General features: G+C 35.7%; 3 protein-coding genes and 1 non-coding gene across 5 annotated transcripts in view; all 4 read right to left on the bottom strand.

Moving 5' to 3' along the window:
* LOC110896674 overlaps positions 1-1,007 on the bottom strand; it is a 4,595-nt gene extending 3,588 nt beyond the window's left edge. The window contains exons 1-3 of the mRNA XM_035982296.1: positions 914-1,007; positions 528-818; positions 395-448 (exon numbers count right to left, since the gene is read on the bottom strand). Of these exons, the coding sequence (XP_035838189.1) occupies positions 395-448; positions 528-818; positions 914-1,007 (439 nt within the window). The remainder of the gene's footprint in view (positions 1-394; positions 449-527; positions 819-913) is intronic.
* An 891-nt stretch (positions 1,008-1,898) lies between these two features.
* Positions 1,899-4,846, bottom strand: LOC118485820 (replication protein A 70 kDa DNA-binding subunit A-like). Its single transcript, XM_035982295.1, has 11 exons — positions 4,694-4,846; positions 4,334-4,601; positions 4,124-4,226; positions 3,840-3,970; positions 3,664-3,748; positions 3,420-3,546; positions 3,133-3,341; positions 2,924-3,047; positions 2,679-2,828; positions 2,255-2,323; positions 1,899-2,156 (listed from the first exon to the last, which is right to left on the bottom strand). Exons 1-11 carry the CDS (start codon positions 4,844-4,846, stop codon positions 1,899-1,901), a joined length of 1,677 nt encoding a protein of 558 aa, XP_035838188.1.
* Positions 4,847-12,327: 7,481 nt separating this feature from the next.
* LOC110922848 (protein NRT1/ PTR FAMILY 6.3) lies at positions 12,328-22,951 on the bottom strand. Of its 2 annotated transcripts, none has more exons than XM_035986670.1 (5): positions 22,649-22,951; positions 22,363-22,540; positions 22,239-22,278; positions 21,461-22,029; positions 12,328-13,385 (listed from the first exon to the last, which is right to left on the bottom strand). In XM_035986670.1, exons 1-5 carry the CDS (start codon positions 22,818-22,820, stop codon positions 12,506-12,508), a joined length of 1,839 nt encoding a protein of 612 aa, XP_035842563.1. In that variant the 5' UTR covers positions 22,821-22,951; the 3' UTR covers positions 12,328-12,505. The 2 variants fall into 2 exon arrangements, with proteins under 2 accessions (XP_035842563.1, XP_022022744.1); XM_022167052.2 differs by having other exon boundaries at positions 22,706-22,950.
* Positions 22,952-58,947: 35,996 nt separating this feature from the next.
* LOC118489997 lies at positions 58,948-59,054 on the bottom strand. The gene has a single exon (XR_004888008.1). It is a non-coding gene; the product is annotated as a small nucleolar RNA R71 (small nucleolar RNA).
* Positions 59,055-72,089: the final 13,035 nt, after the last annotated feature.

Below are 72,089 nucleotides of genomic sequence, written 5' to 3'. Positions count from 1 at the left end.
AAACAAACTTAAAAAAATATATAACTTCGTTAACTATATATTAAAAAGTTTGATAATAATATTGTTAACTAAAAGAAAATTAATGTACATAAATGACATGAATTAGTAAAATTAGATAGAAATAAAGTTGTTATGCTTTTTAAAACACTTGATGATAGAAGAAAAAAAAATCTTATTTCATAATATGATAAAAACAACATTACTCGCGTCTTACCTGAATTGAATTTAGATGAACCGGAAGAGACATTGATACTTGAGAGGATGCTAAAAGATGATCTATTCAATGTAAAAGTAGTGTTCGGACTAATATTCTCTTTATTTGTCGTATAAGAAGTTAATGTCGATTGAGTCTGTGTTGAATTTTTATTCAATCTTTTGCTATTCAAATATATACGTCTAGCCTTCCTTCTTTTTGCAGCCTCATCCTTGTCTACATTACGTATAGAAACTAAAATGACATATACATTAGTTAAATTTATATAAATAGAAATTTTGTAATAAAGTAAGTAATATAGATTTGAAAATACCATTGGAAATATCATGTGAAGGATATGTTGAAAAAGGAAGATTTGTATTATGAATTTCCGAATATGATAAAGCAGAAGAAAAATTGATGTTTATACCACGGCTACAAAATGATCTGTTATACATGGTAGATGTGGATGAACTTAAATTTTCTTTATTATTATGAGTTGAATAATTTAGTGTGGATTGAGTCTGCGATGAGGTTGTATTGAATCTTTTACTGTTGGAATATATTCTTCTAGCTTTTGTTCTTTGAACAGCTTCAGGTTTGTCAGTGTTGCTGCATATATCAACTGAGATGATATATGAATTAGTAAAACAATGAAATGAATTGAAAAGATAATTGAATTAATAATATCTCAAAAAAAAAAAAAATTTAAGAACATACCGTTAGATATATCAGACAAAGGATTTCCTGAAGTCACATTTATGTTACGTAAACCGGGACTTGATGCGGATGAACCTTTACGAATGTGAGACATTTTCTAAAATGCAAAATGTAATTACTTGTCATGTATAGTTGCACATAAGTTATATATAATATATAAAGATAGATAAAGTAAATGTATAATGAGGATAGAACACGTACCTTATATCATGTGAAACCGGTAAGTATAATAGAACACTTTTTCATACTTTGTCAAATTAGATGATGATGTTCTTTGTTGTGAGAACAAATGATGTACATATAAATAACAATATATGAGAGTGTATTCAAGTAGTGAAAAGGAAATAACCTTAAATATGGATATAAATTTAATTGATAGTAATTAAGAAATAATGCATTATTGTGTTCCCTAAATTTGTGAAAGATGCATTTTAGGTAATTAGACGTTTTTTACATAACTTATTAGTTGGATCATAAATATATATGGAATGTAGCAAAATTATATATCCGAAAGGTATGCTTTCTATAATTATCACACCTTAACATATTTAACTAAAATATTATTAGTAACTAATAGTGGACACCATAAATTCATCTAAAAAATATATTTAAAATAATCTTATTTCTTTTTTTTAAAGATTGGAAAATTTCGATATATGTTAACATAATACATGTTCAAGTTACATGATTAGTTATAATAAAAACCACATACAAAATACACATATACTATTAGTCAGTGTTAAAAGAAATGTAAAAAAAAGATATTAAAAACGAAATAAAAATAACAGGTACATTAAAATCACGATTATTACTCATAACCAAACATCACAACTTTCGAAATTCAAAACATGTATTGTCCGGAAGAAACAAATAAAAACCATAAAACAAAACCACGAATTCAAACAATCAATTGTTTTAGACGACATCAACAAAAACCAACTTCTCAAAAGTCACCAAATATCTTAATGTTATGAAAACTTGAAAACTATTTCTCAACTTTAGGAATTAAGAGGTTCCTCTTCTCTGCACTATTGAAATCCTGAACATCTCCAGACTTTTGGAGCTTCGTTGCAGATGTGTGAGAATCTTCTTCAACATCATAGACTTGAACCAAGTTTCGCTTCACTTCATCCTTAGCTAACATGGAATCAGGAGTATCAGTAACATCCAATGAAACAGGTGAAACGGTGCTCGCCATGTTAGACACAGGAGTATTGTTTTCGATTCTTTTGGCAGCAGAGTTCTAACAAAAGACAAATTTAACAGGTTACAAACGCATATCATAGTTGAACATATATATAATAAAACAAAGACGAAGAAAACAAAAATTCACACGAATACCTTGAAACCATCAGATGTCTGAGATTCAAATTCTGAAGCATCAATATTGAGAGACATATTCTGAGAAGACTGCATATTTTTTAAAATAAAAATAAACAAACAAAATATAAAGTTCAGGAAAGTAAAATATTTAAAACGTAAATCAATAAAGTAAGAAAATTTATACAACATACACTTATCTGTGAAGAGGATTGCTTCTCTTGAAGTACAGATACATTGGCGGAGGTTAGTGTAAAGTGGGGGGTGCACCCGCCCCCCGAATGTTTCGGTTAGAAGTGTAAATTTCATATTTTTCGTCCGAAAATTTTAAAATTTTATAGGATTGTCCCCCCAATTATTTTGCCTAAATATTTATACAATATATAAATTGGGTCACATGACTTTCCGCCCCCTCGGAACTTTTGGTCAAGCTCCGCCACTGTACAGATATAACGTTAGGATCCACAGTCAGCTTCAGTATACCATACTTATGGATGTTATACTTCAAGACGTAGCCAGTAACATCTATTTTAAAAGCAGCAGTCTGGCCAACCAATGCGTCTACTTCAGCAGGAATCTTCATGGAATCAGAACGCTGAAAAATAGTATAATTTTAATCATTTATGAAGAAATGTGAACTTTTTTGTAAATATAAAACATAACCAATACGAATACAAAAATAAAACTTACAAATTCAGGGTTAGCAGTAAGAATATCATCAACAGACTTTCCTAACAACTTCCGTGCTTCACGATCAAACAAAGTAAGTGTAACAGAAGCTGATGGGTCTTGAACTCTAAGTTGAATCTTAAACCTATTGAAAGCATAAGTCCATATTTTAAAACCAAAAAAAATATTATTAATGAAAATTTGAGGGTTCAAAAGGTGTATTGACTTACTTGAGAGAAGAAGTTATAGTTTTAAAAGCACAACGATCAGATACACAGGTAAGAACCTCCTTTGTAACAGCTGAACCTGATTCCTGGGTATCCTCACTCAGATTAACAACTTTTTTGATCTTCTTGTTACATCTATTACAACCCTCATAGAACCATCCTTCATCTTTGTAAACACCCAGTATATTACCCAGAACAATGACCTTGCAAACCTGCATATTTATATGACAACATAAAAATATATAAAGTTAAATTGTAGGGTAAAGTTTTCAATTATCAAAAAATGATACCGTCTTAAGCGAAAAGACATCACAAATATTTAAAAAATCTTTGCTTTTCAAGATTTCCTCTTCAACAGATTTTGCCATGGAACCAAGGCTCGTGGATTCAGAGACTTCAATCGAATTTTCAAACAAACTGTTGAATACAAAAAAAATAATGTATATTTTAATAAGTTATAGATTCATCATAATATTGATAATAATTCAATCGATAAGATAAATAAGAAATAATGTGTAGAATCTTTTTTCATACCGGTTTCTGAACTCATCGACTTCAGGACAATCATGATTGCAAAAAAGACGACTAACCGTGTATGAATTGTTAACATACGCAACCCCTAGAAAAAAACAGTGGAAAGTTAGAAATAAAAAATATATAATATAAGTAAGATTTTAATAAATAAAAGTTACTAAAGAAAGAAAACAAACCATTCCACCACTTGACCTTGCCAAACTGCAATATAATGATTGCATGAATATTTTTTCCTTTGATACTCTCAAAAAACGACAAAACTTTATCACAGTATTGATCCCACAGAGTAAGAAATACCGTCCGACCCCTAAGTAATTAATCAAATTCATAACAAATTGGTAAAAATAAAGTTGCATAAGTTTCATTATATAAGTATGCTAAAAATATACAAACATATGTTTCCTATCAATTGTAACAATAATATGTATACTGGATTCTAACAAAATATTTAAATGCTTACTCCAGATCAGATATCTCTATAGTAACCTTAACAGCCTGCTTTCCAGTTGATTTGTTATTAACAGTCTCTTTAGGAAATGATCGAATCAAATAACCAATAACATCTACAACAATACAAAATCGATCAATAAGATGAGGATACAAAATGAAAATAAAAATATTAATGAAAAAAACAATAACATCTTTTGAAAAAATATTATAATATACATACCAACTGTAGAGTTTGAAATAGCATTACTGTTCAAGATGTCCGGAAAACTCAAGAAATCAAAACCATACGGTGATCCACCAATATCTTCACATGGAATAACTTCGGTTGTCCCCTGGAAACATAGCCTATTTTGATTGTCAACATACCTGTACGTAGAGTTATTAAAACCTATAGTTGGATTCCTGATAATCAAACATTTCTTTTCAACTAATGACGGGCGAAATTGTGGTAAAACTCTATTCAAGCATGTTGCCTCCATCTTTGTCCCCTGTATAACGTATGAAAACTATACTTAATAAAGTATAAAATTTAAAAAAAATCACATATATATTGAAAAATTGATCAAAAAAATAAATATACCTCTTCGTCCATTATAATCATGTCAAATGAGTATAATTGACTGGGATTCCTCCTTTCAGGGTGTTCCCAAACCCTGATCACCCTAACCTTGACAGAAAACTGCTCTTGAAAGGCATCAACAGCTCTCAACATAGTAATGTTATGGTTCTCCATTAAATCTATCAGACGGCATAAAACGTATTTCAATATACGAATCAAGATAACTAAAGAAGAATGAAACAAAGTAACACAAACAAAATGCAGAAACATTTTCGAAGGACAGATAGAGTTTAAAAAAATTCTTTTAAATCAAAGATGTTTATCATATGGTTCTATAAGAATTGTAAGATGAAAAATTAGAACGTAACCAAATAAATGCAGTAATATAGTAATATGAATGACACAATGCGGAAATGAATGAAGTTTTGAAATAATATTTATAGTACCAAAATGAAAAGGTATATAAGGAAACAATCAATGATTATAACAAAAAAGATAAATATTGAACAATCAAGAATCAACAATCAGCATCAGCAAACAGCAATCAAGAACCAATCAATAACATCTTCTAAATCAATACCAAAAATATTAAAAATATGAATATGGATAGTATCAATTTGAATATTATTTAAAAAAATAGATTAAAGAATTATTATTGATAAAATCAATTTGAAACTTCTTCCTTAAAATAAATGAAGATTTTAAATGTATCATTAATAACATAAACACAATGTACGGTTATTATATATATTTAAATAATATAGTAATCACCCTTCCTAATAATTACATATTGTTTCTAAAAATAAATAAACCTATTTTACTTATTTTATTCAGCTTATATAGATAAGAGCGAACAGTATGAAGAAGACATATATATGAATCACTTTTCCGATTTACATTTTTTTTAATTAATGTATAATCGAGTCAGTTAAATAGAACATAAAAAGCAAATAACTATAATTGTGGTTATATATAATAAAATATACAAATGTCAAAAAGAGGTGCAATATACTTACCGATGCTTGTATTTGGATGTCTGATGAGGAACAAAAAAAAGAGAACGCTTCTCAAGTGAACGATTGAAACATTATATTAAAAACAATTTTCCATATATAATGAAAATAGGGCGGTTAAGGAATTGAAGGGAATATAGAGGAAATCTGTGATGAGAAAAAGAAACAATCTGTCGATGAAGCTATCAGTCAGAGAGATTCGAAGGAACTTTTTTTAGGAGTCGTTGACATTGCCGAGGAGTGTAAGAAAATTATATAACTTAACATTTCCTGAGACTCCTTGGCAACATCAACGACGCCTCAATGTTCCAAGCAAAACACTTTGCCTGATTTTTTTATTCAACTGAACGTTTCTTCTTAACAAAACAGGTTTGAACGCGAAATATAACTTACTGAATAAGTCACAGGGATATTATAATAAAATACGTTAATAAAAAAGCATATACCTTAATGTATACGTTAATGAAGAAGGCACATGCATACTATAAACCTACAAAAACAGGTTTGAATGCGAATTAAACATAAGATTTATATTGAAAATCAACAGTAATGTTAATTATCAAAAAGCAACAGATCTTCAATGAAAAACAGATACAGGATAAAATTAAAATAAAAAAGAACAAAAAATAAACAAATCAAACATATCTTCTATTAAAAACAATATATTTAAATAAATTATGGTGCATACAATACAAATTCAGTCAAAATTAAAATTTTTTTGACCATGAAATTGTGAAATGAGGTAAACATTTTTTATTCAGCTTATATAGATAAGAGCGAACAGTATGAATAAGACATATATATGATTCACTTTTCCGATTTACATTTTTTTTAATTAATGTATAATCTAAATCAAAATATTTAGGTTTATAACAAAGAGTCATAAACAGACATGGTAAAATATACTAATATGTTTATTTATATTTACTAACTATGATGTTAGCAGCAGTTATTAACCAATGTTTTCTATATGTAATATGGATTAATATTGTAAAATTTATTTCTTTATGGTTTATTTGGATCAATCTTTTTTAACATTGTTTTTCTATTCTAATCATACACAGTAAAAATTTAATATAACTTGATATTAGGATAACGGGCAATTCAATAATGGGAACACAAACTAATTGTTCAAACCATAGGTAAGATAATATAAATTGTAATAAATTAAAGTTTAAAACTATAAATTTTGTGATAAATTTGTATAGACATAAGTAATTAATATTATATCATATAAAAACCACATAAAACAAAACCATAATGTCAAAGAACTACTAACTATGGTTCACAGGAGAAACAACCCTTTCTACACTCAAAACTTGTTCAGTTTCATCAAAACAAAAATAAACCGTGTCACCCACCTTAATGCCAGCAATGTTCATGAATCTCGACCAACTACTTAAAGCATAACAATAACCTTCGAGTCTCTCTTGACGTATAGTACCATTAGGAGATTCCTTCTGAGGATTAAGATGCAAAAGTCTGATTGTGATACTTTTAACACCCAAATCAAGTTTAGCCTTTCTCGAAACATCATCAGGAAGCCGCTGTATTTTATTTAAAAATTTAAATTACTAAGAACATCAATCTTATAATATTTATGTATTATGTCAAAAAAAAATTATATTTAATATTTAGTAGTTACTAATAAGATATTACAACTTACAAAATAGTCAGCTGCCATTCGAACAAAGCGAATAATATGTCCAGTGGCTTGTTCAGCAACAGCAGTGGGAGGCAGATCTTGAAGAGAATCAATAGGTGCAATATCAACCTGAAACTTACATATAACATTTCTTAGATTTATTCATTCAAATAATCTAGTATTAAATTTAAATTTTAAATATACAGAATAAACAAAAAAAAATACTTACATCATCGACATGTACATGATCAAAGTTCATTTCAATACCATTTTTATCAAATACTCTTAAATGGAAAGAATGACCAAACCATTTTGTAAATAAAAAATAAGAACCGGCCTCCAATTGATATTGAGTAACAATTACATCAATTCCCGCTGTAAAACAGACTTTACCATTAAAACTTTGAACCTTAACATGAAACTCTTTATTGCCTAAATACATAGTTGAAATTATATCAGCAACCGTATAATCATGAGACTTTGAAAGGACAGAATCAGGTATCACCTGTATAAATGAAAACAAAAATTTTAAAAAAACATAAGACTTGTAAACAATTATGAAAAACTGTAAATATAATAATAAAATAAGAAAAATATAGATATATTAAAAAATAATCTTACAGTCAATTGAGAAGCGGTAGATACAATGGATGACCAGAAACAAATAGAACTCACACCATTTACACAATATGTTAACTTGAATGTTGTAGAATCCAAAGGAGTGAAGATTACAAAAGTGTCAGATTTAATTCCTAAATGTGTAATGACGTGAGACCAACCATGGAAAAGGAAAAAGATTCCTTTTGCTTCACTTATGTAAACAGTAAATTTACGGCCGTCGTCTGTTTCTATATGAACATTAGTAGGAGCCATATAGACACCCCATAATTTAGTCGTCGCGTGAGAGGGAAGAGCCTTATAAATAAAACAATTGAAAATAAATTTTAATTAAAAAATATAATAAATAAAGGAATATAAAGAAAAGGAAAAATATATATAATATATATAAATATGATATATGTTAGAAATTATGAATTACCATAATAAATTCATCGGCTCTACTCAAATGCCTACAGAAAGATGGCTCCCTGCTACTGATTAGAATTAGAAAAATTATATTACATTCAGATAAACATAAACATAAACATATCTAACACAACAATATAGACATACATATTATATAGATTCTAAACACAAACAGAAATTTTACAATAAACGTAAACAATTTTAAAAAACAACAACCATGTAAAAAATACTATAAAATGCATTTATACAGATGATATGTATAATAAGCTAAATAAAAAATTTACATGAATAATTACTAATACACATGTTAGACATATAAAAAACTTATCAAATCATAACAATCAAAAAAATATACATAATTTCCAATATAAAAAATTTGTATACATATCTACATATCTAACACAATAATTAAAAAGTGTAGTACAAAACATATTGTATTGTAGAAGATATAAATATTACCTTGATGAAGTTCCTGACATATTCAAAACCTACACACAACAGTTACAAAAATAAAATCATATGATTACATATTCAAACATTTTAAATTTAAAAAAAATATAATCAAAAACAACTTAATAAAATCAAAAAAATTCTGAATCAGTAACCTGTTTGTTCGAAGAATAGCTATAACACCTGATGAAGAATCGAAAAATAGAAAGGAAATAACAAAACAGTATGATTAGTGAATAGATAAAAAATATTACATATTAAAAGATTACGTATTACAGGAAGAACATACATACCTTGTATGTTCGAAGAATCAATATAACACCTTATGAACATTCAAAGTACAAAAAGGAAAAAAAAAACCCTAAAATCAGAATTAAGAACAAATAAAATTACAGATATAAAAATTAGATCTGATGAGAAGCTGTACATACCGTCGATGTTTCAAGAATCGTTGTTAGAACTGATGAATAATCGAAAGTCGAAGGATATATAGAAACGTAAGAAAACCCTAAATAAAAAGGAGTATAAGAGAAGGAAGACGAATGGGAATGTTGGTCGGTTTATTGTGTTTAATATGGAATGAATATTAAGGACCCGAATGGGTTGGTGGATCCCGTGTCGGGTCATATCAAGGAATATGAGGGGATGTCAATTTTGGCGGGAAAATGAGCTATGGAGGCCCTAGTAGGTGGACATGTGTCCCCTAATTAAGGCTTTTATTAGGTTGTATAGATTGGAAGTCATCTTCCTCATTTTAAAAAAAAACAACGAACTGTTTCTGTTTTTTTTTTTTTTTATTTTTTTTTTTATTTTTTGAACAGATGCAATGAAAGGTGCAATAGTTAAACTCTCATACCCATATTGGTATTATTTGGAGATAAGCTAGTTGAATTTGAAATGATCATTTTTTTTATTTGATTATGAAGACTTGTTATCAGTAGGCATTAAAACAACGAAATACGAATCAAAAGGTTAATCAAGAAAACAACATAAAGTGGAGAAGGGTATACCGAAGTCGAGATGACGTGTCTCCCGTCGTGAACCTCCAGCGAGCTCCGTTTAACTGGCGGTGACTGTATATCTCCGGTGAATTGTTGAAAACTTCGACGGCGACTCAAAGTTAACCGAGGCGTGGTGAACGGGGTCGAGAACAGGGCAGTGTCAATGGATTATTTCGGTCGCCATCTCCGAGTCTCCGACGACTGAGCAAGGTGCCGTCTTGTGAGAGAAATGAAAACGATGGAGATGGTTTGTGGTGTCTAACAGGTTAAGAAAGGTGGTTCGTGGTGTTACAAAGAAAGCTTTCCTTTTGTGAGGAGGAGGAGATGGATTATGTCTAGGAAGAGAATTGGGCGGGAAAAAAATAAGGGGGTGTCGGCTGGTGAAAAAAAATGGGATTTAGGTTTTTAATTGGGCTTGGTCCAAGGCCCACAAGCCCGTTTCGCGCGGTTAGATACGTTTCTGAAGCCCGTTTTCACAACTAAACATCGTGAAATTTCGTAGGATAATATATATATATATATTTTTTGGATTAAAATACGTAGATGATGTCTGAGATGAGTGCGTGACGTGTTCGTTGTCGATTGCGTTAAAAGTGCGTAAAAATGCGTAATTTTCTATTTTTAAACCGTTTTTCGATCAGATTTCAACTACATTTCTAAAAATAGATTTTTTTTCGATTTCTAAATAGGGAAATTATGAAAACGCGGAGCGTTACACTTAACATCACCACCACCTCGCCTGCAACCATCAATAACTACCCAACATCGCCCTTCCATCCCTTACTGCCGGCGGCTTCCAAACACCGATTTTCCACCATATAACCTCAAACCCCTATTTTACAAACCCTAGAACACGACCGGCCAAAAAGATTCAGAATCAAGCTAACCAGCGGTTTCGTGGTGATTGCATCGTTGATTTTCATGGATGAGATTGTTAAGCCGGAATAATGTGGCGGGTGTTCAAGAGGAATGTGATGACTGAGTGTTCTATGTATTGTAAAAGAGGAAAAAGATTGGTACTTTGTTGTTTATCTTCAAGGAGATTGCAAACGGTTTTAAGAAACCATTGCCTATTTGTTGATTTCTTTAGAGTGCAGGTTAATTTGCAAGTTATATGATATTTTAAACACAAAATCTACATACAAACTTGACTAATTGTGATTTGATAAGCATTCAGTGGGGTTTCGTGGTGGTCACAGGTGATTTGATAAGAATTCAATGGATAGATGATGGTGATGGGTTAAGGATAAAAGAGAAGGTGAAGAAATTATATAAATATGGGTTAGTGAGGAAAAGACGGTTTTGCCCTCACGTGAGGGCCACAGGACCTAATTTAACAGTGAAAATAAACAAGATTTAGCGTAAAGGACATAACTTGCAATGGTTTGCAATCATCAAATACGTTTTTTGTACTTTTTGAAGGTAAAGGATACAGTTTGCAATCAGGTGTAAACATAAAAGGACGATTTTTGTAATTTACTCTACAAACTGATACTTGTTATACATTCAAAACGTCATCCACACATTCACGATACGCAACTTATATATACTTACGCGTTTCATACTAAAAAACATGTTAAATTATGAAGTTATAGCATAAAATGATAAACAAACCAAAGTTTAGGGGCTAATTTGCAATCAAACTAAACTGGTTGGCTAAATGAAGTGCAACGTCATGCGACGCCCCCCCTCCCCCCCATATTAGCTTGGCATGATGCCAAGGCTGCCAATCCAGGCAGCGAGTAAACTCACATTATTCACTTCTGAGCACTCTTAATAAGTCTAGTGTTCCTCCCACGCTTGCACACGGAAGCAACACTAGACTGTGGGACATGATGGGGGTATGGTATTGGACCTGACCCGAACGGTCAGACATTCCCGTTACTTATCACGTTTTTATATTAATATTTTTTATGATTGCTTACTAACCCAACTGCGAGGCCTAACGCGATGTAGTTTACACTACATTGGGCTGGGGACTTGTAGAGATAACCCTTAACTGGGCCTGACCCATTGAGGTTTGGGGAGACCCATGTCTCCTATATAAAGAGGTGTTCACCTCATTATTAGAGCACAAGATATGGAGCCAGCACACTTTTTGTAGCTGGAAATGGGAGATTCTTCCTCTACCGACAATCTCTACAGTCCCACTTTTATCTCACAAAATTTGTAATTTGGTTTGATTTTAATCGGTTTCGGTTTATTCAGTTTCCGATTTAACTGGTTTTAAACTTATTTAGAGAGAAAACCGGCCACAAAGACTAAGGGGCTGTTTGGCAACATCTGAATGGTTAAGTGCTGATTCAGTAAGAGATCTGAACCATTAAGTGCTGAACTAGTAAGAGGTCTGAACCATTAAGAGGCTGTATAATGCTTAACCGTTCAGAGACAAATGTCTCACCAATTCAGATTAGAGGTATTAACCATTCAGACTCTATATAATGCTTAACCATTCAGAGACAAATGTCTGAACCATTTAGAGATCTGCTCGTGAAACAAACAGTCTGAACCATTAAGTGCTAAACCAATAAGATGTCTGAACCATTAAAAGGTAAACAAACAGCCCATTTAGACAATAAATATGGCCTCCCTTTTTATATTTACATATCCAAGCATGGCATAACAACAAAGGGGTAGAAAAAGCTTCCGAGATTTTCACCAAAAGGCATATCTAAACAAATAAAAGCTAGCTCCAAGTTTATGCATGGCCAACAAAGTCATCTTCTTCCAACTCAATACCTTCTTCAGCAAGCCTATGCTCCTTGTAGACATACCACCTTGCCCCCACAAGAAATAACACTAAGTTCAAAACACTTAGAATTGCAAGCAACCAATAGAAGTTGTAAAGCTTCCCTTGGTTCAAGTTATCAGCAATCCATGGCTTCTTATCTCCTGTAATCTTGTGCACTATTGTCACTAAAAGAGAGCTAAAGAAGAACCCTAGCGATAACGTGCTTAAAAACAATCCGGTGCTCATTGTTTTCATCCCTTTCGGGCACTCCCTTAGAAAAAAATCAAGTTGTCCCATGTACGTAAATGCCTCACCGGACCCCACTAACAAAAACTGTGGGACCAACCAAAAGACCGTAAGTGGGACCACCTTAGATGGATCATCTACTAAACCATGTGAACGAGCCACATTTAGTCGTTTGATTTCGGTTAAGGCAGCTGCAACCATGGCTAAAATGGATAGGACTAGCCCAACTCCTACGCGTTGGAGAGGGCTTAGGCCTTGTGGATGTTTGAGGAACCGTTTGGCGATTGGGGAAATGATCCGGTCATAGATAGGAACAGTCAAGAGAATGCTTCCAACGAAGAAAACGGTGAGGGATGCTGCTGGGATTTGGAAAGATTTTCCAATGTGTCTATCCATTGTAGTAGCTTGTGACACTGAGAATGTGGTCATTTGGGCATATATTGTCCAAAACAATATTGTGGTAGCCCAAATTGGTAGCATTCTGATCACCATTTTCACTTCTTCAACATCAGTTAAAGTTGCAAGACTCCAGTTATCTACTTTAATTACCATTGATTCAAATGATCTTTCGGTATCTTTTATTGCTGCTTTGTCAAGGAAACTGCCCAAAATAAAAAGAAACATCAATAAATAAAATAATATATGTTTAAGTTTAAGGCTACAAGTATCTTGATATGTACCACACTTCAAACTCATGTATTAATCTTTTGAATATGAAAAAAATAACATATAGTGATTGTCTCCCTTTAGATTATATGTGCAACAATATTCATGGTAGGTATTGAATTCGCTGGATGGGTTTTTCTATTCACCAGTAGCGGACATACCAGTATACCACATAACAAGGGGTAGCGGCAGACATACTATATAACAAGGTGTAGCCTTCGCTGCCCTTAAACGTTCGTCGGTAGAATTTTTTTTAACGTTTTTTCGATTTCGCTGCCTATTTAGATTTTTTTGAAGCGTTGCCCCTAAGATTGTTTTCTAGATCACACGTGAATAATTGTAAGAAAATTGGTCTTAATGAGAGTTTTCTACTATACGCATTTCCCACAAATATATGTAAAAAATCAATAGCTAGTTTTCTAGTAGTGACGTACACGGATCCCCGTTTATGGTCATAGGGTGTTAAAAACAACAGTTAGGGTTAATTCCATCATCAGACTTAAAATATTAAGAGCTCAAATAACAATATAATAACTTTCAGTTTTTATATATATATATATATATATATATATATATATATAGAGTGGGGATCCTACGGAAAGTGTGTTTTTCCTAAAAAGTGTAAAAAGTCATAAAACACAACAATTTCAGGCATAAAACACAGCTAAAACTCACAAATAATAGAATGAATATTACTAAAACACCATATTCAAACTCTAATAGTGCATAAAAACTTCGAACACACCATCGTAGAACTATGAATATAAAACACACAATGCTAAACAACATAAAACACAATAATATTTGTCATTCCACAATCAGAGCCTTAACATCTAAAACACAACACAAAACCCACATACAAGATGTTTTAGTAATCTTCATCATATTATTTGTGGGTTTTTGGTGTGTTTTATGGTTGACACTATTGTGTTTTATGACTTTTTACACTTTTTAGGAAATTTGGACTTTCTGGCCAACTCCTATCCTATATATATATATATATATATATATAGGGAGTGGCTAATGCGAGAACCACTCTTATTGTGAGAATCTTGAGAACCAATGTGAACACAACCTAAAATAGCTAAAAAAACCTAACCCCCACCCCCAAGAAAAACCTAAACCCCCCGTCCCCCAAAAAAAAACCTAACCCCCCTCCCCCCCCCCCCCCAAGCTAAAATGCTAAAAACTAAACCCCCAAAAAACCTAAAAAAATCTAAAAAAAAATCTAATTTTTTTTTTGAATTTTTAAATATTTTTCATGTTAAAATCGCTACTTTTAGAAGCCAAAAAATTTTTTTTTTTAAAAAATTAATTTTTTTTTGGCTTCGAAAAGTAGCGATTTTTTTATACAAAATTCAAAAAAAAAAAAATTGTGTGATTTTTAGCTATTTTTAGGCATTTTTAGTGTGTTCACATTGGTTCTCACGGTTCTCACAATAAGAGTTGGTTCTCGCATGATCTTCTCCATATATATATATATATATAGAGGGAGGTTCATTTGATAAGAAAATTAATTTGAGAAGAAAAAGAACAAAGAGTATAATTGTAAAACATTAAATAGTTTTCTCTCATCTCATTTATTATTCTTTTTGACTAATTAATTAGTCATAAAGATTATCATTATCCACACTAAAATTTTTACCTAGACACATCAAAATTTATTTTACACGTTTTTAAAATTTTATCCTACACATATTGAAATTTATCCTACACAACTCGTAATTTATCCTACACCTTAAATTAATTTTTTTCTTCTTTGAAAAGATATAGATATATATATTTTTTTTTGAAAATAAGTTACAAATTTAATTTAGTTAGCTATTAAAAAGTAAGACTAACAATTAATGATCTATCTAATTTTACCAATATACTTTTACACCCATATTAAATACAAAAATTAAATGAAGTAAAATAAATAATTCTTATTGGTTGAAGTTTATTCTTTTTTATTCTTACCAAAAATTTCTTCTCATTTGAACCCTCCACTATATATATATATATATATATATATATATATATATGTAGAGTTAGGATCCTGTAAAAAAGGCCCAAAGTGTGAGAAAGATAGGAAAGAATATCAGCCATTAGATCTTTTGATCTAATGGTTGAGATCAATAGGGACCAAAATGTAAAATATTTATATTAATTTGGATTGAATTGAAATATTTAGAGGCAATTGTGTATTTTTATCTTCATTTTGTAAATCAATTCAATCCAAAATCCCTACAATTTCGTTCTCTCTCTATCATAAGTTCCTAATTTCTCTCTTTCTCTCTCTTTCTTCTTCCATATTCAGAACATAATCCCTGCAAACATCACGAATCTGAAGATCAAACATCAATACGAAGATCAAACATCAATGGGAAGCGGACCGCGTGGTCGACGATGCCGATGGCGGACCGCAGTGGTTGGGTTCGACGACGGCGGGTGGTTGGGTTAGACGACGGCGACGGATGGGAACCATGAGATTTTACTTTCGGGTGGTTGTGTTCGACGACGGCGGTAGCGGACCGGCAGTGGTGGTGCCGGAATCGGAGAAGAAGATGATACAGAGATGTAAGGATTATTGAATGGTGTTATTTTTTACTGAATGGTGTTATTTTTTACTAAATGGTGTTATCTTTTATGAATGGTATTTTTTTACTGAATGGTGTTATTTTTTACTGAATGGTGTTATTCTTTTCTAAATGGTGTTATTTTGTTTCTGAATGGTGTTTTTTTCTTTTTCTGAATGGTGTTATATTTATTTACTGAATGGTGTTATATTCTTGTACTGAATGGTGTTATATTATTTACTGAATGGTGTTATTTTGTTTACTGAATGATGTTATTTTTTGTTTACTGGATGGTGTTTTTTGTTTCTGAATGGTGTTATTTTATTTCTGAATGGTGTTTTTTGTTTACTGAATGGTGTTATATTATTTAAGTAAAAACACCATGAATTGAACTATGAATTTTTTTAAAACACCATGTCATGAACATGCTCTGATTCTGTGAATGATGCAAAAAGAATTAAAATGAATGATGTTATGGACGGTTATAAACTTATAATTCCTTAAATCAAGGATTTTCTCTCTCCAAATCCTTAAATCAAGGATTACCATATTTGAATTTGTTAGTACATTTACAATCATACCCTTTTCAATTAATTTAGATCTAATGGTTGAGATTTTTTCTTACCTTTCTCACACTTTTGGTCTTTTTTACAATAACTCCACCCTATATATATATATATATATATATATATATATATATATATATATATATATATATATATATATTGAACGGCAAATTTGGATCACTGACGCACCACTGGAGTATAATCGTGCCACCAGAGGAACCACCCGATCATATCCATCTCCACTTGGCATAACGCCACACCAATTCAGGAGGAAATCCAATAAACATAATAAACATGGGAAAACCTCATTATGGGAATCGAACCCAGGACCTATTGGTCCCAAAGTGTTATCCCACCACCAAGATGTCACTAGGCTATAAAGCCATGGGCATTATAATTTTTTTGAAAAGATATATATTTTTTTGAAAATAAGTTACAAATTTAATTTAGTTAGCTATTAAAAAGTAAGACTAACAATTAATGATCTATCTAATTTTACCAATATACCTTTACATCCATATTAAATACAAAAATTAAATGAAGTAAAATAAATAATTTTTGAAGTTTGTTCTTTTTTATTCTTACCAAAATTTTTTTCTCATTGGAACCCTACACTATATATATATATATATATATATATATATATATATATATATATGTATATATATGTATATATATATGTATATATATATATATAGGTAGAGGATCCTGTAAAAAAGACTAAAAGTGTGAGAAAGATAAGAAAGAATACACACCATTAGATCTTTGATCTAATGGTTTAGATTAATAGGGACCAAAATGTAAAATTTATTTTATTTTTTGGACTGAATTGAAAATTATAGGGGTAATAAAGTCTTTTAAATCCATTCAAAAGAGGTAACTGTAATTAAAATCCCTACAATCTCTCTCTCTCTCCAATTGCACGCTCTCTCTCTCCAATCGCACGCTCTCTCTCTCTAATCCCAGAAATCGTTGATAACATCAAGATTGATGAAGATGATCCGATTGATCCGATTGATGAAGATCGATTGATGAAGATCGCAGAAATCATTGATGAAGATTGATCCGATTGATGAAGATCGATTGATGAAGAAATCGTTGATAACATGAAGATTGATGAAGATGATCCGATTGATCCGATTGATGAAGATCGATTGATGAAGATCGCAGAAATCATTTGATGAAGATTGATCCGATTGATGAAGATCGATTGATGAAGATCGCAGAAATCATTGATGAAGATTGATCCGATTGATGAAGATCGCATGTTTATTGTGGTGGTTCGAGTGGCGGCGGTGGTGGTGGTGTTGGATCGGCAGTGGTGGTGCCGGAAGTGGCAGTGGTGGTGGTGCCGGAAGTGAAGAAGATGATACAGAGGTGTTATATTTTTATTTTCTGAATGGTGTTTTTTGTACTGAATGGTGTTTTTTTTACTGCTGAATGGTGTTATTTTGTTTACTGAATGTTGTTAATTTTTGTACTGAATGGTGTTATTTTTGTACTGAATGGTGTTATATTCTTTGTACTGAATGGTGTTTTTTTTACTGCTGAATGGTGTTATTTTATTTACTGAATGGTGTTATTTTGTTTGTTGAATGGTGTTATTTTGTACTGAATGGTGTTATTTTGTTGCTGAATGGTGTTTTTTTTTCTGAATTGTGTTATATTTAAAACACCATGTATGAACATGCTATGAATGGTGTTATATTTATCGACGGTTATAAGTCCTAAAATCCAGGTTTTTCTCTCTCCAAATCCTTAAATCAAGGATTACCATATTTGAATTTACAATCTTACCCTTTTCAATTAATTTAGATCTAATGGTTGAGATTCTTTCTTACCTTTCTCAGACTTTAGGCCTTTTTTACAATAACTCCACCATATATATATATATATATATATATATATATATATATATATATATATATATATATATATATATATATATATATATATATTGAACGGCAAATTTGGATCACTGACGGACCACTGGAGTATAATCGTGTCACCAGAGGAACCACCCGATCATATCCATCTCCACTTGAGAAAATCTCATTGTGGGAATCAAACCCAGGACCTATTGGTCCCAAAGTCTTATCCCACCACCAAGATGCCACTAGGCTATAAAGCCATGGGCATTATAATAATATATTAAACATTGATATGGTAGATAGGTATGACACTAGCTTCGGATCATCATACCTCTCAAATAAGTCTAATGTTTCATGCCAAGTTTAGTCCTTCTTCTTCAAAGGTAACAAACACACCAATTTCAAGTTAACTATTGAAGGGCATATATTAATATTTTTTTATTATTAGATCTAAAGTGATGATCGAAAACACTTCATATACACGTCCCACCAGTGATGACTTACGATAGTTAAGAAAGTTTTTCTTGGAATAAACTTAAGATTTGTATGTTTTCGAAGATGGTGCATGAATGGCTTAATCTCATCTCTTTATATATATCGTTTTCCGGAGTCTTGGTACTTATCCTCTTGTTTCACTAATAGGAGACAAGATATTGAAGGGCCTATTATATCTACAAGTCTTTGGGGAGGGTTAGAGTTACAAGATACAAAATTTGGTTTCTACGTTACACGTTATAGCATCAATTGATTGATGACAGACTGTTTAGGACCTCATGATCTTGATATTTGTCTTCTAGCACAACCAAAACACATGCATGCACCTTGTTTTATTTATTGTACATGTGTATGTGTTTCTCATTTTAAAGTAATTCCAAATTTTGTCAAGTGTTAACCTAAAATGTTCAAATAATAAAGGCAGATTATTTGGACTGTAATAATCATGTTGACCAACAACAACAACAATAATAATAATAATAATAATAATAATAATAATAATAATAATAATAATAATAATAATAATAATAATAATAATAATAATAATAATAATAATAATAATTAATAATAATGTGATTAATAATATTTCTGACTTTCATTTTCAACAAGAAAAAAGTACTTGGTAGAGAAAGTTAGAAGTATTAATGGTCATATTACCATTAGTATGTAAGAATTACTAAAATTCAATTTGGCAATAATAAAACTCTAAAGTACAACTTTTTCAAAGACCCATGAATTTATATAGTGTGACGTTAGGTTGATCTCAAGTTAAAGTATTATTAGAGCACCCGGGGCGGTGCGTGGAAGTATATCGGCCATCAACATCCACGCGTTATACTCCACCGCCGGCAACAAGTTTAACGCGTTAATCTTCAACGAAATCAAATTTTCGTTATCTTTATCACGCGTTAATGTTTTGTTTTGGGAGGGTATTTGTTGGTTGGGGGAAATTGTTGGGTGTGGTGATGAGTGATGACCACCCCCACTAAAAAAAGTTGTGAGTGATGAAAAAATGGTCGATAACATGGCGGAACTTAATTGGTGCTTGTGAGTGATAGAAACTATCACTAGTGTACCACCCCTCCTCCCCTTACTCATATGGTAATTAGGGATTCCTAGTGTTTGTGAATATAATAATATAATATAGACAAAGATCTCATTATATAAGTGATTACAGACTTTCTAGGAAAATAACTATGATACTATTCTCTACGATCAATGCATCTTGGCAGTATTGATCGAAAACCCATGTTATTAAACAAATAAAATCATAAAATCTACAGTTGTTAACCCGTAAGATACCAATAATCTTGATAATAACCAAGAAAGATTTGTGGATTTTTGGGTCCCTTTTTTTCTATTCAAATGTATTCACCGACTACCATTATATGCATGAATTTATTCTGTCGGAGAGATAGATCCAAAGGATTTTCCAAATTTTTTAAAAGGATAAAAATAAAGGGAACCTTGTATCATCTTTGGACGATTGTAAATGTTTATATGAGTTTATTCATAGTATTATTATACTATTTATCATATTCCAAAATAAATCAACTAGAGTTTTTTAATGTTTGTTTTGGAATAAATTGAAATTCAAATCATTTAAAAACCTATAATTGCAATACTAGCCAACATACTTCAAACTTCAGTTTCTTTTTAAGAAGATAATGCTCCAATAATTGTTATTTTGAGAGGTTTGTATTAGTTAATATTATAAGTTTTTATTATTTTCCAGACGCTATAAACGATATTCACTAGTCTTCTTTTTTAACGTTTTTTACCTTATTACTATTATTACTGCTATTACTATTATTGTTATTGTAATTGTTATTATCGTTATCGTTATCGTTATCTCCAGAAAGTTTTTAAACAAAACATCTGTTGTCCACTGATTTTTGATAATAAGGCCGTTATGGGTTCAGACACTGTATATAGTATCCGTGACAAGTATTTCAAACAATTAAAAAAATATAAAAAAAATCTTAATCGTTACGAAATAACATGAATAATGTCACTAAAGTCCATGTGTAGAGAAAAATATTGCTATAAATACCAATGACTAATTTATTGTCGTATTATTGTAGTAAGTGAGTTGGGGCCTAAAGATGGTACCCACTTGGCAAATCCAGAACACAGGATCAATCATTCATGTATCTTGTTGGAAAAACATGTGACCAATAGAAAAGCCAAGTATACATCTATATTATACATACTGTACATACATACATACAAGTGTCTCTATAGAATCATGATAAATTAGCCGTATAAACACTTATATGATCACAACTTTGTCACATGTTTATGTTTTTCATGTAGTTCTCTATTTAAAACTGATTTTATATAGAACTACGTTCTATAACTACCTTATGTATCACACAAATAAAGCAGCATCTACGTGTTATGTTATTCTCGTAATTCTCTACTGTTAATCCTTTTCGTCTACATCTATATATTTGTACATGTAGACGAAAAAGATTAATAGTAGACAGTTTAAAAAAAAAGAGATAGTAAAAAACTTACCGAAATTGTTTGCTATGAGGTAACTTCTGCTTGTTTTTCTTGCTGTCAGCTCCTGTAATTTCAACATCATCCACATTAAACAACAAAGAAGAATCAGATGGAAGCTCCATACGTCTCTTCGTCCACGCTGCGACAAAAACCGAGGCTATTTGGGTTAACGGGCTACCCACGAGCTTCTTAAACCGGTACCTTTTTGTGCCCGACAAGAAGATCACCCACCCGATAACAATAGCACAAGCAATGACCCCATACCCCCAAGGCCTACCAACATGGTCTTGGATATAGACCAAGATCGTAACCGCCCCAAGTGACCCGATACTTATGAAGAAAAAGAACCAATTAAAGAAAGTAGCCATTTGGGTCTTTTCCTCCTTATTTGTCTCATCAAACTGGTCTGACCCGAAACCCGAAACACTAGATTTGAGTCCGCCCGTCCCTAGGGCTGTCAGGTAGAGTGCAATATAAAGAAAGGAAACTTGTGTCATGTTGGCCGAGACACAGCCGTTTGGTGTGCACTTTGGTGGTTGTAGGCTCGGGATGGCGGTTGAGATGGCCAAGATTGTCACACCCTAATAATTATTACAAAAATGGTTAGCATTCAAACTAAGAACTTGATCTATAGTTTCTTATAGAAATGCAGGGTACGGATGAGTACGTCTTAGTGCTCTAGATTTGAGTTTTTTTTTATCTAATAGAAAACTAAGTATACTAATCAAGGAAAGATATTGGACCATTTTCATGGTATTAACTAAAAATGGACAAAATATATACTACTTACCGTAGCTTGAACCGCAGCGAATAGGGCAATGGTTAGATACCTATTGACATCATAAAAAATATATTGTGTTAACAAATACTTTCACATAAAAGTGAATTAATGATAAATAAGATTAGATGATTACCGGCCAAGAAAAGTGTCCGCGACAAATCCACCAAGAAGACATAACATAAAAGACGTACCCAAGAAATTGGTGACAGTATTCGCGGAACTAGCATTTCCAAAATGCATAGTTCCAGTCAAATACGTCACCAAGTTCACCGCGATACCCAAAGTCGCTAACCTTTCACATCCCTCCACTCCTGAACATAGATTCAAATCAGATCAATATCTAATACTTAATCATATGAAATGAAACTAAAGAGCATGACACCATTTAAAAGTACTTCAAATTGTTATCAACTTTGTACCTTTATAATGCAAGTAATAGATACATAATATCATAAAAAATAGGAAGGGTTTTGGACCTAAAATCATGGCCGCACTGACCCAGCCACCGGTGGTTGCACGGTGAACCGGTTGGCCCTTGTAATCCCAGGCATCAGGTAGAGTTTTTGCCACTTGTAATTCAGGGAGAGACATATTATATCCTGTGATATATTTGAGGTTTTTTTTATTAAAAAAATAAAGGGTAGCTTATAGGATTTGAAGATGGTGAAAAGATCAAAGAGTGGTATGGGGGTATGGGGGCTTAAAATTCCATGAACATTGGAGTAGCCTAGTTTCCTTTTATAGCCGGGACTATGTGATTAATTATTGGTATCATATACTACTACTATTATTTACTATTTTATGCATGACACAGTTAACTTTGCAAATTATTTTTTAAAAGAAACTATTTATTATAATCAAACTAGTACACGGAATTGCCAGTGTCCGGAGAGCCCCTACCCCTTGTATTGTCCATATTATTGAAATAATCAACACAAAAAACAAACAAAGAAGAATTAGAGAAAAAAGCCAACTATTGTATTATTGAATCTTGATTGCAAGAATGGAAAATCAAGTTGAAATATGAGAAATATTTGTTAACCATCTATCTCTTTATTTACCTTCGGATATTTCCCTTTATACTATGTGACCATTTACTTTTACTATCATAGTTCAACAGATTTTCATTTATCTCTAGGTGAAGGGCGGTTATCAATCATTGAAGTTTTGTGGAAAGTTGGGCGTGTGTAAAGACTTCACTGATGGATCAATCCCTGATGTTGTTGATCGGTCAACGTGTGATATTACCAACGTTATCACCGATGGACTAATCATTGACGGATAATCGAGGGATTATTCAATTCTCCAAGATCACGGATCACTAACAACTAATTCACCAATAAATTAATCAGATGGATCACAGATAGCCATACTACTGGCAAATCTTTCACCAATAAGTCTTTGACGTATTTTGTCTGTTGCTGCTAGCTAAATCTAATGAATAAATAGATAAAATATTGTTTTTTTGAAAACCTAAAAGAAACGTCACAATTAGATAAAAAATCTTGTACATTAATCTTTCGTTATTTTGATTATATAATTTGTAACAATATACAAATCTTATTTTCACATTCCTTTTCACTCTAACTCTCTCTTTATACTATATATGTATAGAGAGAGATAGAGAGGAGGGATGTATGAATATTAACTCCCTAAAAATTACATGTCTAACTATATAGAGGGAGGGTGCTCGGGTGGTGGTAGCTATGACAAGTGTTGGCGCATAAAATCGCTAGATAGCTCATTTAGGTGGTCAATTGGTACATTTCCATTCATGTTGCAGCTTCTCCTAGAGCATTTCTCTGAAATACTTACTTTATCTGAATTTCTTTTGATGTGCGTGTTGATCCCTTTACATCTCCTAGTTGTATCACCCTCAGTTTTTCTTCTTAGGCATCAACCTTCAAACATTAGACAAATATGAAATAGCTAGTAGTTTGTTGGAGCTGAAAATATATTACATTGATCAATATATACCTTCGCGGGATTATGAGATCTCGTAGTGCTCTAACTGTCATGATGAACGGTAATGGTATAATAGAGATTATGAGTTGTCAAAAACCAAAGAGGTGGCAATTATTCCTGCCTCTCTCCCACGACGGTGGATCAATGACAGGTTAACATTCGAATATGTTTCAACATATGTTTCTTCAAGTAGTTGGGCATACCAGTCCCCATCCCGACCTCAAAAGAAGTGGGTTGGCGTCTCCTTTTCTTGGTCTCCAACAATATGGTAACTTGTTAATTATTAAGACAAATACAAAATTAAGACCATGTGAAAAATAACATACTACTTTTTTGCCAATATTGCATGGAAGTGAGCATCCTCCTGATGTGTGCTCCACCCTTGTTACAATAATGACCCATAATTTAGTAAAAACAAGTTGTAATATACGGTTATTCTAAAGTAACTTGTACCTTGTTAATAATTTCCTACCAATATGACCTTTAGACCCAAGTAGGGCGATGTGGCATAAGATGCATGAGCCATGAAGTACTCAAGATCAAACACCCGTCCATTGAGCTCAAATGGGGTTTTTTTACCCCAAGCATGCACGCTTCTCATGTAGTCCGCGTACCGATTATACATGGTATGACACCATGTAGCGTACATTTGCTCCTTAATGTTGCGATTACACCAATATACCTCCTTCACATACAATCAATCTTTATTAAAGTACAAAATACTAATATTTATATGTTTGAAAAGATACATATGCTTACCTCAATTTTCTTTGCACTTTTAGTATTTTTGCATAGTCACAGGATTTGGTAGTTATTTGATATCTTTATGTCTTTGTAGTGATTGGTGATGAAGTATAAAGTATTGGAGATAAATTCAAGGCCAAAGTGAAGACTGGATCAAAAGCTTAAAGTTTCAAGAAGAAAGTATTAGCTGAAGTCCTAAGCGGACCAATTACAGCTCTACACGGTCGCCTAGAGTCCTAGCCACTAGAATGAGCTCCCAACATGCGCACAGACCTCCTAGAAGTTTATGTGGTCCACACTCAACTATTTTCAGGGCATTAGTTCCTAGGGTTGACGTTTCATCCAGCCCCACTTATAGCGGACCGCCTAAATCCTTTAGCGGTCTGTGCTCACTATTAATTTCCAAGCACCTTACTTCCGATAGTTGGCGGCAGACCACCTAGCCGCGCGACGTTCCGTGTTGAATCCAATGAAGTAGAAAAGATTTTTGGTTGCCTCTATAAAGGTATGGGGTGTCTTACCTATGATCTTCTTGGTTCATGGAGCTACCAGAGGTCTTTTGGGGCTTTTGGGGATCTGGGAGCAGTTTTTGTGGATCGGGATCATTATTTTTTTTCTTTGAATATAGGAGGTTGTTTGTATGTTTACTACCTTAGTTTTTTTCATTGGTAGCATAGACCTGTTTTTAGTTTCTTTCTTGCTAGATATGTTCATATATGAGATTATTATGTATCGGATTGGCATTAGTTGCTTTTTATGATGATTACTTAGACTTTGAATGAATATTGATTAAATTTGACTAGTTTTTCGGACTTGGATTTCGTTTGGCAATTGTTTATGCTAAAAATTTGATTTTTGTTGGTTTGGAATGCAAACGAATGCCATGATAATATTTAATTTTCTTATCTTGTTCTACATGTTACTTTATTTGATGACTTGGTGTTTTAAGACTTAAATCGCATGCTTTTAACCACTTGCTTACTGTTTTGGTTTTGATGAGTCGAGTTACAAATTCCTTGACTTAGATTTGAGATTTGCATATGAATTCTTGTCTAGTGTTTTGGCTACCTTGAGAGTGAGATGAGATAGGACGGTTTATCTTGTTTCTTTGGGTTTTGGTATTGCATGGGAGTGAGTTCCTTACCGGTTTCCCTTTAGTTCTTGCATCTCATGTCTTACCAATTGAGTTAGATCACCCCTTGATATTGTTAGGTGTTTCGTGGCTAGTGAGATCGAGAGGAGATCTAGTACTTGGGTGCGTAGAGTTTCCTTTGTGCGGTGATGAGACCGAGAGGTGATTCATACTTTATCCCAGTGAGCTTTATCCGACCCTTTGTACTTCTTTAGTTGTTCTAGTGAGACCGAGAGGAGACCTAGGATACCTTTGTGATTCTTGAGTCAGCTGTACCTTTAGATTCGGTAGCAATTCAGTTATCCAATTCATGATAACAATTTACTTTGTCAATAAGATTTCAAGTCTACACAATCGCTTTCTATGTATCCGATTTCTCTTCATGTGTAGTCTTCCCTCCCGCCTACTTCTAGTTTTGTCTGTTTCTTGTCTTGTTTAATTGGAATGCTTTCTCTTAGTTGTTAGTTGAAAACCCATGCTATATACGGCTTAGTACTTGATAGAGGTTTAGCATCGAGGGTTGCTTACAGTGTCCGTGGAATAATCCCGGTTCTTACCGTTAGCTATGCTACTTACTGATAGATACACCTGTCCTTCGTGTTGTAATCCGGTTTTTGGTGAAAACCCTTTCGGAATTGTTTCTATGAAATTGCCCATTTCTATATATATTTCACCACACATCAAATATGCAATAAGCAAAACAATTTTTAGTGAAGTTCTTATACAAAAGTGTGGGTCCTCTACCTTATGAACGCCTTTTAGACGAACTTGAGGCCCATGGAATGAGGCCTTGAATATCCATGTGAGATGTTGGATAACATGCTTGTCTACAAAGCCTGCATAAGTCAGTCATATACAACATGAAATGTTAATAAAAGCATAAAACATGTAAATAAATTCATATCACTTAAATTTACTGGTCTGATGCAAACCTATACTCTATCTGGTTATAGCATACAACATGTAAATAAATTCATATCACTTAAAAGTAGCTCGGGGTGAGTCGCTCTTGGATTCCTCAGGACTTGCTACCAACTTCATTAATTTCACTGAAGATTTGCGGAATGACCTTGGCCATTTCCTTGGCGACTAGAGAGGCGATGCGTTTGTCAGCGTGGTTGCGGCGGGTAGTGCGAGAAGTATGAGATCCGAATGACGACTCGTCTGCAACGGACATCGTCATAGGATTCAGACGCGATACACTCAAATCTCGCCATACAGTGTTTTGCCAATCATACTTATAAAGCTCAAGAACACGTTCACACTTAGACATACAATCACATAGGCACATAAATCACATAGGCACATAAGCACATAAGCATGTAAGCACAGAAGCACATATCCAATCGAGAGTTTGCGGTTTTCACACCTAATCTCGATCCAATCACTCGTTTGTTTTCGAATAATCGTGTGTGTCGCTAGCCTTAGGAAAGGCTAAGTGGTAGTATCCGTCCTTAGGAAAGGTCGATAGAATGTAGTATATCCACGAGTCGAGAAAGCGTATCAGTGGTAGGCTCGTGCAAAACCCCTACCGGGTTCGCACAAGGCGGTCTGTTGGTGCTTAGACTATAGACTAGGTCAATTTCTAGGACATCGACCCGGACTAGGTCGAGTCTTGCCTAATTCCCTATAGTTATGGCTCTTAATACCAATCTGTCACACCCCAACCGATGGCGGAATCATCGGGGCGTGACACTGAGCGAAACAGATTGTCCACGAGGATCCATAACACTATTAATGACAATATAATTAACATTCATGTCCCATACCATAAACTTAAGGCACAAATAGTTATTACAGACATTGTTCTCAAAGACAAATAATTGTTCCGACAACTCATAAATTATTCGTGGGTTTCTAGACCACATAAACTCGATTCATCACAACAAGCTAGCATCCTAAACACCTGTCACATACGTTAAAATAGCGTCAATACACATAGTGTAAAGGTGAGCATAAAAGTTTAATAGCATAAAGTATCGAAAAGCGATTTACGCATAACCAACATGTAACACGTAGAAATGTGAAGCTAGTAAGCTATCGACAATGAAATATGCACAGACATGACTGCGAGTTGTAGAATGCGCAACACATATCACCACTGTGACATGTGAAGTAAAACCCTTAACAACCCCTTTCCACGATAGGTGCTGAGTCCAAACTATAGTACTATCGTTGCCAAGGTGTCAGGCAACAATCACTGTGTAAACATAACATACAAGCATTCATCAAAAACACATATAACATGCAGAGCGGTTAGAGTTTAAAAGTGTTTGCGTTGTGTGTCGATGTGATTTGATATAGGTAACTTATGTAACACCCAAATGTGCGTTAAGCAAAAAGGGATCGAGTATACTCACAGATCGTGTTTAGTAAATAAACATAGTCTTGGATTGAAGGGAGCGCTTGAGAGATTAGCCTGATCACAGTACGATAGTGTAAGCGTTGAACAGTGCGTGAAACAGCATGTCGGTGAGATGTGTGGTCGGATGGTGGTTCGGTCGAATGACCGTCCGGACGGATGACCATTCGGTCGGTTGGTCATTCGACTGAAGGAAGCGTGTTGTGAAACAGTTGAACTTTTGAAGTTTTCATTGTGGTATAAATAAAGTCGTTCTATCAGATGGTCATCCGAACGGATGGCCGTTCTATCGGATGGCTATTCGATTGAAAACTGATAATCTTTGAAACTTTGCAAAACCTCAAGTGTTTAACTTAAAAAGGGTAGTCATCTGATCGAATAGTCGTTCGATCGGATGGTTGTCCGATCGGACGACAATTCGATTGAGCAACCTTCTTTTTGAAAACTTTACAAAATCAGTTAAGTTGAAAAGTTTGTGGGTTTGACGGAGACTATCGGAAATCACTTCAAGTCCAACTCGTTCGATCGGATGGGAATCACCCCGTTCGATCAGACTCAGCTGTTTCTTGACGGAATTTCATGTTCAACCCGTGAATCAGTCGTCTCTTTGGTAGAAATCCATTCTCAGATCGGTTCCCCACTGGAGAATGAGTAGAGAGTCCGAATGAGTCCAGATTCTAACGGTTTTGAGTAAGACGTGAAGAATGTTGAAGAAAAGTTTGAAACAGTTGTTAAATGTTTTAGATTTAGATGAATCAGTGCAAAAACATGTGGAAATCCTTTAGATCCGAACCGTTCTTGATGAGATGAGGTTACACTTCTGTGATCATAAAAACTCCTTGATGACATCACCTTAGAACAACGTAAATCAGATGATTTCACGGTGGAAATATAAGATTTGTTGAAGAAGATGATGAGAAAGTGTGTAATGAAGATGAAAGTACAAGATTTTGAAAGAAAACTTACAAGAATCGCGAGAAATCGAGAGAAAGGAGGCTGAGAGTACGCGGGTCGGACGGAGATGTCACATCAATGAACAGTTGATGTGACAGGAGGGGTATTTATAGGTGAAGGTGAGAAAGGCGGTGTACAGTGAAAGGGTCGGACGACTGTTCGATCAGATGGCTTGCGCGAATTAGTTTTCCGACTTTCGTTTCATGCGTTGAGCATTGCTTTGCGTTTAAGCGAGTTGCGAGTAAGCGATGCGATAGTTTTTAACAATAGTTACACAAATAATATAACTAATACATAACAACATACAAGTAATTAAATTTGCGTCTAGAGTTTGCGATGAGATTGCGTTGTGATAGAGTTGCGTTTGCGTTTACGAATAACATCCAAAACATATCATGAACACACACAACACACACACGTTACCAACAGTTGCGATTTGAGTTGCGATGCGATAGCGATGTGATAGCGCTAAGTAAAATAGCGTTTAGTTACGTTTATCGCATTGTTACTTCACATAATAAATTGTAATCTAAAACGGTATTAACTAAAGTATCGATTATCGGGTCTCGAGAGTACAAGCAATAACTAAATAAGAAATGACGGATCTGAATGCTAACATATCTTGACTTTGATTTTGACTTGTACTTTGACTCTAAAAGTCGGGTTGTTACAAAGAATATGCGTGCAAATCACCATGCTCAATAGAGCTATTGCTACCCTACATGTATCAGATATTGGAGTCCTGCCACTGGTTCTAACCTTCGCTACCTTTTTCAAAACGACGTGCCTTTATCTCTGAAAGAACAAAAGAGTAAAAAATAAGTAAAACATAGTTATATATAGACCAAACACGTTTTTTAAATTCATAATTTAGGTCATACGTGTCACAAACTTAGTTAATCGTGAGACATTAGGTCAAACATGGTTAATCATGAGACATTATGTCAAACATAGGTTAACCTTCTCTTCTCTTCTCTTTTCTACAATTCTTCAGTCTCTTTTCATAAGCTTTCTTCAACCTCATTCGACTTATCCATCCCCATCTTCCCGCTTAAGAGTTTGGCAACCCCAACTAGTTCTTCAACGTTTACGCTTTCAATGCTAATCCCACTATCTTCCACTTCAATGATTTCTACCATGATATATTAGATCAAACAAAGATGGAATTTAACGTAAACAGAAACCAAGGATCTACAATCACATGTATAAAACCGACCTACATTCAACATCGCGTTTTAGTTCCCAAGTCATCAATTCTAACAAACTAGTTTCCATCATTTAACATCACATTTTAGTTCTTAGACCACCGATTAAAAAACACGTACTATGGACAAACATTACAAGTAGAGAAAGACTGAGAACGAAGATTGTGAAAATCAGAAAGTTCTTAAGAGTATATATAATAAACAGTTCCGATTGATAGAGCGTCTTAGTGTCTATTGGAAGTACATATTTCATGGTAAATACTTAAACGACTATTAAATCTCATCTTCAAATTTTGTGATGGATTGCCCATCGCCAATTTGTTACAACATGACAAGGACTTAAAAGGCTTGGAAAAGCTATTATCCAAAATCTAATTGTTTCAAATTTCTCGATGAAGACCGACGGGTCACCACAAAATGCAAAATTCCATATTTTTCATGTTTTTTGGGTGGTTATGATGGTGGGATGTTTCTCCTATTGATGACTAAAAACTATTATTATTCTATGTTACGTAGGTGACGTGAGGTGAGGGCGTATGATTTTTAATATATTTTAAGCACTTTTCACTTGTTTATCAAGCTTTAAATTTATAAAACACGATATAACACTATCACTCTCTACAATACGCTAGGGCAAGTGCACCCATCGTTGGCGTAATATAATTATGGTAAGATACCGAGATCGTCCAAGGACACAAGAGCTTTTAATACCGGAATATCGTCAACGTCTAGTCTAACCAAATTTTGAGAGACGATTTATAAAAAGTAAAATAAAGAAAGAAACTAAAGTAATACAAGAAACAAATAGACAAGATAGAATCACTTGGTTTCGACTTATCTTTTACATATCCTTTGATGATTTCCGCACTTTGGGGTTTTTAAAAGATTATCTTAGTTATAGTGGCATGTCCCTCTTTTGGAGGCAACGCTACCCTCGGCCATATTGGTCTGAGTCAGCATGTATACAGTCCCGCAAGGCCAGAATATTGGAAGATAATTTAGTAAGTTATTAATGCAAAATGTGGCATGTCCCTCTTTTGGAGGCAACGCTACCCTCGGCCATATTGGTCTACAGTCCCGCAAGGCCAGTTTAAAGTTTTAATAGTAGTTTATTTATAAGAGATTTAAACCGTTCTTATTTCCTCGATTTGATGCTATCTGCCTAAAAGGAAGTCCTAATAAGCTTGAATCAAGTCCTCGCGGGATCTATACACTGAACAAGGCAAGAACTTTACCCAAACCACTCTTCTAACCCCCTTCCAGGCAGTTAACGCGCTTTATATAGACCGTAAAGACACGAATGAGTGAATCAACAAAACATGAAGAGTTGATAGAATAAAGTTCACTTTCAATATAAAAAACTAGATATTAAAGTCATTAATACAAAATCCAATTAAAAAGTTAACCAAAGCTTGGAAATCAAAAGTAATACATAAATGACTTGTCTTCACCAAGTGATGTAAGGGATTAGCCAATCATGGCCTTTGTTTGACACAACTCTTACGATCAATCTTGGATCCCGAGACTACTACACACTCTAAAGATGGATGATGGATGAATGTGGTGGATGATGGTGGTGGAGTGGTGGCAGGTGTGAAAGAAGTGGTTTGCCAATGGATGGATTGCAGTTGAACCAAGCACCCCTATTTATAGTTTGAAATAAACGGTTTACACGGCCCCATCTTCTCTGTCTTCATTTAATGAGTTGTGCCAGTCCGTATGCTTGCATAGCCCCGTGTGTTAATGGCACGGTCCCGTGGCCATTGTACTTGTTGTACTATCCAAGATTTGCATATCTGGGAGTTGACCACGGCCCGTGTCTCTTGTCTGCTTCTGTTTGTCTATTTCTTCAAGGAATCTAGAGTGACACGACCCCGTGCTTGTCTTCTGATTCGTTGTTTTTGGTCTTGGGGTGAAGCTCGGAAGATTGGTATGATGTATCAACTTCTCTTCTTTCGTATTTATGTTGATTTTTTGCCGTTAATTTGTTCCTTTTGTACCTTTAAGCTCTTTTAATCCTGAAAATCAAAAGTATACAAAGAAACACAATTTTTTTCCAACATTAGTACTAAAAAGGGTTGATTTTATACGTTATTTGATATAATTTATATGTTGCATTTGGTGCATATCAGTAGGCCATTCTTAAAACTCGTTGGTGATTGTTGTTGAATCACAAATGGATTTTAAATTTTTATTTTTTGTATTGGATTTTTCTTTTAATTTCGTCTGTGATTGTGTTATGTTTGTCTCTCAAAGTTTGTTTTCTAGTATTGTACGTATTAACGACTTTAAACATAATTTTAGCGTGGGTAAAAGAGTATTTGCATCAAGTCCCCTAAAAGAGTGATAAAGCATGTGAGTTAGATTAACACTTTGATTCAGAGTAAACATGTTGATTATTCAAGTTTAATTGGATTGACTTGGTTGGGGTCGAGCTGTCAGGAGGCTAAATTGCTTGATTAAAAATGCATTATAATTTTAATTTTTTGAAAATTAACTTAAATAATTTTATTGAAAAATAGAGAATTTTGATTTCAAAATAATAAATGTCATGAGCCAGTTTCTACCCTAAATTTCGATTTCATTCCATCCGCTAAAAATACACACCGGTTCACAACTTTCATAGAGATTTTCTTACTTAGTTGTTGCAGAATTTTGTCTGAGTTTTATTCGGTTGATACATTCGAGGGAACCATCGAATCGTTTTAATCTGAAAATGTACACACTAACTTTTATATTATCTAAGCATTAGTTTATCCACATGGAGATTTTCATACTTAGTTCTTAAAAGTTGACTTCACAAAGACAAACGTCTATTTTTATAAACGCGAACGTCCTCCACTATGCTATCATCCACATAGTGAATCAAATAGTAAAAGCGTGATACCTTTACGAGAAAACTCTTAAAGAGTTATTACATTATTGGTTTCATATTCATGGCCGGCCTTGAGGGTGGGCGGGGAGGATCACCAGCCAGTGCCTGATATTTTGAAGGGCACATTATTTAAAAAAATTGATATGTATATATAAAATAAATTAATTAATAGAGTATACCCATACAGACGTCAATATAGACCCACTCACAAAACTATTTTTAAGGTTTAGATTACTTAATAGCCCATTGTCATTAGGTTTAAACCTCTCAATACCCAATTTCGTTAAGGCTTAAGGGCACTTTTTTTTTTTCAAATTCGAATAGGGTACACGAATTCTCAGGGCAAACCCTGTTCATATTATATCAACGAGAAAACTCTTTTAGAGCCAGGGGCGTAGTATTTAAGGGGCCGGGAGGGGCGCCCGACCCCCCAACTTTTCGTTCAGTATGTTGTAGATGTAGTTTTCGTATAGAAATTTTTGGGTATATACGTTTTCGACCCCCTGGTTCTATAGAATTTTTTGGGTATATACGTTTTCGACACCCCCCCCCCACGAAAACTTCAAGCTTCGCCACTGTTTAGAGCTATTACATTAATTGGTTTCATATTATATCAATAATGCACCTAAAAATAATGTATTCGAAGGACAAAATCAAGTTGACTAATAGCGTGTTTGAGTGTTCGTCTTTTAAATCCATAAATATCCTAAGTGGGTCTTAAAATGTATCCATGGACCACCTGGCTATGAATTTTGACTTTAGTGTCAATTTGATTCCTGCAAACTTTTTTTTCACTACTAGAAAACTGCTCTTATTCTCATGTCAATATCTGTGAGAAATTCATGGGTAACTGCAGTTACCTACGGATTTTCCACGAAAACGGGTTGTAGGAATTATGCTCGTGGGTAATTTTTTTCTCACGCATTTCCTACATATTTTCCTACTCATTTCCCACACAAATAAAGCTTGCAATCGTAGAATAAAAGGCAACATGGTGAAGGGTTATATCACGTATATTGAGTGATGTATGTTAAACGATGTGTGGGCCTTCATATATCTTAATGGCTCATTAAGGCTTTCATTATCTAACATTCAATGTTGAAGGGTTACATCACGTTATATTGAGTGCTATTATATCGTAACAAATAATTACAAGTCACACATGCCACAATAGACCGTGTTGGGCCTTGATATATCTTAAAGGCCCGTTAAGATCTTTATTATGTAAAATTCGATGTTGAAGGGTTACATCACATTGTATTGGGTGCTATTATATTCTAACAAAGAATTACAAGTCATATATGCCCTGATAGACCGTGTTAGGCATTGATATTGGAGAATTACATCACGTTGTACTGAGTGATATTGTATCGTAATCAACAATTACAAGTCATACATGCCCTAATAGATTGCGTTAAGCCTCAATATATCTTTATGGCTCGTTAACGCCTTTATTTTGTAACATTTGATATTAAAGGGTTACATCCCGTTAAGATCTGTATTGTGTAAAATTCGATGTTGAAGGGTTCCATCACGTTGTATTGAGTGCAAATATATCGTAACTAAGAATACAAGTCATACATGCTCTAATAGACCGTATTAAGGCATGTATTATGGATTCCTACGCTTTTTCCACAGAACTATTAAATTCAATATTTTCCTACGAATTTCTAACGAATTGTTAAAAGGAAACGTTTTTCGTAGAAATTGCGTCGGTATTTTCCTACACATTTGCTACTAATATTAACTTAAAACCATTCCGTATGTAATGAGTCGATATTTCCGACAAATTTCCTACGGATATTAATAAATTTGTTTTGAAAATAACATATAAAATGTATTAGAAATTTTTTTTATCCATTCCGTGAGTAATTTGTCGGAATTTCCGACACACTTCCTACGGATAGAATTAAATTAATTTAAAAATAACATATATTTTTATAAATAATAAAACTTTATATTTTAGTATCATTAATTTTAATTATTATGAATATTTTTGTAGGATAAATTGGATTCCTACGCATTTCCTACTAATGATTAAATGAAAACGAATTCCGTCGGAATTCCGACGAAAATTTCCGACACATTTCTTACGCATACCGATTCCTACGAATTTCCGACTAATAGTTTAAATGAAAACAAATTCCGTCGGAAGTGCGTGGGAAAATTCTGACACTTTTCCTACGCATAACAATTTGTGGCTTTTTCGTCGCTTTTTTTGTCACAAAACTAAGACCCTTTCTTGTTCGTCGGAATTTCGTGGGAAAAGTGTCGGTATTTTTGTTCGTAGGAAATTTTGGTAGGAACAGTAGCAGTTTTCTAGTAGTGGTTGTCCCACCCGTTTAAAGGAAGATAGTAGCCTCTTAAAGGTTGATATAAGTATTAGGCTATGCGGAGTGGGCGACAAAGAGGTTCGGCAAAGTGTGTTTGCCGCTCGGGCACACCGCCGCCAACCTTCTTTGCCGCGTGGTGTTTGGTGCCATGCGGTGTTTGGTTACCGATCAACAAAGTTCAGTTTTGACCGTTGGGGAGCATGTGAAACGGCTATATAGCCGTTTGAAATAAAAGAAAAATTATTTTTTCTTTTTAAAATTAAACTATAAATACCTAACATAAATCATACCGAACTACATTCAAATTTGTACCCCAACCAAACTAAAAAATACCAAACATTTACCCAATCATTACAAAACAAAATGGCGGATGAACTCCCGTTATGGTTCCCACCCGATAGTAGCGACGATTCATCCGATAGTAGCATTCTTTTTTTCCATGGAATCGAAAACGCCGAACTTTAAGACACGGGCACATCTAACCGAAGGAGATATGTTGAGCGTCAACGTGAGGTGGGGCATGAGACACTCATGGTGGATTATGTTGACGAAGACCCGAAATACAACGACGATATTTTTCGGCATAGGTTCCGTATGTCGAAACGCTTGTTTCTAAAAATTGTGAGCGACGTGGAAGCGAACGACTCGTGGTTTCAAGAGGCCCTCGATGCGCGAGGTAGGTCGAGCCCGCTCTAGACGATACGGTGTTGGACGAGTTGGTGGATGAAGACACGCATTGGAGACTAAAACACGATCTCATAAATCATCTCGCAAGTCAAGATTTACCCCATCTTTTGGTCGATTCTGACGAAGACTAGTTTACTTTATTTCAACTTAATGTAATTTTATTGTTTTTTTAATTTAATGTAATTTTAATGTTTTTTAATTTAATGTAATGTTATTGTTAATTTATTCTACATTTATTAAGTTAAATATTAAATATACTAGTTTACAAAAAATAAAAAATAAAAAAAAGTTTACCAATTCAGCAAGTGTCTAACCATTGTCAACACTTTTCAGCATGGTTTAAACACTTTTCACTGAATGACGTGGCACACTCTCATTGGTTGATTTTTAAGTTTACCACTCTCAAATGATTAACCACTCCTTATATCCTTAATTAAATTTCTAATAATAGATGAAGAATCATCATCTAGTTTTATTTTATAAAAAAAACAATTTGTAACATATAAATTATTGGATTTTAATGAAGAAAATATAAATTATTGGATTAAAATATTGATATATCAAAATCTGAGTCAAAACTAAAATGGCAACTCGTGTTCAAAACCGAAAGTTTCGAATTCTTGTATCATTTTTTTAGCCAATGGTTTGAACGGCCAACTTAATCACTGGATAAAATTACGGGATACTCTATAACAGTTAAAGTTGGATGAATACCTGAGCCACTAAGCCACTAGTTTCGGGGAAAACTCGCCCACCCGAAAGCCCACTGTGATAAAACCATGTAGGCAAGATCAAATTTGAAGGTTGGGGATCAGAATCGAGTGTTGAGAGCCAAGTTCAGTTGGTAATCTTATTTACTCAATTCCTTAATTTAGCGAAGTAGAGAGGATTTTGAAATGAAGTTATGGAAATTAGAGTTCTATATGACATCAAGAATTGGTTAGATTTATATTTTTTAAACATGTTGGTTAGGTTTTATATTAATCAAAACATGTTGGTTAGGTTTTATATATATGCCCAACAGTGTTACGCATATATGAGCTAATGGAAAAATTCCCAAAATAAACATATGTACATTCAACTTCTTTAAAAAATGATAAGTGTAGAATAAGAGGTGTTTTGTGGCCAAATAGTTAGGTGTTAGTCTTGGAAATTTGGAATCAGATATCTAATCTTGGGTTTAACCCTAGTGTAATTATTAATCTTAAATGTGTTTTTTTTCTCATATTTATCTTTTTTTTAGATAAACACATGTTCATTTAAAAAAAATCTAATGTGTTTCTTTTTTCCTATTTTTTGTCTTTTTTAGATAAATCCTTGTTTACTTAAAAAAAATAGAGGAAAAGAAAAAAAAAAACAATGAAACAACATATTTAAACTTAGGGTGAATAGGGCGGGTGCGAGGTGAAGGGCGGTAAACCCTTTCATCGTGTGGGGAACACCGTCGCCGTTCCCCTTCACGCGTGGCATCATCAAAAAGTGGGGATTCTTCACCGCTTTGGAACTTGACCATTGGAGCTTGACCGTTTGAATTCAATGGCTATATAGCCGTTAATCTTAAAAGAAATGTTTTTTTATATGTTTAAACTACATAAACCTAATCCATTTTAAACAAACTCACATCAACCAATTTCCTCATTTCTCTAAAACTAAATCTTGACCCCTATTTTATTTAAAAATGGTGGAAGAAATACTATTTTTCCCACATGATAGTAGTGATTCATCCGATAGTAACATATTTTTTTTTCCAAACTCTCATCGAGGAAGCCGAACTACAATACACGGGCACATCTAGTAAGAAACCTTTTGTTCGTCGTGATCGTGAGAATGGCCATGAAACCCTTATGGCGGATTATTTTGTCGACGAGCCGAAATACAACGAAGATATTTTTCGTCATAGGTTTCGTATGTCAAAAGGTTTGTTTCTAAAAATTGTGAGCGACGTGGAAGCGAATAATCCGTGGTTTGAAAAAGGGCGTAGATGCGAGAATGAAGAAGGGTTTTCCACCATTGCAAAAAGTTACATCAGCTATTAAACAACTTGTAACCGGTAACCTCCAGACAAGAACGGCGAGTATTTACATATGGCCGAAAGGACTTCCTGCGAGTGTCAAGAATATTTCTGCGAAACAGTATGTAAAATATACGCTCCCGAGTTCTTATGTAGGCCAACAAGCCACGACATGGCGCTTTTGTACCAAGCTCATGAGGATAAACATCACCTTCCTAGTATGGTGGGTGGCCTTGATTGCACCCATTTCGTATGGAGAATGTGTCCCACGGAGTTTCGGGGCCAATATATGAGAGAAGATCATCGTTACCCTACAGTTATGCTCGAAGCGGTGGCCTCTCAAGATCTGTGGGTTTGACATGCTTTTTGCGGTCCACCAGGTGCACAAAACGACATCAATGTGCTTCAGTAATCTCCATTATTTCATACTGCGAAATGGAGCCCTAAAATGTCCATTTTACATTAACAACCACTTATACAAACATGGTTACTATCTAGTGGATGGAATCTACCCTACATGGTCTGTGTTTGTCAAATCATTTCCATATCCTCGCCTACTAGACGAAAAGAAGTTCAAGAAGGAACACGAGGCGGCAAGAAAAGACGTGGAATGGACTTTTGGTGTTTTGAAGTTAAAATAGGGTATAATGAATCGGCCAGTGTATGCTATGAGTGTGAAAAACAATTAGGTTTTGGTGTGTACGTGTATTATTTTACATAACATGATTTTAAAAGATGACAGAAACGCGATAGCATCGATTCACATTCGAGATCTTCTAGTCGAGCCCGCTCTCGATGATAGTTGTTAAACGAGCTTATAGATGAAGATACAAATCGGAGACTAAAACATGCTCTCGTTGAGCATCTCGGAAGAATAGATTTTCCCACCTCTTGGTGGAATCCGACGAAGAGTAATAATGTTAGTTTAATCTAGTTTATTTTAAGTATTTTTAATTAATGTAATGTAATAATATTTTATTTTATTTTTAATTTAATGTAATATTTTTTAAATTTATTATACTTTTATTTTGGTAAAAATATTCATTTATTTATTATGTAGTTTACAAGAAAGGAAAAAAATAGTTTAACCCATGGTATGAGCGGTGAGCACCCCTTACGATATTTGGACAAAGGAGAAATTAGAGAGGAGGATTGGTATGACATCTCATAATTGGGTGAGTCAAAATATCTCATGAAACCCTTAAAATATGCACTTGCTAGAGATGAAAAAAGATACCTATTTCCAAGACATAACACAATAATCAATGTACAACAAAACACCTTTTATTTTACATATTACTATAATTAATGTACAACAAAACACCTTTTGTAAGAACCAAACATGGTAAATTAAAAGAAAGTTACGCCAGAGGGTATGGTGATGGTCCTCCAAAGGAGGATCATCCGCTACGTAGGCGCCACGTCATAGTCCTCCTAAGGATGATCTATCCCACAAAACTAGAGGGTATGAGATGATGATCCTACCCCACCACTATGTACAAGTACCACTAGCCTAATGTACAAATCACAAACAAAGGGGGCCCACCAGCTTGGATCGTCTTGAACGTCCGCAGCTCGACGTCGAAGACGGTGACCGGGGGGGGGGGGGGAATGCCATGCCGCCGACGCCGTTCCTAGCCGGGTATGGGGACGGACCCCATACCCACCAGCCTTATACTTTAATGACCCATTCGCAAATAATAATTTATACTTAAACGTTGATCAATGAGGCTCACAATTTTCACTTATGTTTCATGGACAATCGTAGTAGCATACTTATCATAGGTTCACACTCAATTTATACTTGATTTATGCTCAACTTGCTTGTGTGTTTCTCCATTTTGTTCATAATCATCATTGCAAGAGAAATCGAGTGGAAATAAAGCACAAATTTATGATCATTATGTTATTGGGATTGCTTTTGCAACAAAAGTGAAAGTTAGAAACACCGTTGATCAAACTACGTATGAATTATTATCCGCCAATAAGTCCTAATTTAGATTATTAAAATCCAATTTCTTGAAATTAAATTAGGGTTAAAAATAAAGTATTCAAAATTAGTAGTCACCTTTCGTGGCTACGAATTTAAAAAATTAACATTGGTTTTTGAAAACGAAACCTATTTTTATGAAGTTGTATGCTATAAACATGACTTATCAATTAAAATTCATTATGTTTTACGTGATTTTTTTATGTTATAAACATCAATCATTATGTACTTTTATTTATGTTATATATACATAATCACGAGAACATTCTTGTTTAGGATGACTCTTTGATAATTCTTCTGACGGATATCTGGAGGTAGCAACTAGTATTATAAAAGAGGTAGCACGGGCTATGACTCAATCCCGTAACGTAGTATATTTTTTCTGGCTTTATAAAAAGAATACCCCTAAACATAAACGAGTATATCCCGGACCAAAAATAGGATGTTTGATATTATTAAAATTCCAATTTTTTTTATAAGACCAAACCACTTACAACCCAAAAACTTGTAGAATAATTGAAAGGAGGCCAATTTGTAAATGACAAAGCTTAGCCCAAGATCCAAAACAATAAAATAAACCTTTTAATTATGGGTGGCAATTGGAAACCAAACGTCGAACAGTTGACTGAGTGCACGGTAAAAAAAATTTGACTGAGTGCACGGTAAAAAGAAAATTTGGAATACCCCTAAATTAGTGGGCTAGCTCCGGCACTGTAGCCATCCCCATCCTTCACCACTTGAGCATTGGATTTTCCTTGATCATGATTCCCCTCAACTATTATTGATTTCTACATAGAGAATGCATAACGAAGTCATTAACCTCATTAGTCATATTCTTGTGGATTAATGATTGTATATTTTACAAAAAAATCTCTTCATCTAGTTACGTTTATAATCACAACAAATAACTCTAATCTATAAAGCAAGATTCATGGATTCAAAGTTGTCCCGCTTTTGGGTTGTTGTTGGGTGGTTCGAAGGTGGGTAATAGCGAACCATTGTGTCCCTTCATATAGTTAAGATTGCACCAATGTACCCTTTTATATGGTGGATGATAGTGAACCATTGTATCCCTTCGAACTTGAAAGGTGGTTAATTGCAAAGGGTTGTAGCGTTCGAAAAAAATTGGGTTGTGACTACTGACTACACATAAACCATTACAAATAACCCACATATAACAGTGACTAGAATCATCTGCAATATATGCTTGAGCTATGTATGATCTAGTGATCAAATCAAAGATCAATAGATTATATGTTGGAAAAATCAACCTTAAGTGACAGAATAATAATAGTCACATATTCATTGCTGATCAAATCATATTCTAGCCATACTTTAAGTGGCCTTGTCACTAACTGTTGTGTCAAACAAAACTTATAGATAGTTTTGGGCTTGATTGTTGTAGGTCGCCATGTTTATTACATCTTAAGAACATGGGTAAAACATAAAATCTAATCATGTAGATTCAGTCTTGTATAATAAATAAGAGAGTACTGTAGTTTACCAAAATTTTGGATTTTATCCCTAGTTTTTCAAAAGTACACAGATGGTCTCTATGGTTTGCACTTTACCATCCATGTACTTTTGAAAAAAAGTTGGGGACTAAATGTGTTACAAAGTGCAAACCACATGGACTATCTTTGTACTTTTGGAAAGCAAAGGACCAAATCCAAAATTTTGATAAACCACAGAGACAATCCGTGTAATTGTAAGAATCAAGACCTTAGAGAAAGAAGATGGTAATGCTATTGAATGATTTTGATTCGGTTCCGTTTGGATGTCACTTATTGATAAAAATATTAGAGAGAAAATTACAGATGTAGTATTATATCTCTAGTGGAAAGTTCAAATGAGAAGAATTTTTTTTGTAAGAAGAAAAAAGAAGAAGTTTCAACCAATAAGAATGCTTCATTTTACTTCATTTAATATTTGCATTTAATTTTAGTATAAGGGTATATTGGTAAACTTACATAAATCATTAATTTGTATTATTCCCCTTTAATAACTAACTAAATCAAATTTGTAACTCCTTTTCAAAATATATACTTTTTCCAATTAAAAAAAAACAACTTAATTTAAAGTGTAGAATAAATTACTAGTTGTGTAGGATAAATTACGAGTTGTGTAGGATATATTTCGAGGTGTGTAGGATAAATTTCGACTGTGTAGTATAAAATTCTATAATGTGTAGGGTATATGTAGGAAAATTTTGATATGTGTAGGTTTTGTAAATTATATGTAGGATAATTAATGATTAGTTGATTAATTAATTAAAGAGAGAAAAATTAATGATATGAGTTATAAATGAAATAGTATTTTACTAATATGCTCTTTCTTCTTTTTCTTCTTACATTAAATTTCTTCTCAAATGAACCTTCCCCTATATCTCTATCTATACATAAGGTGTTTGTTTATAGTGACATCAAAGCGAAACCGTAAACTCTAAAGTGAAATATGGGTATGTCCATTAAATAGCCCAAATATATTTATAAGTCCCAGTTAGGTCATGTTAGCTGATTAAACAAATGGTTTATCACAGTTAAATAGGTTTTTTTCTAACACATGAGTCCAAATATCTTATGGGCACAATTAAACAAATGGATTGAGAACACGCTTAAATAGGCTTTTTCTAACACACGAGTAAGTATTCACTTGGTTATAGTGGATGATTAAATTCTAGACTTTCATCATGCGAGGCGTATTATTTTGGCCAGGGCTGGTCCTAGAATTTTAGGAGCTCAAAGTGAATTAAAATTTTGTGGCCCTTTTTAATTTTTTTAGGCTTGTAATTTCGGTTTGCATCTGATATGAAATATATTAGGAAGAAACTTATAAATTACTTAATCATTATATAAATTAGATGATTTCCCTAATCAAATAATGTTGGTATCTAATACATAAATCAAACCTAAGTTGGTTAAAAGAGTTTAACCTAACAAATAACAACTTAAATTATGTGTGAAAGGAATTAAAACATGCTGCTTATTTTCTGTATACTATTGTTATTAGTTAGAAACAATTTTTTTTAAATAAAAATTTTGCATAAACAAAATATTTTAGCTTACTAAATTAAGAGAGGTGATTAAAAAAGATACATTTATAACCCTTTACAAAAAGAGTGACTGAGATGATTAATAATTTTGAAGACGGGTAGCAGGTAAGATTCGAACCCAACCCTTTACAAAAACCAAATCTTATTCGTACCACCAGACTACACTTGTATTAATGTTAACAAATATCACAGTAAATATAATATTATTTTTTTATATAAATATAGATTTATTTATTTTTTTTTTATTTTGAAGGACCTATTTTATTGGAGGCCCTAAGCCGTCGCCTAGCTCAATTACACTAGCGGGCCAGCCCTGATTTTGGCTATGGCAGTTTTGGAAAGTTTGCCTATTTGTTTTATGTCTTTCTTCAAATTTCCAAGAACGTACTTGATGTTTGGGAAGGGATTCGAAGTAGATTTTTTTGGGGTAATAAAGGGGGAGAAACGAGATTAAATGTGTCTCTTGAAATTGTATTACCGAACCTAAAGATGTTGGGGACCTTGGTTTAGGGGTTCTACAAAGTCTTAATTGGGCTTTGTTAGTGAAATGGTTTTGGAAGTTTATAAGTGTAATCAGAATGCCTTATGAATGCCTTATGGGTGTAAGTCGTTGATGCCATTCATTGTTCGTCCTCGGCAACAGGTTTAGTTCCAATTAATAATTAAGTCAAGGGCATTTGGAAAGACATAGTTTCGGTCAATAAAAATCTTATTGCTTTGGGGTTGGCCAATAAGGCGTTTATGATTCATAAAGACGATAAGTGGATATGTCGTGGGAATAAAGATGGCTCATTCATAGTTTTGGATTTTAGAACTATGATTATGAAAAAGTTTAATGCGGATCCGAATGATTTGATTTTTAGGTGGAATAGTTGGCTTCCCCCAAAGGTTAACTTGTTTTGTTGGCGTGCATTTATGGATACAATTGTGTCTAAGGTAGGATTGATTAGTAGAGGTGTTTAGCTTGGAGATGCAATGTGTAGTAGTTGTGGTTTAGAAAAAGAGGATCCTACTCATATTTTGTTCTCTTGTCTTTGGGCTAAAGCTATTTCGTGGAACGTTTTAGGCGTGGCTTAAATTATATGGGTCTGATCCGTCTATTGTTGGGGTTGAAGCCATACATTCGGTTAGAACTTTAAAGGGATCAAATGAATGGAAAAGAATGATTGAAGTTGTGATATTTTCCACGATTTGAAAATATGGAAGTATAGAAATGATTTGGTCTTCGAAGTTCCAAAGATGGTAGATGGTATTAAAGAAGACTCCTTTTTGTGGATTAAAAACAGGTCCAAGTTCAGGGACCTTAATTGTGATCGTTGGTATGATTTTAATGTTAGAGATTTATTTACGTAATATGTTATTTCATTTTCTTGTATTTTGGGACTTCCAGTGTCTAGCTGGCCCCTCTTTTTGACAATAAAACATTGTTGGTTGTTAAAAAAAAGTACTCACTTGGTCAAAAGTTTCTTTTCTGTGTGTACATATTACAATTATGTTAGGATTCAAACATATGTTTTTAGTCACCTGATATCCTTGGTAACTCAGTAGTTCAATCAACTTATCACCGCGAAGATCAATTTCACAAGGGACTCTACTTACGTTGCTTTAAAAGCAACTAGTATTAAGCCCCTGCGTTGCAGAGGTTGTCATAAAACCGTGTTAAGTAGTAGCAATATTATACCATTGTTAGCGACCACCAACACCGAAAAGGCCCGTAAAAACAAAAATAAATAAGAATGGGAAAAAATAACACCGACCGAAAAGCAGACGTAAAATCTTTGAACCATGCACACTTGTTGCTGAGAAATTAAAACGAAACGTAAAACACGGAAAAAAATAACTAAGTCCATCCAGGACCCGCATGTTGGACAAACTTGTCAAACGCAGAAAAATAGATGTGACGCGACGGGCCAGTCAAACAGTAAAAAAATATACGAAAAAATGTTGAAACCCACACGCACGTTGCGACGCGTTAACTCACAAAATTTAGACAGAAACGAAAAACTTGGGAAAGATGAAAAGTATGGTGGACCAAAATTGAAAATAAAAAAGAGTTTGGACTAAATTGCAAAAGATGAAAAACTTGGGTTAAAAATAAAAAACAAAGGGCCTAAATTGCAAAATTGAAGTTGTTTATTAATTTTAGATAAAGATAACGATAAAAATAAATGATATCTATATATTAGTTATTAATTAATATTAATATTAAAATAAATTTATTAAACAAATATAAATAAAATTTATGAGGTTTTTGGAGAGAATGACATGTGTTATTATTTGGAGTCTTTTATTATAAGTTAGATTCATTGTGGCGTATGGCATTATAGTCTAGTGACATTTTAGAGGTGAGATAAAACTTAGGAACCATTAGGTCTTGGGTTCGATTCTCATAAGGGGTTTTTTTTTTTTTTTTTTTCCAGATTTATTGGGTTTTCTCCTAAATTGGTGTATAGGCATTATTGCCTAGTGGAGATGAATATGATCAGGTGGTTCCGCTGATGATACGATGATATTCCAGTTGTACGTCAGTGATCCAAAATTACCGTTAAAAAAGCGATTGGTTGTGAAAGCCTACACACACCATTTAATTGAATGGTAAAGACAAAATTGCTTTTAAGGATTGGAAATACTCGATTTGAAGCAATAAGTAGTAGACTACGATAACTAATTTATTTTACTAAACCCATAATTTATAACCCAAAACCAACACTTCAATTGGTTTTTTTTTTTTTTGTTTAATTTATAATATTGGATTAGTTAAAGAAGAGGAAGCTTGGGAGTTGGATTTTTGAGATTAATGATACTAACATTATAACGTGGGGTGTGGGGCGTGGGTTGGGGCGGCGGTTACCAAGCAATGCTGGCTAGACCACATTAGGCTAGTGTTGGCTATGGCGTTGCCCCGCTGGCGTGGGGATTGAGCCTGGCGTGAGAGGAGGGGGGGGGGGGTGAGGTGACATGGCTCACTTTGGTTGGCTGGTCCAATATAGCCGTTGGGGCTAGCCGTTGCCAAACGGCTACTTTAATTAAAAAAAAAATTTACATATTCCATGGCCACGCTGGCCGAAGCCACGCCACACAACACCCCTTATTTTTGAATATTATCTTGTGGATCTCACACTCACCACGTGTCGAGCAACGCCCCCAACCCAAACCCCTCCACACCCTATATTCTTATAGCGTAGTTTATTTGATTCTGTCTTTGAGTTTATGAGATTAACCACAATAAGCACATTGTGATTAGTCCCCAATATGAAATCTTTTCGAAATATGATTGGGATGCAATATCTTTTAGAGGATCAATGAGTTGGAGAGAGGTGATATCTTTGTTCTTTGGTTTAATCTTCACTAAGTTTGCCACAACATTATTATTAGAGAAAATTACTAAAATGTACATCTTTAACCAATTTTTTTTTTCCAAAATAGACATTTATTTATATACTATTATTTTGCAACAATGTTGTGCAATAGAAGTTGTATTATATGCATTGTGCTTTGTAAGATGACTTTGCAACAATGTTGTGCAATAGGAGTTGTATTGTGTGCATTCTGCTTTTGTAAGATAATTTTCCTCTATGTACCGAACTAGTACCGGTACCGAATTTACCGAACCGGGTACACTTTCGGTACCGATTTGGTACCGACTTTTGAGATTTTCGGTACCGATACGGTACGGTACCGGTTCGGTACCGGTATTTACTGTTTTTTACCCTCAAATACCGGTACCGAATCGTACCGTACCGGGTATATTCGGTACCGGTACCCACTTTGGGGGATTTTCGGTACCGGTGGTATCGAGCTCATCCCCATTTGCAAGAACCCTACAGTTTATAAATTTATGCTTGGTTTTTGTTATGATTTTGTAGTATTAATATTTTTTGATCTAGCCAATTTCATTGACCTGCACTTGATTACAGTTTGCACGAACTGAAATCTATAAATATGTGTTTGCTTTTTGCTATGGTTCTTTAGCATCATATTATGTGTTCAACTCAAAAAGCCCCGCGACGCAACGCGCGCGGGTCTTTATCCTAGTTACTTTTAAACTTTTCAAAACTATTAAAACAATTCAGATTACACCAAGTAAACTCCGCCGGGTAAGGAGCCTAGCATTTAGAGTGCGATTTTCTGATCCTGTTAAACACGCTAGTAGAACCTCGCTTTAAAACCTTTTAGAGAAAAAATGCCAGCTCAGCCACCAAGGGTGGAGATACAATAGGAAGTTTATTTGGCTAGGAAGGCTAGGAAGTTATCTTGACCATTCATTTAGTTAATCAAGGGGTAAGATTAAATCAGAGAAATTGAAGGGAAGAAAAGAGGCGCGTGGGTTTGTTAAGGGTATTTTTGTCAATTCAAGCCAATAGTTTCTCTCTCCTCTAATTCCCCCCATTTTTTAAACGTTAATAACTCTTTCATACGACATTATTTTTTTATAAAAATTGCACAAAAAAACGAGCGTTTTTTTATCTTTAAAACGAGTATACTATTGCTATATTTTCAAAAAAAAATTAAAACCCAGTTGCGTAAAACGCAATAGAAAAGCCCCCAGTTACGTAAAACGCAATGAAAAAAAAAACCTAAAAAATGACATTTTTCTAAGACGCAATGCATCAAAAACACATAGAATTGACTTAATTGTAAAACGCAATGGCCAGAAAACACAAAGAAATGTCTTATTTCTAAAACGCAATAGCCTAAAAACTCAAAAGAAAATGTACTTTCTAAAACACAATGGACTAAAAACACATAAAAATGTGTTTTTACCTAAAACGCAATGTACCAAAAACACAAAGAAATGTCTTATTTGTAAAACGCAATGGTCATAAAACACTTAAAATGTCTGTTTTCTAAAACGCAATGGACTGAAAACACATAAAAAAGTGTTTTACCTAAAACACAATGCACTAAAAACACAAAAAAATGTCTTATTTGTAAAACGCAATGGCCATAAAACACTTAAAATGTCTGTTTTCTAAAACGCAATGGACTGAAAATACATAAAAAAGTGTTTAACCTAAAACGCAATGCACAAAAAACACAAAGAAATGTCTTATTTGTAAAATGCAATGGCTAGAAAACACTTAAAAATGACTCATTCTAAAACGCAATTGCCTAAAAAACAAAAGAAAGTGTTATCTGTAAAACGCAATGGACTGAAAACACCTAAAAAAGTGTTTTACCTAAAACGCAAAGCACCAAAAACACTTCAAGAATGTGGTTTTCTAAAACGCAATTGCCAGAAAACACATAGAAATGTTTTAGTTCTAAAACGCAATTAAACCATGACAATAGTTGTATTTGCTGTGCTGTGAACTGTCTGGACCAATGCAATTTACAGAAAATTAATTTTTCTGATGTATTTTTATTACAGCTCAACCCCAGCCAGGGGCTCTGCCCCTTGGACCCCGCCAGTGGCTGGCGCCCCTGGGACCCCGCTACCAGGGGGCGCCGCCAGTGTTGTAAAAGTCGCTAGGCGGTCCCTAGTCGGCCGACTGGGGAGTTGGGAGTAATCGGCGTACTCGGAGAGTACTCGGGGAGTACGCGGACATGGTAAATATAAAGAAAATTAATTGTTATATATTATTTATGTGTTAAACTAAGCATAATTTATGTCAATTGAGTATAATTTAAAATGAAACATGTTTAAAGTTCAAATATTCTGAATACAAGTTCGACTAGTCTGAGTACAAGGCCGAGTAGTCCGAGTACAAGGTCGAGTATGCCGATTTTGACCGAGTTTGACCGATTGAAAGTCAACAAACCACGTTGACCGCCTAGACCGACAAGGCCGACTACGTCCGACTAGGCGCCGACTAGGCCGACTAGGCACCGAGTACTCCCGAGTAATCCCGAGGCCGACTAATTGAGACCGCCTAGGAGGGGGTCCGAGGACCGAGTACTCGCCGAGTACTCGGCCGAGTAATCCGACTTTTACAACACTGGGCCCTGCCCCCGGACCCCCGCCAAGATCGTAAAACGCAATGACTAAATCAAAAACCCAGATCGTAAAAATGAAATTAAAGAATTTTCTTACATAGATCGAAGTGATTTCTTCAACAATTGACGATTTTTGAATGATTGAAACACTTATCAGCCCTCGAATCGAACGGATCGAGTGATTATCTTCAAAATCACCGGGAAAAACGAGATTTTGTATGAAATTAAACTGGGTTTTCTTCAAAAAAAAAAAGCTGAAGAACACGTTGATCGGATGTTTGAATCATTGATTGGTGATGAAAATCGCACTATAATATAGTGATTATTGAGATAGAAAGTGAAGAAATGGTTGAAGATGGTGGGTTTTGAAAATGTTGGGTTTTAAAGTTACTGGGTTTTGAAAAGGAAGAAGAAAGGGTTGAGTTGACTAAAATACCTTTTTTTTATTTTAAATGTTGCCACATGTCCTAATCCTATTGCTTCCTACACTTCCTAACTAAAATAAACTTTCCATTTGATCTTTTCTCCGACCACTAATTCTAACAAAAACACGTGTTTTTTTATTTGGGAATTTTGAAGTCAACAATGGCCTAATTTTCCCTTATTATTGTCTCCAGTTTTGGATTAGTTATGTGTGGACTTGATGATTTAGCATACACATGCTAAGATTTTACTCAGAATATAATATCACGTGGGCCCTTAATATTAAAAATAAATAATCATAAAGTAGGCCTTTAGAAGTAGGGCAAACGACATAGTCCTTGGAGCTAGGATTAGCAAATCGTTCCTGATACCGGTATAGAATCGGTACCGAACCAATACTGGTATCGAATTTACCAAACCGGTTAGTTTTCCGGTACCGACTATTAGCATTTTCGGTACCAGTTCAGTACTGGTATTTACCTTTAAATACCGGTACCGTACCGGTACCCACTTTTGAAGATTTTCGGTACCAATACCGGTTCAGTCCCAAACGATACCGAGCTCATCCCTAATTGGAGCTGTGATTAAAATGTGCCATGTGGGATGTTCTCCTCCAACAAGGATTCTGTAACCAGACTGGACTGAGTTCTCGGATTCACACTTTTAGTTTCATCTTTTATTTTCATTTATAATTTTTTTTACCTGCAGACACTTTCTATTGTATAATTACTAAACTTTTAAAACACTTTACAGATTTTCTGAAAGTAGCCTCTACCTCCAAGGGATAGAGGTAACGTTTGCCTACATCTCACTCTCCCCTGACCCTATCACTAGCTCTACTCTTAGTGAAATATACTAGATACGGTTTTGAGGACAACTTCATTTTTTGTTTGATACCACATGTTGGATCAGTTCTGTTTAAATGTAATGGAAAACATGAATAACATACCTGTTACAGCAGACAGGCCAGCAGAGAATCCAGTCAGAGATGCAGCCATCGAGTTCGACATGATTGTCAGGATGATCTGGTTCCTCCTTAGGGTGTAAGTTGATGATGGTCATGAAACCGAAAGTAGGGTAGATTTCGGTTATGGGGAGAGAGACGAAAATTGATGTTATGAGGGTTTGTGATTGTGTAATTTGTGTAACCCTTAAACTCTCTAATAATCCCCTTATTTATACACCCAAGAGGAAACCTAATTAGTTAATAAGGGTAATATGGTCCATCAACAATTACCAACTAATTATTAAAAGGTTATTAATATATTTTGATCTAATATAATATAAATGATTAGAAAGGCTACAAAATTAAATATTACATTAATAATATATTTAATCTCACGTCTTGTTCATAAAAGAGCTCCATGGTCTTCACCCGCTAATAAACCTAATTCAAGATAGTCAAGTTTGAGGTTAAGTTTTCATCATCTTTCCCGATACAACAATAGTAGTTTGATTTAGGGATGAGATTGATATAGTATCAGAAATACCAATACCGAAATTGAGAAGTGGGTATCAAATACCATACAAAATGTATCGGTTCAGTAGGGGTACGTACCGGTTTTTTGATACTTTACTGCTTAATTTGGTGTTTTCACTTTTTTTAATCTAATCTCCGTTACCGATTGATACGAACCATTCTACTATGGATTAGTTATACAAAAAGAGACTAAACTAAGGGAATAAGGGATTAAAATACACCACCAGCTGAATTGTACACGACCATGGGTGGACCTGCTTGAAGAGGTGGGGGCGGCCGCCAGCCCCCCTAACAAAAAAAGGGTATATTTTGTAGGTAAAAATCTCAATTGCCCCTTAAAATATTGGTTAAAACCTTTTTTGCTCGATCGGAATATTAATCGTGGGTCCGGCATTGTAATCACGGGTATCATCCCTTCCCTTAGTAATGGGAATAAAGGATTAAAAAAAAGTACAATTTGTATCTTGAAACAACACTATAAATAAAAAATTATAAAAGTGGACAACAAAGATAATTCTTTGTAATTAGGATGGATTAGTCATAGGGAAAGCAGAATTTAATAATTCAAACTTTGATTAATTGGCTGAGATTCATTCTAACTCGGTAAATGTTTATTAGATTTCAAAAGATTTGGATTTATAAAAAAAATATCACATACACTTAAGTTAAATCTTTTCTAGAAACATTGATAGTTTAAAAGAATGTCTTCCATCTATAGAGTATAGCTAAAGCCCAAAGTATTCCAAACTTAAAGAAGTTAGGGGCGAATCGCCTAGTGAAATGCAAGGAAGTCACTGTTAGGGAACGCCTGAATAGAAAGCTAGTTTTGTTACTGGATAGAAAGCTAGTTTTGAAAGAAGTGACCTTTGAACTCTTAAGTTCATTAGATTTGAAAGAAGTGACCTTTGAACTCTTAAGTTCATTAGACCGGAAGGTATGGTGTGGGGAGGATAGGCCGCCACGTCACCAGGTATGAGGATGGGTCTAAAAGGGATGGACCAAGGGGTGGGGGATGGGGCTTACCTTTAGCCTAAGACTATGGGGTATGTGGCGGGGGTTGGTTGAAAACGCCCAAGCCACCTGCCACCACCCCGGGTGGGCTTGGGTTGGGCGTGGCCCAAGGGGCGGGAGTTTAAGGCCGGGCGTGGGGCATGCTAGCGATCCTATGTGGCCGGCACCTATTCGCTTGATGGCTAGGTCACAGCGGGGTACATTTAAAATTCAAATTATAACCGTTTGGCCAAACCAAGCGGTTCACCCACCCAACAGTCAACATCGCTATATATATAACCCCCAACCCCACCGGCTGTCCACCGCTACCCCAACCCAAACACAATTGATCGAACCCACTACCCACATACACTTGATCGATGGCCTCTTGGACACACGAGGAAGAGCTAGCTCTTGTCACGAGCATCGTTGACGCAATGAAGGGCCGCCAACCCGGTGAGACCCGTTACTCGCCGGAAGCTTTTGCTAGGTACAGGCATAACGTGGGAAACGACCGAAGCGTGCCAACACAAATGGCACGAGCTACGACCGAAGCTCGATCATTTCAAAGCCTACTACGACAGCGTCCCGTGTGGTGAGATAAGCCACGAAGACTGGGTGGCGGTGACGAACATGGAGTTCTGGGGCAAGGAGCGGAAGCCGTTCGACAAGCTTGCCCTTTTCGAAATCTACCTAATGCTCTAGTTTTTTTTATTTTGTAATCTTTTTTAGGCTTTTTTGTAATTTTTATGAATTTTGTAATTTTTAGGAATTTAATAAAACTTTAGGCTTTTTTTCATGTTGTGTGTTTTTTTAATTTTTGTTTTTTTTTTTAATTTTTATTTTAATAAACCTGCCAAGCCACGCGGGCTAGCCACGCCCCGCCAATCCGCCATACCCCACGGACACGTCACTCACCGACGGGAGGCTCGAACTCCACGTGTCAACCCATGCCCCCAACCCCCGCCCCACCATACCCCACGGTCTAACTTACTAGTTTATGGCGGGAAACACTAGTTCTTTCAACGACTACTTTTGATATTAACTTTTGAATTTTGTGATTACCTTTAAAAAAATTAATAAAAATAAGCTGATGCATCTCAGGCCACCATTGGAAAATCGATTTTTTAAAGAATCAAACAACAATGTTGTGAATTTATAGACTCAACAAAATAATAAGCACTACTACAAAAAGGAAGCATTAGACGGTGTTCAATATTTGTTTTAGACAGGGTTTATGTAATAACCCCGTCTTAAATCAATAACTATATAAAATATTAAAAAAAAATTCAAAATAACCCCGTCTTATATTCAAACCGCTGTCTTATACAAATTTAAGAACCTTTAGACGGGGTTATAAGCAAACTGCGTCTTATATGTCAATAAAAAACCCTTGGGCGGGCTTTGTTCCCCCCCCCCCCACCTTACCTCTCTTTTCCCAATCAAAATTTTAACATTCTTCCTAAACCTAATTTATCTCTCATTCTCTTCACACACACAGATTCTAGATGTGACACCCCAGGAAAACCAGTAAATGATACAACTTACCTAGCTTCCTCAGTAACCGCATGCTAAATTTCGGGACAAAATTTCTTTCAAGTTGGGGATAATGTGACAACTCGAGTTTCCGAGATTCCACTTTCGCATTTATTGCACGTTAACTGTTTAGTTGTCTGATTTGTTTGACCTGTAACTGTACGTTGGATTATAAGATGAGATATTTGTTTGATGTGTTATGTGCTTAACATGAGTAAAGTGCTTGATTTGTTTTCATGAACATGAACTTGTAAACTTGCAAAACTGTTGATTAGACCCGACGAAATAGGATTGTTTCGCCATGAACACTCTCGACGAAACACGAGTTGTTTCGCCATAAACCATAACGACGAAACAGAGTTTGTTTCGTCACAAGCGTGTCCGACGAAACAGGTGTTTCGCAGAGCCCAGTTTCGCCAAAGCCCAGTTCGGGCCCAGGACGGTAGGTTGAGTATAATAGCGTGAACCGACTCCTGTTCCATACGTTTTTACAATCAGAAACCCTAAGAACTCTCTGTGCGACGGCAACCTTGAATCCTTGAAGCCCTCTAGATCAATCGAGTTATTCCCCCATCTATTACGGTTAGAGTTTAACCCTTTGCATGATTTAAACTGATTGTTATCTCTGCATGATTCATCGATAATATGATGCTTGGTCTTATGTTTGGAATCCCTTTTGATCGGTTATTGTAATATGTATGAATAATAATGAAAAAAAAACCGTAAACGTTATTCGGATTGTGTGATGACAAAGTGCTGAATCTGTAAGTGTTTAGGGTTCTTGATGTTGTAGCTTTGATTGTGATATTGTTTTATGGGATAGATTGGTTGATGTTGTGAAACCGTAAATTGTGTTCATGTAATAGTCGTTGTATGGTAAGAATCGATTGAGATTAACGAATGATTCTGCCTGATTGATTGAACATCGAATGATTTCTGATGATGATGATTGATAATAGAGTGTAACGGCTGAACGATGATTAGGGTTTATGTGTTATGTGTAACTGATTGATGATGATAACTGATATGCGACGTAACTGCTATATGACGAAACTGATACCTAATGACGAAACACGGGTAGCGGCGAAACAGATGAGTTTCGCCGAAACCAATCTTGACGAAACCGACATGGCGAAACAAATGTGTTTCGCCGAGACAATTTACGACGAAACAACCATGACGAAACAGAGGTGTTTCGTCGAAGAGGGTTCACGGCGAAACAGGGGGTGTTTCGCCGAATGGGTAATTTACATAGTAACTTGATTTCTTTCTGTTAAAGGATAACTGAGTTAGCTAACTGTTGTTAAATGTTAAGCATAACTTGTACGAGCTTGGATACGTGCTTTGTGCCACTTGATGATCATTGATTTAATAACCACTAGGATTGTACTTATACGTGGACTTGTGAATATAAACTGATTATGTATACGTGCGTACTTTAGGACTTGATTTATTAACTGTGAGCACATACTTTAGCATACCGAGCAAACTAAGGTGAGTTCACACTCTTACCAAGGCATGGGATTCCCAGGGTTGGGAATGGGTTTGGATGATTTCTTGTACTTACATTGTTACTGGAATTACGTACCACTGACCTCGTGAGGGGAAGGTCACTTGTAGATACTGCTAGACTAGTGATACTAATACTACTCTTCGCACACACGCCTGGAATGGCCGCGATACTAACACTAATACTAATCTTCGCACACATGCCTGGAATGGCCGCGATACAAACACTAAATTTCGCACACATGCCTAGAGGGCCGCGATGCAACTATACCTAGTCTAGAATACATGGGAAACCCCCACTAATCTTCGCAAACATGCCTAGAGGGCCGCTGTCACACCCCCAAAATCCACATGCGGAGTGCCACCGCCTGGGGGGCGTGACTGACCAGGATTCAGCCACCAATTATACTAAGCAATTTAATTTATAAAATATGTAATATTCACCGACCACAGGGTTAGTAAATATTATAATCAAAGTTCAAAAGTTTTAAGTTCAAATAGTAGTTTAGGTAAGTAGCGGAAGCATAGACAAAATGGTTTAAAACAAAGTTCATAGTTCAAGTTTATTTAGAACCCAACACATGGGTTAGACGACCACTACACATCCACCAGCTGCAAGCTCCTGAGTCACTGGGTATCTGCAAAGCATGCAGTAGGGTATCAACATAATGTTGGCGAGTTCACGAGGTGTCAAGTTTTAGTTTTCAAAATGCGACTTCTGGCTTCGTGAAGTCCACTTTCTAGGCCATGTGGTAAACAAGGATGAGATTCATGTTGATCCATCCAAGGTAGATTCAATCAGAAACTGGCCTGCACCACGTACACCAACGGAAATACGTCAATTCTTGGGTTTGGCAGGTTATTACATACGGTTCATCAAAGACTTCTCAAAGATTGCGCAGCCGCTTACACTACTGACACAGAAAGGTGTTTCTTATCGTTGGGGTAATACCCAGGAAACCGCTTTTCAACACCTAAAGGATAGGCTCTGCAGCTGACGGGTGGTCCATTGGACAACCCTTTATGATGTTAAAAGACAAGTTTATCCCTCATTTAAGTGTGTAATTATCTCGAATTAGATAACTACTGTTGCTCATGTTTCAGGTGCGGTTTAGCGGCTTAAAGTGAAGAAAAAGGCAGCTTTGGAAGGTTCGGAGTTGAACGGGTTGAGGTTGAAGCAAAAGATGAAACAAAGAACATCATTCAGCTTTCCACCGTAAGTTACGGCTCCACCGTAATTTACGGTGGACCTGAAACTCATCTGGAGGCCGCCGTAAACCAGTAGCACTCTGCCGTAACATGTTTGTGTCCACCGTAATTTACGGTGGAGCCATAAATTACGGTGGAGTCTGCGATCATTTTTGTAACTGCCATCATTAAGTCGGTTTATGGGTGCCTTTTCACCTATTCTCATCATTGGACGTTGTTGGGAGACATTGGGGGCGATTTTGGCTATCTTGGTTTGGTTCTAGACAATTTCTAACATTCAGTTTGTGTTTTCGATTTGTATGAACATTGAATTGCTTGTTATGATGATTCACCAAGCTATGTGTGGCTAAAACTTTCGGTGATCATCTTAGGTGCAGGTTTCTCTTGAACTTTTGTGTGTCTATTTCTGAATTTCTAGAATGATAACTTGTGTTTGCTTGTTTATCATGGTGTATGCATAATTGTTTGTAGCGTGTTAATTGATAGTGCAATTTCTAGTCTCAATCGTACATTCTTGGTGCCGTTGGCAATCGAGATATCACGGGAAGGGTTAGGGTTGGTTATTGATTAATTGGTCATCGGGAAACAACCTCGCGTTTATACAATCCGAGTACTTTGTTACCTTTTATCACTTCAATTATCTATACACGAGTTATGTCTATGTAACTCTTTCTAGTTGGAATTACACACAATTGTTTAAAGAAACTGAATCCTAAGATGGTCATTGTTTTCCTAATCTGTTAAACAACCAATTTCGATTTGCATTTAGTTATTAATTTAGTTTTCTAAAACAACAATCTAAATCATTGATCTTTATTTTCTGCAAATTAGGTTAATTGTAGTTTAATTGCAAAGCTATATAATCGACATATTTTCCACATACCCCCTGAGTTCGATACCCTCTTACCACTATCTATAGTTGTTTTTGGGATTAAATTTGCGTGTACCTACGACAGCACGTCAAATTTTGGCGCCGTTGCTGGGGAGTAGTGCGCAACGTGTGTTAGTTTAATAGTTTTGCTTTGTTATTTTCGGGTTTACGCTGGTTGTGTTTAGTGTGCAGGTACTTCGGGTGTATGCATACTAGGGGCTCTCACAGGTCATCACCGCTATCGTTTGATCCGGAAATTGAAAGAACGCTAAGGCAAAACAGAGTTTTAGTAAGAGAAAACAAAATCATTGGTTCACCCACTTCACCCATTACACCAAGAAACATCATGGCTGATTCACAACTTCCACCTACAACGGGTGAAATGACCTCATCCTTTATACCCACTTCCACTCAACCATCACCAAACACCACTTTACCGAACACCACGGTCGAATTTACACCAACCAATGTCACTCAACCGATCACAACCCAAGTCGAACCCACCATTACCTATAACCCTTCTACCACAATCCCACCATTATCTTACTTCTTTCCCCCAACTACGGGTCAATCATCATCTAACTTCACAATATCACCAAATTCAACCATTGTGCATACTACTTCATCCGTTAGACCAAAATACCAATCGGGTTTTCAGTATTTGACCCTCCCATTTGGGCAAACTTCGGGAATTCAAGGAGATGGGTATGATGAAGGATTTGAAGAGTTTGAGGGTTATGATGAGGATGGGTATGCTTACGGGGGTTATGGTGATCAAGGAGAATTCGGATATGTGCAAAGTCAATCTCAAGGGATGGCAAGTGTCGGTGGAATGCCACAACAACAACAACTCATACCACAACACATTCGGCCAAGACCACAAGGGCCACCAATACAACATCCTATCCCATTGCAACAAGTCCGGCCACAAAATGTACAACCACAATTTCAAAGACCACCTCAACGCCCACCGATGCGACAACAACAGTTTCAACAACCAATCGCACCACAAGGGCAAGTACCAAGGCCAATGGGTCCTATTCCTCCAAGAGGTAGGTTTGGCGTACCAAGGAGACACCTTAGAGAAAATGTGAGGGGCATCGAAGCACATTTTAGGCCGGTAATCACTCAAAACCCTTCACCGGTAGTTATTCCTCACAATGATCAAGGGAGGACATTTGAAGTGAGGACCAACTCTTTGCAAAGTTTACCAAAGTATAAGGGGTTAGCAACGGAGGAGCCTTACTTTCATTTAGAGGCTTATGACTCGATTTGTAACACTCTTGGGAGTCAAGGGTTCTCGGCCGATGATATTAAATTGGTATTATTCCAATTTTCTTTGGAAGATAAGGCGAAAAAATGGTTCTACACTTTGCCTTCGGCATCCATATATACATGGGGGGAGATGCAACAAACTTTCTTAGATGAGTTTTACACCGCCCAAAAGACTGACGATGTACGAAAGGGGTTGAGAAGTTTCCAACAACAACATGGTGAAATGTTCCATGAGGCATTTGAATGATTCAATATGATGATAAAGAATTGCCCTCACCATGGAATTGAATTGTGGGAGTTGATGAATGCCTTTCACGAAGGGTTGAGTGCCGAAGATGCGCGTGATCTAATGTCCATTACCGTGGGACTTTTGGTACAAATTATGAGAACGATGATTGGGAGTTCTTGGAGAGCATGGCAACTACATCAAAGAGGAAAGCTCAAGCATCAAGAAGAGCCCGACCGGCCATTGCCCGACCTCAAGTGCACGCCATAGATGATGGTAATGTTCAAACTACTAACCAAATTTATGATGTTTGTGCTTTGTGTAATGAAATAGGTCATGCGGCTGAAAATTGCCAAGGGATGTTGGAAGGGCAATATGAAGAAGTCAATGCGGTTCAAGGTCAAGGTCAAGGAGGAGGTGGTAGAAATTACAACAACATGAACTCTAATACCTACCACCCCGGGTTGAGGAACCACTCAAATTTTCGGTATGGGAACCCTTCAAATCAAGCTAACCCGAACTTCCAAGGTAGCCAAGGTAACTTTGGTTCATGCCAACCTTACAATAACCAAGGTGGATACTGACGCGGGAACAACCAAGGCTATCAAAAGCAATATCAAACGGGTCAAGAACAAGGGGGGTCTTCGGGTGGAAACGAGATGATGGAGAATCTAAAGAGCATGCAAATGGAGATGCAAAAACGGAACCAACTCGATGAAGTTCGAATGCAAAAGGATGAGGTTCGTGACAAAAGCATCCAATCACTAACAACCCAAATGGGTCAATTAGCAACCGACGTGGCGGAATTGAAGAAAAGCAAGGGTCAACTTCCTAGCGATACTAAGGTAAACCCTTCGCATGGTACGTCACGAGGTAATGTTAATGTTCATCATGTTTGTGTTTTAAGAAGTGGAAAAGAGTTTAAAGCCAATTTGTCACCCGAATTGGTTGAGGGGGTAGTTGAGGATATTACGGGTATGGAAAGTGATGATGATGTTTCACCGGTAAAACCAAAAGAATTAAATGTTAATAAACCGGGTTTGGGTGAAAATGAAAAGAGTGAAAAAGTTGAGGGTGAACCGAGTCAAGTCCCTTTTCCATCGGCTTTACTTGACCCGGGAAAGAAAAACTTTATTGTATCGAGAGGTCCCCAAAAAGAAGAAATGTGGGACATGTTTAAACAAGTTAAAATTAACTTACCACTTCTCGATGCAATAAAACAAGTACCTGCCTATGCAAAATTTTTAAAAGAGTTATGTACACAAAAAAGGCAAAACAAAAAGAAAATGCCTAAGCGGGTCGATTTAACCGGGCAAGTAAGTGCAGTTTTAGATGGGGAGCTTCCTCCTAAGCTCCAAGATCCGAGCACGCCATTGATTAACATACAAGTGGGTAATTTTCAAATGGCTAAGGCGTTACTAGATCTTGGAGCTGGGGTGAGTATTTTACCGGGGGGCTTATATGACCAATATGATTTTGGTCCGTTAGCAAGGGTGGAGACAACGGTTGTTTTGGCCGATTTGTCTCATAAGCTACCTCGGGGTATGGTCCAAAATGTAATTGTAAAAATTGATGAGTTCTATTACCCGGTCGACTGTCTAATCTTGGATTACTCGTCCGCGGACCCAAAACAACAACAAAACGTAATTTTGGGTCGGCCATTTTTTAGCACCGCTCATGGCGTGATCGATTGTAGATTTGGTACGGTCGACATGACTTTTGGAAATAGAAAAATGCGTTTGAATGTTTTTACTAAGAATTCTAATGCTAATGGTGTTGATGAGTGTTTCATGGCAGATATAGTTGACGGATGCAACCCGCATGAGTATGAGGAGGATGGTTTGGATGTTTGCCTGTGTGATTTTTCTGAACAGGTACATGCTTATGCACTCCGGGTTGAAGAGGAAAAGCAAGATGCAATGGCTTTGAAAGAAGGTAGACCACCATGGACTCATCAATTTCAAGGTCTACCGGCGGAGATCAATTCGGGTACGAAACCATCATTAGAGGAACCGCCAAAGTTGGAGCATAAAGACTTGCCGAACCACTTGAAGTATGTATTTTTAGGGGATAATGACACTTTACGGGTCATTATTGCCTCTAATTTGGAGTTGGCACAAGAGTAAGCATTGTTGGAGGTTTTGAAAGAGAACAAGGGAGCTATCGGATGGACGATTGCCGATCTCAAAGGAATTAGTCCATCCATTGTCATGCATAAGATCATTACCACTGAAGATGCAAAGCAGACACGAGAGGCTCAAAGGCGATTGAATCTGAACCTACGGGAGGTAGTTAAAAAAGAGGTAATTAAATGGTTGGATGCGGGAATTATTTATCCGATTTCGGATAGTGCTTGGGTGAGTCCCACCCAAGTTGTGCCTAAGAAGGCCGGCATTCAAGTATTCAAAGATGAAAGTGGTGAACAAATTGCCACCCGACCGGTTACCGGGTGGCGTGTATGTATTGACTACCGGAAATTGAATGCCGCCACTTCTAAGGATCATTCCCGCTACCATTCATTGATCAAATTATTGAAAAACTATCGGGTCAAAAATACTATTGTTTTTTGGATGGGTATTCGGGTTACAATCAAATTATAATACACCCGGATGACCAACACAAGACCACCTTCACCTGTCCATATGGCACCTTTGCCTTTAGGCTAATGCCATTTGGCTTGTGTAATGTTCCGGCAACTTTTCAACGATGTATGATGAGTATTTTCTCGGACATGGTTGGAGAGTCGCTCGAAGTATTCATGGATGATTTCTCCATTTTTGGCACTAGTTTTGATGCTTGTCTCAATGAATTACAAAAAGTGTTGAAAAGATGCGTTGAGAAAAACTTAGTGCTAAGTTGGGAGAAAAGTCATTTCATGGTGCAAGAGGGCATTGTGTTGGGTCATGTAATTTCTGAAAGGGGGATGGAGGTGGATAAGGCAAAAATACGGGTAATATCATCTTTGCCACCTCCGAAAAATGTTAAGGGTGTAAGGTCATTCTTGGGACACGCGGGATTTTATAGACGTTTCATAAAGGGTTTTAGTGTTATCACCAAACCTTTATGTAACTTGTTATTAAAAGATGTCCCATTTGATTTTACTAACGAGTGTATGCAAGCGTTCACTGTTTTGAAGGAACATTTAGTCAAGGCTCCTATTTTGCAACCACCGGATTGGTCAAAGCCGTTCGAGATAATGTGTGATGCAAGCGACACCACTATTGGCGCAGTTTTGGGTCAACGGGTTTATCCGAAGCACAACTTAATTACACCACAACCGAGAAATAATTACTAGCGGTGGTGTATGCTTTGGATAAGTTTCGCTCGTATATTTGGGGGAGCAAGGTGGTGGTTTATTCGGATCATAGTGCGGTCCGATACTTGATGGAGAAAAAAGATGCGAAGCCTCGTTTGATTCGGTGGGTCTTATTGCTACAAGAGTTCGATCTAGAAATCCGAGACAAAAAGGGAAGTGAGAATGTAGTAGCGGATCATTTGTCTCGGATTCCGGTGGAAGGGATTGATGATGTTAGTGAAATCAATGAAAGTTTTCCCGATGAGCAACTTTTAGCCGTTTCCACCTTCGTTTCACCGTGGTATGCTCATTATGTTAACTACTTAGCCACGGGTGCCATCCCAAGTCATTGGACCAAGAAGCGCTGACAACAATTTATGGTTTAAGTGAAGCAATATATTTGGGATGAACCGAATCTCTTCAAGATTGGACCGGATCAAGTTATACGAAGGTGTGTGCCCGAGACAGAAGTGTTTGAAATTTTGACCCATGCCCATTCGTCCGCATGTGGGGGTCATTTTAGTGGGCACAAAATAGGTTACCGGGTTCTTTCATGTGGGTTTTATTGGCCCACCATTTTCAAGGATGCATGTGAATTCGCTAGAAGTTGCATAAATTGTCAAAAAATGGGTAGTATATCGAAGAGGGATGAGATGCCATTACAACCAATCTTGGTTGTTGAGATATTTGATGTATGGGGTATAGATTTTATGGGTCCCTTCCCGAACTCGAATGGCTTCCTATACATTTTGGTAGTGGTGGATTATGTCTCGAAGTGGATTGAAGCTATTGCAACACGAACGAACGACCATTCGGTTGTTTGTAAATTTGTTCAATCCAACATTTTCTCTCGTTTTGGAATCCCGCGGGTCATTATAAGTGATGGTGGTTCGCATTTCAAGAACTTCAACTTTGGGAAACTATTGAAGAGGTATAGCGTGAATCACCGAATTGCCACACCTTACCATCCGCAAACAAGTGGACAAGTCGAAGTGTCCACCGTCACATCAAAGAGATTCTCATGAAGACGGTAAGAACGGATAGAAAGGATTGGTCAAGTAAGTTAGACGATGCATTGTGGGCATACCGAACGGCCTACAAGACTCCTATTGGCACAATGCCTTACCAGATGGTGTATGGTAAGGGTTGTCACTTGCCAATGGAGTTAGCGCATCGAGCACATTGGGCAATTAAGACGGTTAACGCGGATTATGACGTGGCGGGGAAGTTGAGAAAGTTGCAATTGAGCGAGATAGAAGAGATTCGGGATGAGGCGTATGAATGTGCATCGGTTTATAAAGATAAACTCAAGAAGGTGCATGATGCAAAACTGCGGAAGAAAACGTTTGAAGTGGGTCAAAAAGTTTGGTTGTATAACTCAAGACTCAAGTTGTTCGCGGGTAAGCTTAAAAGCAAATGGATGGGTCCGTACGTCATTCGGAGAGTTGGAAGGTTTGGTGATGTAGACATCCAAGATGAGCAAACACTTAAACAACAAACGGTGAACGGTCACCGGTTGAAGCCATACTTGGAGGGGAACGACATCAATAACTTGGAGCTTGACAAAGCGGGCTACATCTTGCGCCCGGTCGATGAGGAACAACCATGAGAGGCCCAGGTTTGGTAGTGTAAATAATAGTGTTTTGTTTTGTTTGTTTTGTATAGTTTGTTCAATTACCGTATTTCCTTGAAATCCGTGTTTGAAACAAGTGTGGGGACGTTCGGGTCACGAATTTCTCTGACATTGTGTTGAGGACAACACGGGACTTTTGAGGGGGTAGGGTGATTTTTACACGTTTTTGAAAAAATTTAAAAACATAAAAAAAGCGAAAAAACTGAAAATATATAAAAAAAGTCACTTCAAAATTCAATTTTTGTGAACCCTTAATCGCCCAGAAGCCACCGTAATTTACGGTCTTACCGTAATTTACGGTGGAAATGGAAAAATTGGGAGGCTTTACGGTAATTCTCTACTGGTTTACGGTAGGAATTTTTGTTCAGGTCCCACCGTAACTTACGGTCTGACCGTAAGTTACGGTACGCAGAAAAAACTGGTGGGTCGTTTGGGGTTCCGCATTTATCTTAAAAAAAAATAGTAAAAATCATAAAAGCTGGTCACGTGAGTTATCCCCAATCACACAATTCTTCTCTTTTCTATCACTATCATCCATCTCTATCACAAAATCCACAAAGCCATCTTCTTCCCCAACCTTCAACTCTCCATAGCTTTCTCAATTCTTGTCCAAACTAAGTGAAATCGGAGTCTATCTTGACTAATTTTTCACGTAGTTTCTGATTTTGCCAAGAGATTTACAAGAAAACGCAGTTTTTGGGTCCGAATTTCAAACCCTAGCTTCGAAAATTTTGGTGCTTTTTAAAGTTTTTGTCTCATTTGTGTTTCTTGCATCTTTAAACAAGGTGTGGAAGTTCAATTGTTGTATTTTGATGATGCATTGTGAAGATTGAGGTTATTGTTGATGTTTGTTCATACCCACTTGCTTGTTCATAGTGTTACTTGTTACTTGTTCTTGAACATGAGTATGGTTGTAGATGTAGGATGGTTAGTAAAGTAGTGAACTTTTGGGGATTTCTACATTGTAGAGATACCATGCCCAAATTTTTGACAAAATTTATACACTTATAGTTCACTAACATCTACAACCATAGTAACAAGCAAGTGTGGGGATGTTTTGGAGAAAGGAGCCTAATTTTGTTTCGTTTGTTTGTGTTGTTTGTTCTAATGTGTGTAGGAAAATGGTTAAGGCGAAAGAACAAGCGGGATCTAGTTCGTCATCATCGAAAGGGAAAGGCAAACAAGTGGAACAACAACCGCGAAAAAGACAGTATATGGGCCGGATAAGTGAAACTGAGAGTGGGAGTGAAGAAGAAATGGAGTTGGATCCACATGATAAGCCGATATGGGATTCGGGTCCTCTGGATGATCAGCCAGAGGAATGGCAGCCAACGTTATATCATGATAGAATGAATCGGCTCAAGAACAAGGCAGCGGCCTTTATTTGTGAACGAGAGGTTCGGGAAGTGGAGTTTCAACAGTTTGGCGTGTTTGATAAGTTTCGAGCGTTAGGATGGGAATCGGAGCTTAAATGTTTTGATAAGACAAAAGCAACTTGTTTATGACCGAGATACAAGAATGGATGGCGACTTTGAAATGTAACAATTACGACAAGCCATCACAGATGAAGTTAATTGGTGAGGAACACGGGGTACCGATGGAGATGTCCTTTGACACATTGAAGAAGCTCGGGAAGTATGACAGTCTCCCGGCTCGTGATTACGTGATTCCCACTCTCGATGATCTTTTAGTGAAACCGAAGAAGCACCCGCGGTGGAACGATATGTTAGCAACACTATTTTTGCCGGGTACGTATCATGGAGTCTTGTACCGGAAAAATTTGAGAATCGAAGCAAAGCTGTTGCTAGCAATTTGTTGGATCGTCGTTGACCCTGAATGAGTCGATCAGAAGAGTCGTTTTCCAATTCAAAGGCGGAATCAGTGAATTAGACGCTCAAACTAAATATAATGCTTCACTTTATTGATTCTGATAATGTTTACAACCTGGAAGCAATTCGGCAGCACTTCGTTACAAGTTCCGAGTCGTTACAAATGAATCAACCAGTCACCTATTTATAGAAATCTGGAACCCCTTATACGTACATGTCACAAAAGCGGTCCAGGATGTTGTGTGGAGCGCTTTTATGGACAATGTCCATATAAGCGGTCCAACATGCTATTCAACCACTTCTCGTTTCTCGAACCTCGTGCACTGGTTATTCTAATCTATCCTATCCTATAACATGATACAAGACGAAGTCAATAGACGTAATGCACCAACAGACTCCCCCTCGGATATTGACGAAGTCTTCAGTGAACATTCTCTGTTTTGCCACCTCTTCAGTCTTTATCATCTTTGCCAACTTGTTCAGATTGCAACCATATAAGAATCCTTTAATCTTTCACTTTGATCATCTTTACACCTTTATCATCAGTAAGCTCCCCCTCTCGTCAAGCTTCCGTGCTTTTAGAGATTATCACCTTGCTTTTCCAGCTACAAGCTCTTCCTCACTTGCAACTAATCTCCAGACTCCCCCTTAAACTCAGCTTTTGGGATCGTAATCTGAATCTTTCCTGTAATTCTCAAACATTCATAAGTAACAATATTTTCAAATTCATTAAACATGTTCTCTAATACACTCCCCCTGTCAACAAACTTAACAGATATGGCAATATAAAGAATCCAATTTCCTCACCAAATATCATTCAAGTTCAAGTTAATGACCTTGAAGATATCACAAATGTTTTTGAAGATTTTCCAAGAAATTTCAAGTTTCAAATTAATGAACTCGTTTTGTTTTCAGAAACACAATCAGCATACTAAGATTTTGAAACTCAGCAATTCAGACATCGGTTTATCGAAAATAACGCAGAAATCAAAATCTTTTTGTGTTTTCTGAAAATATAAAGTTGTAGAGAAATATATACAAACATATTTACAAACAATATTTTTGTTTGAGTATGCATCAGAGGATCATATCAGTTTATGACAAGTCACAAGTACCGTTAAGCTTTAAATCATACTCAGAATTAAACAATTCACTTAGATTGTCGATATACTGGTCCATTTAAATTTTCATACAAATTTCAACTGATTCAGGATACTATTTAGATGTTTTAAGACTTAAACTCATTCATGTGTCCCACCTCTTGAATATACTCCCGTATCCAGAATCCCAATATTCAGTCTTACAGGTAAGAGTACTACAATGATGTCTGTACATAAATTAGGGTATGCGAGAACTGAGGGATCTCAGGTCAGAACTTCCATTCAGCAGAGAGATATCAGCTTCGACTTTGCAGTGTGTTCCCTTTAGAGAATCTTTTCAGCTACAACAACTGATTATCAATTTTATTGTCTAATCAGCTGAGGGCTTTATGCTATATTTCAAGCATTTTGGTGAAAGTATTAGCCAGGGACTAGGTCAGAACTACCGTTCAGCAGAAGTCCCGGAATAATACCCCAGACATCATAGAGTATAACCACCTAGTATATCAGAATACGAGACCTTTCAAACGAGATTTCAGGGGTTACCTATATATCCAAGTAGTGTTCCCCATAAAATAAGTAAGTTTGAATTTAGGTTTATATCCCGAAAAAGCTTACTAAATGTATAAAAACCTATCGACATATCATCAGTGAGACTGCTTAATGCTGTTTAATCATTACATATCTTTAGCATACTGTAACTGTCTACTGATGTACTATCATTTCCTCTTTTTACGCAAAACTCAAATTTTTGATTTTATCATGTTTTTGTATTTTTCAAATTTTCTAATGTTTTTGTATTTTCTGACAATATTTCTCCCCCTAAAATGCAAAACCATGAAAGAAATTTGACAAACCGATACTGATAGCTTTGTCTCGCCATCCATTTTCTGCATCTCATGCTCTGTTTTGCAGAAAATATAACGTACCCCCATGATTTACAACCCATTGATTTTGACCATTAGAAAAGCATTCTTCAACCTGTGAGTAATCATGTTTGTTCCGCCGTGAGGGTTTCGGCATAGTCCATCACCACTTATTCTAAGTAAACTAACATCAAACATCTCAAACATCAAACCAAACAAACAAACAACCACAAACAAACAGCAATCATCAACCACAACACAAACTTATACAAAACAACAAACAAACTCCCTGTCTGACCAAAACCAGGGATCTTCAACCTCTTCCTGTGCAACACTCTCACAATCTTCATCAGCATTTAGCACCTGCACAATCAAACTTCATCAAATACACAAACAATTTGTCATAAAAATTTCAAACAATAAAGATAGATGCCGATTCATGCTTCGCGATTCAGGAAGCTCCGGCAATTCCAATCACTTAATCAAACATGGTGTCCACCCAGGCCTCAGGAGCCTTAGGTGTAACCTTGATTCTAGCAACCTGAATTTTAAAATTTTCAGCCTTGAGCGGAGGAAAATTTGCATCATAGACAACCACAACTGAATCCTCAGACGTTTTTACCTCAGAAGTTGAACCTTTCGTTTCAGCTTTTGGTTTCCAAATTTGTGTTTGTTTTTCAGATTTCTTTTCAGCATTCTCAGTTTTTATCTCATCGACACGTTTCTTAACCGACCATTTTTGACCTTCTGGAGCACCTCTTTTATAAAAATTTGTTTCTTTCTGAACCTGTTGCTTTTGAACAACATTTTTAGGTTTCCAGATTTTTCGAGGTTCTGTCACAACAACTATCGGTCTCCAAATCTGTGTTGTAGTCGATCTGGATGTATGAGAATTCCAGGTCTGTCTTGAATCGAACCTGTCCGATTTTGGTTTCCAAATTTGATTTGATGCAAACTTGTTTGTAGTGTACCTCCAAGTTTGTCTCGAATCAAATCTGGTTGACCTCGGTTTCAAACTCTTAGATTTCTGTGGTTCACCATCAGCAAACTTTAGATTTCCACACTTTCGTGCAACATGGCCAATTTGATCACATTTAAAACACACTTTCTTTGACACATCTTTTGGCTGTTGTTGTTTCTTTTTCATATCCTCAAACTCTGCATTAGATTGTGTTCCAAGTTTGAGTTTTTCTTCTTCAATGAAACTTTTTCCTTGAACAAAAGTCATTTTTGTCTGAGAATTAGGCCTTTCAGTTCTGTTTTGATTATGTTTCTTCTTATACCCCAAACCAGACTTCATGTTTTTCTTCTTAGAACCAGGTTTGTTATAAGACCTTTTGAAACCTTTAACAGCAAACTTCGAAATCTCAGACTTCTCAATTTCGACCATCTTGAAAACTTTGTCAATTTTCTCTGTAATCACATTCTGAATCGGGAAAACCACATCCAAGAATAGTTTGTCCGATCCAATCATGGTATAAACCAATCCTTTGGAATCATCATTCAAATTCTTCTCAGATTTCGTGTCTTTCAGATATCCATCATAAAGATTTCCTTCATCTTCATCTTGTGATTCAGACTTACCTTTAGTAGACTCATCTTTCAAAACACTATCAACCACCTTACTCACCACCTCTGAATCATCAGCATCATCAGATTTGGTGTAAGTAACATCGATACTGTCAGGTAATTGGTCAGCTATGTTCAAACCCTTTGCCACCTTTTCCTCATCATAAAAAGTATAATTGTCTCTCAATAGTGGTGGTACCTGATGATATTCTGAACCAATACCCTTTTTACAAACATTAGTATCTTTGTTATCAGGTGTGATATTGAAAATACATTCGAGAATGTACGAAGAGTCATGATAACTTTGAAGTTTTGTAACAATCTTTTCTTTTTCAGCCAAGACTTGTTTAAGATTTGCAATTTCATCAACACGTTTGTTTAATTCAATTTGCTTATTTTTAAATTGTCTTTCATACATTTCTTTGGTTGTTAAAGTTTCAGACAATCTCTGATCAAAACTTTTGACTTGGCTCTTCAAAGTATCATAAGCTTCTTGTACTCTCTGACTTGACCATTTTAAAGAATCATACTGTTTTTGTAACTCTAAAAATCTTGATTCTTTTTCAATGCAATCAACACATTTTGTATCACATTTTTCTTTTAAAACCTTATTTTCTTTTTCAAAATCATGACACTTTTGTGTTAATTTCTCAACTTTTAATTTTAGACTTTGCTCTGTGTCAATCCTTTCTTTACATTTCAGTTTTAACATATTTTCAAGTTTGTTCATTTCATTATCTTTTGTTTTGATTATTTCTTCTTTTTCAATACAGGCTTTGCACTTTTCAATGCAATTCCTGCACTTGTTTTCCTTTTCTAGAACTAAATCAACATCTGGTAGTTCAGAAGATTCTGTTACCTCAGTAATTGACACCTCGGCATGATCAGCTGCCTTTGTCTCCTGTATCTTCTCAACTTTTTCTTCCATCTCTTTTGACTTTTGTTCTTCCTCAGCTTTTTGATTCTCTTCACCAGCAAGCTTTGCAACAGTCTTTACCTCTTCAATCATCTTCTTCAGCTCTTCTTCTTTTCTCTTCTTCATCTCTACCACCTTCGGTAGACTCATTTCAAAGACCTCCTTCAACTTGTTCATCAAATCTGGCAGATAGCTGCTATCAGAAAGCCTTTTTGTGTTGAAAACACGCTCACTTGGAAACACATTGGTTACAGCATCAAAATCAACTTTTGACGGATCTACCACTGGATTCCCTTGTGGATCCAAATAACACTCCAACTCTTCATTCCATCTCTTGGCTCTCTGTGCCTCATGAAATGGTTCATACAACTTTCTAATCTCCCATCTTGCATAGTCTCTTCTCCACCAGGCATCATACTCTTCTCTATCGTTCGACATCTTTGAATACCTGAAAATCAATGACTGGAAGCAAACAAGCAAATTTAATCAGTTCAAACAGTATCAAGTAAATTGAAATACACTAACACTCGACGTTGTGTAAAAATCTTGACACTTGAGCGAAATCAGACTGTTCAGATAAGCGAACCAAGACTTTGACAAATAAGCGAAACTGATTGGACAAATAAGCGGCCCAAGTCAGATGAGCGGACCAGGAATGGTCACAAAAGCGAACTGAACTTTTTGACTAATAAGCGATCCAGAACATTTGACAAATGAGCGATCCAGAATTTGTCACATGAGCGAGTCACAATGTCTGTTCGAGCGGTTCAGGATATGATCGTTCGAGCGGTCCAAGTTGTGTTTGGAGCGGTCCTGAAATGTTTGAAAAAGCGGCCCAAGCTATGATCGTTCGAGCGATCCAGAGATGTACACTCGAGCGGTTCAAGTATTGTTTGTTCGAACGGTCCAAACTCAATACAGTACGAATGAGCGGTCCAGACGATAATCGATCGAGCGGTTCATAAAAGCGGACCAGACTAAAAGATGTACAAATAAGCGGTTCTAACTTGTTCAAATTAGCGGTTCCAACACGTTTTTGGAGCGGTCCAAACTGATTGTTCGAGCGGTTCAACCTTCAAATGTACCTAAAAGCGGTCCAAACTATGTCCGAAAATGCGATCCTACATTCGAAGGCTGTTTTGTCCAATTTTAGTTCGAGTTTTAGTCTGAAAGTTTCAAGGGTTTGTTATTGTCCAATAATACACGTCCTGTGAAAAATTCGTCCAATTTTAACCGTGGAAACTCGTCTAAATCGAAAAAGAAGGTGTAGAAGACAGAAATGGATCAAATTTGAGCTGAACTCTTCTTCCTGAGCTCTGATACCACTTGTTGGATCGTCGTTGACCCTGAATGAGTCGATCAGAAGAGTCGTTTTCCAATTCAAAGGCGGAATCAGTGAATTAGACGCTCAAACTAAATATAATGCTTCACTTTATTGATTCTGATAATATTTACAACCTGGAAGCAATTCGGCAGCACTTCGTTACAAGTTCCGAGTCGTTACAAATGAATCAACCAGTCACCTATTTATAGAAATCTGGAACCCCTTATACGTACATGTCACAAAAGCGGTCCAGGATGTTGTGTGGATCGCTTTTATGGACAATGTCCATATAAGCGGTCCAACATGCTATTCAACCACTTCTCGTTTCTCGAACCTCGTGCACTGGTTATTCTAATCTATCCTATCCTATAACATGATACAAGACGAAGTCAATAGACGTAATGCACCAACACAATTTGTTTGTTGAATGTTATACCGAGAAGAGGAGATAAGGAGCAGGTGAGATTCCCGGAGGTACCTGTCCTCTATTCGCTAATGCATGGGTCTCCACGTTTTCCGATACGCTATCTAATCATGCACCACCTGTGGATCAGCCGAAACA

Source organism: Helianthus annuus, chromosome 2 (assembly GCF_002127325.2).
Source record: "Helianthus annuus cultivar XRQ/B chromosome 2, HanXRQr2.0-SUNRISE, whole genome shotgun sequence".
In the NCBI taxonomy this organism is placed as follows: domain Eukaryota; kingdom Viridiplantae; phylum Streptophyta; class Magnoliopsida; order Asterales; family Asteraceae; genus Helianthus; species Helianthus annuus.
Note: the sequence above shows the minus strand (reverse complement) of the source record. Positions and strands in the feature narration are given on the sequence as shown.

Excerpts from the sequence above, each read along its gene's own strand:
- LOC118485820 (XM_035982295.1), bottom strand. The coding sequence starts at position 4,846 with ATGGAGAACCATAACATTACTATGTTGAGAGCTGTTGATGCCTTTCAA. Across the intron at positions 3,342-3,419 it reads ATGTCTTTTCGCTTAAGACG|GTTTGCAAGGTCATTGTTCT; the intron begins GTATCATTTTTT and ends ATAAATATGCAG. Across the intron at positions 2,157-2,254 it reads AGACATCTGATGGTTTCAAG|AACTCTGCTGCCAAAAGAAT; the intron begins GTATTCGTGTGA and ends GTCTTTTGTTAG.
- LOC110922848 (XM_035986670.1), bottom strand. The coding sequence starts at position 22,820 with ATGTCTCTCCCTGAATTACAAGTGGCAAAAACTCTACCTGATGCCTGG. Across the intron at positions 22,541-22,648 it reads CTATTACTTGCATTATAAAG|GAGTGGAGGGATGTGAAAGG; the intron begins GTACAAAGTTGA and ends ATCTATGTTCAG. Across the intron at positions 13,386-21,460 it reads CCTCATAGCAAACAATTTCG|TTTCCTTGACAAAGCAGCAA; the intron begins GTAAGTTTTTTA and ends TATTTTGGGCAG.